This window comes from Lucilia cuprina, chromosome 2, assembly GCF_022045245.1.
Source record: "Lucilia cuprina isolate Lc7/37 chromosome 2, ASM2204524v1, whole genome shotgun sequence".
Taxonomy (NCBI): domain Eukaryota; kingdom Metazoa; phylum Arthropoda; class Insecta; order Diptera; family Calliphoridae; genus Lucilia; species Lucilia cuprina.
The window spans coordinates 36,418,258-36,490,346 of NC_060950.1; the positions used below are offsets into that span (position 1 = coordinate 36,418,258).

At 29.4% G+C, this 72,089-nt stretch overlaps 3 protein-coding genes across 4 annotated transcripts in view; 2 read left to right on the forward strand and 1 right to left on the reverse strand.

Moving 5' to 3' along the window:
• Positions 1-10,029: 10,029 nt before the first annotated feature.
• On the reverse strand, positions 10,030-40,729 carry LOC111674939. Of its 2 annotated transcripts, XM_046956347.1 has the most exons (7): positions 40,560-40,729; positions 35,327-35,583; positions 13,308-14,055; positions 13,036-13,230; positions 12,642-12,773; positions 12,260-12,572; positions 10,030-10,463 (listed from the first exon to the last, which is right to left on the reverse strand). In XM_046956347.1, exons 3-7 carry the CDS (start codon positions 13,626-13,628, stop codon positions 10,261-10,263), a joined length of 1,164 nt encoding a protein of 387 aa, XP_046812303.1. In that variant the 5' UTR covers positions 13,629-14,055; positions 35,327-35,583; positions 40,560-40,729; the 3' UTR covers positions 10,030-10,260. The 2 variants fall into 2 exon arrangements, with proteins under 2 accessions (XP_046812303.1, XP_023291395.1); XM_023435627.2 differs by lacking the exon at positions 35,327-35,583.
• Positions 40,730-45,817: 5,088 nt separating this feature from the next.
• On the forward strand, positions 45,818-53,272 carry LOC111674922. Its single transcript, XM_023435607.2, has 6 exons — positions 45,818-45,968; positions 46,042-46,133; positions 49,744-50,032; positions 50,097-50,301; positions 51,157-52,534; positions 53,061-53,272. The coding sequence occupies exons 1-6, from the start codon at positions 45,961-45,963 to the stop codon at positions 53,189-53,191; spliced, it is 2,103 nt and encodes a 700-aa protein (XP_023291375.2). The 5' UTR covers positions 45,818-45,960; the 3' UTR covers positions 53,192-53,272.
• A 17,639-nt stretch (positions 53,273-70,911) lies between these two features.
• The window catches only part of LOC111674943, a 1,310-nt gene continuing 132 nt past the window's right edge, over positions 70,912-72,089 (forward strand). The window contains exons 1-2 of the mRNA XM_023435632.2: positions 70,912-71,131; positions 71,191-72,089. The exon at positions 71,191-72,089 is cut by the window's right edge and continues 132 nt beyond it. Coding sequence (XP_023291400.2) covers positions 71,060-71,131; positions 71,191-72,081 — 963 coding nt within the window. The 5' untranslated portion in view covers positions 70,912-71,059 and the 3' untranslated portion in view covers positions 72,082-72,089. The remainder of the gene's footprint in view (positions 71,132-71,190) is intronic.

The window sequence follows — 72,089 nt, forward strand, 5'->3', positions numbered from 1 at the left end:
GTACCAAAAAGTGCCCTTTTATAGGTTCTCACTTAATCCAGGCTCTAAACGCTTAATTTCATGTTTCTAGGTTCAATATTATAGAAAATTCAAAATGTACCTTTTAAAGAACGGAAAAGTACCAAAAAGTCCCATTTTATAGGTCCTCACTTAATCCGGGCTCTACATGCATAATTTCACGTTTCTAGGTTCAATATTATACAAAAATCCAAAAAGTACCTTTTGAAGAACGAAAAGGTTTCAAAAAGTCCCCTTTTATATGTTCTCACTTAATCCAGGCTCTACATACTTAATTTCATGTTTCTAGGTTCAATATTATAGGAAATTCAAAAAGTACCTTTTGAAGAACGAAAAAGTACCAAAAAGTCCCCTTTTATATATTCTCATTTACTCCGGGCTTTACATGCTTAATTTCATTTTTCTAGGTTAAATTTTATAGAAAACTCAAAAAGTACCTTTTGTAGAACGAAAAAGTACAAAAAGTCCGCTTTTATAGATTCTCATTTACTACGTGCTCTGCATGCTTAATTTCATGTTTCTAGGATAAATATTATAAAAAACACAAAAAGTACCTTTTGAAGAACGAAAAAGTACCAAAAAGTGCCCTTTTATAGGTTCTCACTTAATCCAGGCTCCAAACGCTTAATTTCATGTTTCTAGGTTCAATATTATAGAAAATTCAAAATGTACCTTTTAAAGAACGGAAAAGTACCAAAAAGTCCCCTTTTATAGGTTCTCACTTAATCCGTGCTCTACATGGTTAATTTCACGTTTCTAGGTTCAATATTATACAAAAATCCAAAAAGTACCTTTTGAAGAAAGAGAAGGTTTCAAAAAGTCCCCTTTTATATGTTCTCACTTAATCTAGGCTCTACACACTTAATTTCATGTTTCTAGGTTCAATATTATAAAAAATTCAAAAAGTACTTTTTGATGAACGAAAAGTCCCCTTTTACAGATTCTCATTTACTCCGGGCTCTACATGCTTAGTTTCATGTTTCTAGGTTAAATTTTATAGAAAACTCAAAAAGTACCTTTTGTAGAACGAAACAGTACCAAAAAGTCTCCTTTTATAGATTCTCATTTACTCCGGGCTCTACATGCTTAATTTCATGTTTCTAGGTTCAATATTATACAAAAATCCAAAAAGTACCTTTTGAAGAACGAAAAAGTACCAAAAGTCCCCTTTTATAGGTTCTCACTTAATCCATCCTCTACATACATAATTTCATGTTTCTAGTTTCAATATTATAGGAAATTCAAAAAGTACCTTTGAAGAACGAAAAAGTACCAAAAAGTCTCCTTTTATAGATTCTCATTTACTCCGGGCTCCACATACTTAATTTCATGTTTCTAGGTTCAATATTATAGGAAATTCAAAAAGTACCTTTTGAAGAACGAAAAAGTACCAAAAAGGTCCCCTCTTATAGATTCTCATTTACTTCGGGCTCTACATGCTTAATTTCATTTTTTTAGGTTAAATTTTATAGAAAACTCAAAAAGTACCTTTTGTAGAACGAAAAAGTACCAAAAAGTCCGCTTTTTTAGATTCTCATTTACTACGTGCTCTACATGCTTAATTTCATGTTTCTAGGTTCAATATTATAGAAAATTCAAAAGTACCAGTCGAAGTACGAAAAAGTACCAAAAAGTCCCCTTTTATAGATTCTCACTTACTTCGGGCTCTACATGCTTAATTTCATGCTTCTAGGTTTAATTTTAAAGAAAACTCAAGAAAATACCTGTGTAGAACGAAAAAGTACCGAAAAGTCCCTTTATTATTAATTTCATGTTTCGATTTCAATATCAAAGAAAACTCAAAAACTACCAGATGGAGAATGAAAAAGTACCAAAAAATATCACTTGGTACCAGGTTTCCAAATAACACCTGATTAGCATATTTAGTGTTTCTAAATCTAAAAATTGTATCTAAATTGGATCATTGTGTTTGAATAAAATCAAATTTCCAGTTTTTTACCCCTTTTGGTACTTTTTTCCACCCATTAAAGAAATATAAATTCTATTCCAAATGTTACAACATCGTAGTGGGAGCCCGTTATTACGTATTTATATGTATAAGTTAATAAACCAAAATCAATGTTTTATGAAAAAAGTACCAAAAATAGGTACAATTTTCACCCCTTAAACATCCGAATAACCAAAAAGTACTAAATTTATATTTTTATTTTTTCGTCAAGTTATGAAGGAGTCAAAAATATTGTTTGAATGTTCACTGGTTTAAAAGATACATGGGGTGCAAAAAAAAGTACCAAAATACAGTTTTTACCCGCTTATTCCCTAAAGGGGCCGAAATTGAAAAAAGTACCAGACACCTGTCCGCTTATTTTTTAAATGAACGATGATAAGCTTTAAATTATTTTTGTATCTTTTCTAGTTTAGGAGATATGAGGTTACCGATTTTACCCGTTTTTACCCTTTTTTACCCCCTAAACATTCGAATTTCCAAAAATCCCGTCTTAGTGGATCTATTTGGTGGGAGACCAACCCCCTGTCCAAATTTCAGCTCTTTAGCTTTAACCGTTTAGGCTGTGCGATGATGAATCAGTCAATCAGTCAGTCAGTCAGTAACGTTAGAATTTTATATATATAGATTATTTTGTTCTACACAAATTGATAGTGCAACTAGTTAAATACTATATATGTATATGACATTGTGGACCGATGCTGGCAATTTTCAGCAGGGATCAGGCTCTTGTGTAGAAACGAATTTGTGGTGATTTTCATGGAATTATCTTGCATAGTTTTCGACAAAATTACATCAGAATGTGTAAAAAATGCTTATTTTTTTTCGAGGTTGTTTTAAATTTTGATTCATAACTTTTCCCGGTGTAGACCGATTTTGCTCATTTTTAATACCAAATTGCTTAGGATTATGGTGAATATATTCAGTGAATTTGGTTGACTTCCTTAGCTTAGTTTAAATGTGAGCGTGTTTTAGGCAAACAGACGGACATAGCTTAATCGACTCAGATGAATATTTCTTAGTGTTACACACGGAATGACGGAAAGATTGAAAATAGTTTTTCATATTAATAAAACGTCTTATGTTTAAACCTTTGTAATAAATAGACGTGTTTCTATAAAAATACAAAACTTTTAAGTCTTTTAGATCAGAAGTGGGATCTGAACGGATATTTAAATTAAAAACGAATTTTTACCTAACGTTTCCAACATGAAAAAACTTTCAACATTGAAAGTGGACGAGCTAAAACAGCTATTACGTGAACGTGAATTAGCAACATCCGGTTCAAAGGCAGAACGTGTTCTACGTCTCTCAAGTTTCCTTGGTACCGATGAAATTGGTGAAAACGACGAGGACATTGATGAATTTGAGGAAACGTCTTTAACCATCGCTCCTCCTAACGACGAGGAATCAAACCTAACTAAAATTCCTTAAAGCAGTATTGTTGCAGCGGCAAGTTGATGATTTAAGGAAAATGTTGGAAAATACGATGAATATATTCCAAACGTATGTGGACACTAATCGTTAACAAAACGCTACATCAAACGTACAACCTGTAACTAATACGCAACGTCAATATTTCAATACAATTTCTAACGAATACCCCAGCTCACGTCAAAATGCAAATTATTCTGTTCAAGAGATTGCCGAAACAGTTCCAGAATTTGACCCAACGAACGAATGTAAAGTTATTAAAAATTCGCAGGCCATTATCGTGTCTCAAGCACTTGAATCCGAAATGTGATAAAAAAATAAACATATTTTTGAAAATATTCTAATAAAACAATTGTATTGCTTAAAATACATCTGTAGTTACTTGAATATGAGTTTTTGTCCTTATAGAATAACGTAAACCTATTCTCAGCTATGGTCGAAAAATTTTGATATTTTTAACGGTCTTTTAAAAAATTCAAATTTTAGTTTTTTTGATACTTTGTTAAACAATTTTCAATAGTTTTGGGAGAACTCATAGGGATTTGTGGACAATAGATAAGGGAATAAAACAGTAAAAAAATTAGGTCAATACCTCTTATAGTTTGCCTGTACCTGCAATTTGAATTCAGCGGATTTCGAGAAAAACCCATTTTTATATAATATTTTGCAAAATTAGCCTTTTTATTATATTGTTGTGTATTTTAAATGGAGCCATTTGTAAATTTATTAGTCCACTTATTTCTAAATAAAAATCAAGAGTTTCATGCAATTTGGACGCCATTAACCCATAAACTTTAAAGGTCAAAGGTCAAATTTTGTAATATTTGCAATTTTTGATGGAAACCAGTCGAAATTGTTTCTATTTTTGAGTAGATTATCATAAAACTTAAGAAATTATTTATTAACAACCGATATTTACAATAATAGTGAAAAAAATTAACCCTTAAACGGCCTTGAGGTCAAAATGACCCCGATGTTTTAAAAACAAGCTAATTTGGACATATTTCAATAAAACCCGTTTGCAATGGGAAGAAAAGCGTTTACTTTTTGCGGTGTTAAGTGAAAGGCGCCGCTCGTTTATGGTTAGCTTCTCTTAAAGTTCTGCATTTCAATTTGAATGATTTTTCCAGCGAGTTAATAAGACAATTTACAGCAGCGTTGCGCGTTCATATTGTTCTAATTACGAAGATTTTCGGCAATTCACACGTACACAACCCGATCATAAATAAAACTCATAGCAAGAGCGTAAAAATTGCAAAAATTTGTAAAAACAACAACAATATTTTCAAACAAGTACACTGGTACACTCCAAAAACTTTTCAGGAATGCATAATATTAACAAGTAAGAGTTCTATATTCGGCTGTGCCGAATCTTATATACCCTTCACCATGATGTGTTTAAAGCCTTTTGTACCTTTTGAAGAACGAAAAAGTACCAAAAAGTCCCCTTTTATGGGTCCTCACTTAATCCGGGCCATACATACTTAATTACATGTTTCTAGGTTCAATATTGTAGAAATTGCAAAAAGTACCTTTTGAACAACGAAAAAATACCAAAAAGTCCCCTTTTATGGGTCCTCACTTAATCCGGGCCATACATACTTAATTACATGTTTCTAGGTTCAATAATGTAGAAATTGCAAAAAGTACCTTTTGAACAACGAAAAAGTCCCCTTTTATGGGTCCTCACTTAATCCGGGCCATACATACTTAATTACATGTTTCTAGGTTCAATATTGTAGAAATTGCAAAAAGTACCTTTTGAAAAACGAAAAAGTACCAAAAACTCCCTTGTTTGGGTCCTCACTTAATCCGGGCCATGCATACTTAATTTCATGTTTCTAGGTTCAATATTATAGAAATTTCAAAAAATACCTTTTGAAGAACGAAAAAGTACCAGAAAGTCCCCTTTTATAGGTTCTCACTTAATCCAGGCTCTACATACTTAATTTCATATTTCTAGCCAATAACAAAACATTAGTGCTGCTCTCGCTCTGCTACTCTTGCTCTGCTGCTCTTGCTCTGCTTTGCTTTTATAAACAAATTACAATAACAATATTTACCGTATTGTTATGTATTTTGTTTTTGTTTTTTGAAGTTTCTGTCTGAGCATGAATAAAAAATCTAAATTTTATATGAAATTTTCAGAGGTTGTCTCGGTTTTTTGCTCATATCTCCGTTATTTATGGACCGATTTTGCTGATTTTAAATAGCGTTCTTGCCGGTCGTATGTCTGATAGAATTATGGAAGATTCGGATCTCGCAGATATCTGGGGACTTCTAAAAACTGATTTCAACAAACAGACAGACAGACAGACGGACAGACAGACAGACGGACATGGCTTAATCATCTCCGCTACCTATAAGGATCCAGAATATATATACTTTATAGGGTCGGAAAATTATATTATAGAAATTACAAACGGAATGACAAACTTATATATACCCTTCTCACGAAGGTGAAGGGTATAAAAATACATAAAAACAATATTTTTAATACTTTTTTTTAAATATTTTACATTAAAAGCTTAAATCTTTGTTTAGAAATAAACTTTTTTCTCTTCTTTGAATATGCTTTATCTGTAAAATTTACAATTTTACTTCTTATAAAATTTTATCATAGCAAGCGTAACTAGGAAATCTTTTTACTAAGTGTTTTTTAGTACTTTCTTACCACTACAATAACAGTTTCTCTTTCTGCGCTTGGCTGATTTACAGCGTCACAAGATGCCGTTCGGAAAAGAGATGAAAAAGTAACGAATTATTGTTTTAGAATTTTCGTGCTCGGTAAACGATACAAGTTGAACCAAAAAGCAATCGTTAAATATATTCGGAAAGGACTACAGAATCGCGAAATACAAGTTGATATTGCTGCACATAAAATCGATTCGGTTAAACAATTACGGGAAATTTTAAGTGAGTACGAAAGAAATGTGTCGGATAAACGAATGTTAAAAACAAATGATACCAAAAATAAAGGTGGAACCGGTGCAATACCTAAAACATTAATAGTGGCAATCCGTAAAGAGAATACACAAGTGTTATAACTGTAATGAAATAGGTCTTATTTCTACAAAACTGACTGTAAGCAGAATGTCGCAATAAGAAATATGTTTTGTTACGGTGATAATATTTTCAAAATAATTGTGAAGATAAATGGTAACACATTAAGTGCTTTCGTTGACACCGGAAGTCAGTGCAGTTTAATAAAAAGATCTGTTTTTGAACAAATAATCTCGGAACGAATAGTATGCAGCATGCGAATTTCTGGTATCTGTGGTGATATTCGCGTAACCAAGGAAAAATATGTCAATTTGATAATAAATAACATTGAAATACTTGTCACCTGATACGTAATCGATGATGAAAAACTCGACAAAAGTTTTGTTTTCGCAATGGTGGTACTCACATTTATGCATGTGTATAGAACTAATTTTAATTAGGTCCAGAAAAATTTATATCGAGTTTCGGTTGTGGACCTCGTACCGATCCATGACTTATTATGTAGATTCCAAAAAATTTAATTGCAGCTTAATCAATATTTATAATTAACTAAAATAGTTTGAGTGATTTTTGAAACGATGTTGATGACTGTATGATTAATATTAGGTCAGTTCGACCTTATATATTTTTTTTAAACAGAATAATCTATCTATACACAGAACATACTCATGTAAGTATTTTTTGGAAATGGCCCTTATATGGGAGTTGTGACCAATTATAGACGAAATGAAAAATGTCGTATAATGATTTATGTGCATTAGACAGACTCACAAAAAATGGTGCTTGGGTTACCCAAATTATTTTCTAGATTCTCCTTCCTTGTTTTTCTGGGCTTCCTTTGAGATATCTTTACCTTTGAGGCTGGTTTCGCCGACGTGTTCGTGTTCGAAATAACTATGATTTCCTGAAGCATCTTTTTAAACTTCTCCTGTGCTACAGATAGTATTTTTTAGTAATAGGTAGTTAGCTATGATATCACTTACCCACTTCGCCATTTGCTTTACTTCATCCTTTTTGGGAATTGTTGTAATTGTGTTGTTATTATCATCTGAAGATTCAGAGTCGGAGCCCTCACCTATATTTGAAGGCTAAGGTATCTTAGATATCTCTCCCAGTAATTACTTCTCTTTTACTCCTATGTTTTGGGATGGAATGCTACGCATTTGTTGACGCATTGTCCGCCACGTAGGTCAAGGTTGACGATGACACGTGACTCGCGAGTAGATCAACACTTGCCGCCGGTACTGAGCTATCAAAAAAATGTACCGTAACTTTTATTTCTACTTTTTATTTTCAATGTTTGTTTTTTTCAGTTTTTGGTCCGCGGGAAATATAATATTAACAGGTGGTTGACAATCAGCCCTCCCTCACCTCGAGTGAAACTTAAGGTGAGATGGTCAATCACTTTACCACCCGGGGACGCGCTCGGTAGGAAAAACGGTAAAACTCCCCAGAGACATTTCTTATGATCATATATGTATGTAGGACAGTTTAGAGTTAACTGGTACTGGTATTTTTGTACAAGTAAAATACTTGTTTGATAGTAGTTCTATATCCTGCAGGGTATATAAACTTGTCTTGAGTCAAAAACCTTCAGCTGCAAATCGATTTTCTAAAAATTTTCACAAATAAATTTGCATAAATGTTTAAAAGTATAATCTAGATATTTGAGTACTAAATTTAGAAGAGGGATAAACCGTGTACCCTAAACTTGATTTTTGATTTAGTCCGATTTAGTATTAATACGTAGCGGTACACACTGGGAAATTTTTGATTTTGTATGAGAGAGAAACAGATAAAAATATCATGTTAAAGATTGATCTGATAGTTTGTGTAAGTAGTAGATAGGGCCCATTTAAAGTTTTAAAAATTGGTCAACAGCTTTAACCCTAATGTACAATTTAAAATAAAAAAAAAATATTTATTAATTTTTTATGAATTTTTAATATTAATCCGATGCAAAATGAAATTATAAGTTTAAAATAAAAACTATTCCAATGGGCATGTGTGACAGACAGAAATAAAAAACACTTTTAAATTATTGATACAATTTTTCATTTATATAATTTTTTTGTTATTCCTTTATTAAAAAATAAGCAAAACTACGTTTATAACAAGATGATTTTCATTTTCTTCTCATGCTTAATTAATTAGTTTTTGTTGTCATTTATTTATTTTTCTTATTTAATCTCTTGTTTACCAAAAAAACCAAAAATAAAAAAATTGTTTTTTGTTTTTATGTTTTTGTTATTATTTTTCGATTACAAGTGTTTACATGATTTTTGTTTTATTTCATATTGTTTTTGTTATTGTTTGTTAATATTTATGTATGTATGTATATGTAGATCATGTTCATTGATGCGTTTTTGTTAGTAATTTTCAACAAAAAAAAGTGGGACACAATTACATACATAACATTTTTCATTTATTTATTTATTTATAACTTTTGTTTTTAATTTTCATTTATTTCATTGTTTTTGACTGCAGTTTATTTGTTAATTGATTTCTTTCGTTTTTAATTATTCTTTGACTAAGTATCAAATGGTTTGTTTGGTTGTTTGTTTGTTTGTTGGTTGTTAGTTAGACTACTCTCTTACTATGGCTGGATAGGATTTGGATACACATGGTACCTATACAATACAATAGTTCCAAAAAAGAAAATCCTTAAAAAGAAATTTGTATATTTCTCTTAATTATTATTATTATTATTATTAATATGCAAACGAGTATGTACGTACGTATGTATGTATATTAGTATGTGTGTTTGTAGTTTTTTTTTAAGGGGGAAGGAGGTGAGATTGATCGATCGTTAATGATTGACGAAATGTTTGTTTTTATTTTCATTTCCGCTAAATGTTTATGTGTGTATAACAGTTAGTCCTTGTTTGTTCTAGACTGAATTTTACAAATTTGTTATTTGGTGTTGACTGTTTGTTACATAATTTATTTTGCTGTAATTGAAGTGATTTTTAACTTTATTTGAATTTTTTTATTTAAGTTAAAGAAAAAAACAAATTTTCAAATTGTTTTATTTTATAATTTTTGTTTTTTTGTTTTTACAAATACCATATTATGCTTTTATTAATTTCTAAAAATGATTAGAAAATTACAAAACTTATATTGTGGGGGGAGAGGGAGAATAAATGTCTGCTTAGTTAATGTAACGGAAAAAGGGTGTTTGCTTGTGTTTGTATATTTATATGTTTTGCTTAATTTTCCTTTCGAAATTTGTTATTCAGTACTGTTTTATTTCATGTTATCTATGTATTGTATTTATTAATTAATTTTTAATTATTTAGTAGTTTTTATTTGTTCTTATTTCTCGTTATTTTATTATTATAATCTATAGTTTTTGCTTGTTTGTTCTAAATATGTTTGGATTTTTGTTTTGTTTTTTTTTTTAATTCAATGGTTGCCATTTTTATTTTATGTATTTTAAATTCTTGAATTTCCAGTTATATTTCATTTTAAAGTTTCTTTATTGATTTAATTTTACACAGATACAAATTTAACGGTATTATTGTTTTATTCATTTCTTACTTAATACAATTTAAATTTTCTTTTCAAATTTCCAATTAATTTTATTGTTTTCAGTTTTGTTTTTCAATTTTAACTAATTTTTCATTACAATTAAATTTCCAATTTCTTAATATCGTTACTAATAATTTGTTTTTTTTTTGTTATTTTCATTATGATTTTAAAAAAATGTTTTCATTAATTTTTTTTGTTTTTGTCCAAAGATTTGTTCAATGCAATTATTTTTTTATTTGGTTTTTTAAAAATTTATGTATTTCTTTTGTTTATTAAATATTAATTAATGTAATGAGGAATAAAAACTATCACGCACTAGAATTATCATTGGATCGGGATGTGGATGGACCGGCCCCAATATCATCGCCTAAGACGAATGTGGGACTCTGGCGGGACGTAGACGCAACAGGTTGATAGTGATAACCCTCACGATAACGTTGATTCGGTTTACGGGTTGTTTGAGTATGACCCAGTGTTGGTCTTTGATTATTTAATTCATTGGGTCTTTTGGCTAAAAAAGAAAAAAATATGTGGTGAGTATTTATAAAATATAAATATTATTAATTAAATACTGCAAACAATAAATATTAAGTTACACAAGTCAACAAAATTAAAACAAAAACTTAAATAAAGTATCTACTAACTTAAACATAATAACCAGAAGTTCTCAATTTCATCAGTTTTTTTAGATATCATGTCCTCAATATAGCGAAGTATTCTCCCAAAAACTTTTATATAACGAAGTCAGAACAAACCAAAATCAAATTTAAAGCAAATTTATCGTTATCTTTCTGTTTATATATTGAAACTAGATCTGCGAATAAATCCACAAAGAGTCGGAAGGAATTTTAATTAACGATGTGAAATGCTTTACAAGGAATAATAATGGGAAAGTGTCCAAAATACAGAACTGTTAGTAAAATGTTTGTAATAGGATAAAAATCCACATTCAATGATATAATACTATAAATTTTGAAAATTTTTTCTACGAAGCTCAGAAGATTCTACCACCTGGACAACACAAAAACTCCAAGCACATCATTGTGGTGTTGTGGCGATATTTGCTACCTCAAAAATAACTTACATTCCAAAATCATACATGCTTCAAGTGTAAGCAGATGGGTCACATAGATTGTTACTGTTCTGCCTCCCTTTATCCAAATATATCTCAGACATTAACGAACAAAACGTTATGGGTTTTGATGGGATTTAAGCATTAAATTTTTGGCATATTTCCATTTTATTTTTGTTCCCACAGATAAGTTTTGAGGACGACATGGCAACATTATGGTTCAACAAATGGTTCACGTCCATCCAATTGTTGTTGCAAGTCAATAAAGTTTCTATATCAAAGCGGTAATTAATCTACAGGTCTGAAATAAAAGTTATCCGCTACTAACGCTAGAGGTAATTCGGTCCGAAATGAATGTTTCTAAAGTTTTCAGTCGACAAGAGCAAATAATTATTTACTGTTAATACTCACAAGAGACTATTTTGATATACGGTGCGGGACCAGCTATGTACAATAAACATAGCTGGGGAAACCCAATAGAAAAGTTTCGAAATTAATACAATCATTTGTCACAACAGATGTGTATAAAATTTAAATTATACCCATTATCATTTTTAACAGTCCCCGTTGTAATTTTGACAACGCATTGTTTTAATTTTAACTACATATTGTTGTCTTTTTTTGCTAATATGACAACTATCTGTACATATGTTATTGAATTATTGTATATTATTTGATACCAAGCGTATAAATTGATCAAGTTAGCCTACAAAATCTAATTCCGTATTTTAAAGTACTTCAAAATATATCAGAGGGAAGATAGCTTTTGCTTCTAATCACAATATAATTTGTCTAAATTTTTTAGACTATTTCGCTATCGAATAATACTAATCAATAGTAAGAAGATCCATACATTAGCCTAACATCGAAGTGCTGAGCCGGTACGACTAACAACACGCGTTTCAATAACAGTTCTAAACAAACTCTGGTTACTAAAATTTGTAATACCAAAATAAATTAAAAATAATTCCCCATTTATCTCCTAGTAATACTCACAGAAGTATTTCTAAAAACTCGAATTGGAATTCAATAACACTAGTGCATTCAATAGCAGAAAAGGACAAATGAGTCATTCAACAGCATTCTTAAATCTTAGAATATTGAATTTGAATCCCATTTAAAGGATTTCATTGATCGATAGATTAAAGCTAAAGCTTGACTGGATCAAACTAATAATGTTTTAAACTTAATAAAATAAATAATTTTTTTGTCTAATTGTCTTCTATTACACATACCAGGTATATAAGGCTTTTGATTATTATAGGACGTTGGTGATGATATTGTACGATTTTGTTGATTGTGGTGATTTGTTTCACTGTGCGTTGTTACGCTATTATTACAATTATTGTGATTTTGTGGTCGCTGTTGTGGTAATTGATGGTGATTATTCGGCACATCTGTACTATCAATTGGACTCATGGGCGTCATCTCACGATCCTCAATATACATATCGCTACCGTCATCTGGAACATGACGATATTGTGTCCATGGCCATGAGGCAATACCTGATAATATAAATGATTCTACAGCACAAATATAACCAATTATCTGTAAGATAAAAACATAAAATTATCATCTGAGTAGATATGTATATATGATGAACATATTATAGCTTACGGCTGATGTAAACAAGGTGTCCTTTGTGTATTTTGGCACCCAGGTGTACTCTTCGGCAAAGAGAACCATGTGCATAATAAGTGTAGAGCTCAAAATCAATATTAAACCAATACTCAGGTACATCCATGTATTCTGAAAATACAATTTATTTAGATTACATTTAATCGATATTATTTTCATTGGGACAATTTCGATTAAAAGATTTTATAGAAATTTCAATACAAAAATGTAGTATGTACATCGATTAAGAATTACAAAATAAATTCCATCATATTGTATTATGATCTGATTTTGTAAGTCATGTGTTTAGATTGTAAAGTTTATTTTGTGGGGACTAACTATATATGTAATATATTATTCTCAATCTAAATTTCTTTAACATCTAAATACTTACAACTTTTGTCCAATTGAAGGGAAACATTAGAGCTATATGAGAAACGTCAAGAAATATCATGAGACATGTGATTAAAAGGGAAAATAATGCACAAAACACCATCAATCTGAGGCGTCCGATGAGTGGCAGTAAAAAGAGACCGACTTGAACAGTACCCGCAGAACATTCGCAGGCAAGACAAGCGGCTGAGGACAACTAAAAGTATAAAATGTAAAAATTGAAAAATTAGATAAATGATTTGGTATTTTTTCTGGAATAAATTCAACATTTACCACCAAAAGTATTCGCACAATCCCTGTAGGCGTTTTTAAATGTTGCGGATCACAGTGTAGGGCAACACCCCATGGCAGTGGCGTTTGGGCGGTACGCTGCTTATAATTGGCGTGGGAGTCCCACGACGTGCACGTACCCAGCGGCGATTCCAAGGATAATGATAGCTCTCCGGCTCTGCTGCCAGCTATTTCAAAATCCTGTTCATCGTCCAGCTGACAGCAGACCGGCTCTAGTTCACGTATTTCGTCCAGTAGAAGTTCTATCTCGTCCGTTCCATATAGATCAGATACAGACGGTATGTAACGTTGGGGTTGTTGCATTTCCCGCTGCGGGGGTTGTCCCACATCACCGGATCTTGTGCGAAGAAATTTTTAATATTTGAAAATGTTTTTGGCCTACGACTACCACCAAAACACAATCACGCAATTGAATAGCTTTTCAATCTCAATTCAATCTCTTATTATTTAATGTTGTTTCTCTTCCTCCTCTCAAACACTCTCTTGTTTTTGCTTTAGTTTTGATTGCGTGTTTCTGTGAGTGGGTTTGTTTTAGCCTTGTGTTGGTTGGTTGTCCTTATTCTCTCTTTTGGATGGATTGTGTTTTATAAAACTTTTTGTCGTTTTACTGTTGTTCTTGTTGTACGTTTAAAGGAAGTTTAAAGATTGTTTAGTTTAGGTGTTTTTGTTGTTATTATTATATTTGTTGTTTCAGTTGTAATTCTTGTTGTTGTCGTTTCAATAATTGAATCTAAAATAGAGGAAGAAAACAAATAAAAAGTGATAATTAATTTACATGCTAAAATCATGTTCATTTAAAAATATACAATAAAAAAGTAACTGGAATTCGAAAACTGTTTGCGAACAGAGGCGTAAGAAAAAAATATTTATAAAACCTTTTAGGTTAATAGTTTTTTTGACTTAGATTTCTGTTTACTTTTATTTGATACATATGTATAGAAAAAAACTAAAATGTCCTGGAACGCATATTAATTTGACCGTTTATGTTGAGACAGAAATTGAAAAAATGTTCCATGGATTGATTTTGAAGTCTGTACAAAATGGAATTTGATATATAGGTTTTATAACCGTTGTGTACATCCAGTGCAGCACTTAAAGTTAAAGACCCCTCTAAGAACCCTCAGCTTAAACACAATTTTATTTACAATAATAGTATGGACTCTTGGGTTATCCTTTAAATCTATCTTTCAGCAATGCATGATTCTACTCAAAGATTGTTATCAAGTCGTAGTTCAGCAATTAACACGGCCCCACTCAGAGATTATCAAGTCGTCATTTCATTGCCCTAAACACTCAAGGGCTTGCACTATAATTGACTAAATAAAAATGGAAGATATTTCTCTCATCGACAAAAGAGTGGATTGGGAAAAGAACGGAAACTGATGACATCCCATCTATAACAACTAGCATAGTGCGATCTTTGAAAAAGCTTGAAAAAGCTCCGAATTCAAGACTGACAATATGTTATGCATCCAAAGAGATTTAAGGAACTGAAAAAAGTCAATGTCCAGCATTTACAATAAATTTGTGTGTGGTCAAAACTTTTTAAGGCTTCTTACGCTTCTGATATTAAATAATCGCAAAAGTTACCACAACTATGTGTATTTTTTAGTTAAGTTCATTAAAAACGTGTAAGTTTACATAATATTTCGTACAATCGCATATATATACTTGCATGTACGTTGAAAAAAAAACACTTCATAAATCGTAAAAGTATGATTGTTTTTTATATCGTATTTTGTTCTAGAATGATATAAAATGCATGAATGCGCTTCCGTTATGTCGCGTGCTCATATTATAATTTAAATTTGTAAAACGGAAATGAAACCTATTCTTACTTTAGTTTGTTATTTTATACAGAACGACTAATAATATTAGCAACAAATATAAAAACAACTAACTTTACTTACTTAATAGTACGACAAACATTCAAAAAGACAGACGGATTTATACGTGTGTGTGTTTTAAGTTTTCAAGTTTTAAGTATACATGTTAGTTTGTGTGTGTGTATACTTCCTCATTTACACATATAGACTGATACCATAATGTGGTAAAAGGATTATTTTTATTATTGTCATGCGGAATTTTAGTTTAGTTACAAATAACAATTGCTGCTCATACTGGTACCATAGTAAAAACAATCACTGCATTTTAACAGAACAGACACACACATACACCGATATAAAACAGTAACAAATTATTCAACACATTGAAATTACAGTGTGTTGCCCGTTTTTAGGTAATTATCATACATACAAACACTCGCAAAAAGTACAGAAATGTACTCGATCCATTTCGACTATATGATTATCTACTTCATAAGAAGGAACTATGCAGAAGTATCCAGGGCATTACCAACTTACCAATTGACTAAAAATTTTCAACTTTTGTTTAAGGTTATGTAAAATTTATTATAAACTCAAATGTCTGATTTGAATTATACATTTCCACAATCGGATAGTTACAAACCTCACGAATTTTACTTTAAAATTATTATCTGGTAGTTTAATTCATGATTTAATTGACAGGCGAAAGGAGCGATTCGTATTAATAAACCAATATTTGTTTGTAGTATGAGTACAAGGACAAGGACCTTTCCATTTTATTAGTGTAGGGTACTAAACAATGTTTAAACTTATGTTAAACGTTAAGTTGTTTATACAAGGGAAATCAATGTTTTTGATTTTTTATGAGGTTAATTTACAGAGTTCAAATGTTGTAAGGGTTGGAAACCAAAACATGGGCTTTAGATACAAAACTATGTTTTTTTTATAAAGAACGAGCTTTAATATATAATTAAAAATACAATAAATGATTTGTTAAGTACATAGCTCAATTAAAGTTTGAAAAAAATCAATTGACAATTAGTAATGTAGAAGTTATATTTGTACACATATTCTTTTAAATATCAAATACCTTCTCTATGGTATTAGTTATATATAGTTTAGTTTTTAAGAATAACTGCACACAGAAAAAAGAATATTTAGTAAAGTAAACATAATAATTAATATTTCAGTTGTAAATACTAATAGTTTCAATTCTCACTATCGAGTTTCATGTATTCGGAAATACTAATCGAATTTTTCAGTTACTGCAATAGAATTATGTGGTAGTTGTTAGAACCGACTAAATTCGATTAGAAACAAATTCGGTTACTGTAACGAATCAGTTTTCTCTGTGTGCTATTAAGCTAATAATAAAGGCAATGACATTTTTAATTTGATCTCTTGATTTCGATTTTTTTTTAATTTTGTTAACCTGTGTAATCGACACCCGATTATTTCCTATATTTTGGCATCAAATTTAATTCTCAATTGCTGAAATTAAATTCATATTTTATTGTTATTATTACATAAAAAATTTTTTAGATTTCAAATGCAAAAAAATACTAACACGTGAATGTATGTATGTATATATGTATGTGTATATATATATATATAATATATATATATATATATATATTATATATATATATATATATATATATATATATATATATATATATATATATATATATATATATATATATATATTATATATATATATATATAATATATATATATATATATATATATATATTATTATATATATAATATATATATATATATATATATATATATATATATATATATATATATAGATATATATATATATATATATATTATATATATGTAGGTCATTTATAGAAGTAACAATTGAAAAAGTTGATTTTGCTGCAAATTGAAACGTTATCCCATAATTCAAACCAATAAAAAATCACATCAAAATTCAATACGAAAGTTCAAATGGTGGATGCTGTAAAACTGTTATTATCTGTTTGAGTTTATGCAAATGCATATATTTACAACAGAGTGTATGTATGTTTAAGTATGTTTGTATATGAACATTAGGGTTTTAACAATTTCTTTCATCGACATACTACTTATAATGTAATACAGTTGGTGAAGACTATTAAATGTCAGGGTTTTTGACACTTATAAAATCCCAAGCAAAACAGTTTTGGTATAAGCAGCTGGTTAAAATTATCAAATGTTTGGGTTTTCAACACACATGTACTCAGTAATGTGCTGTTCAGAAATATAAATCCTAAGTAATCTAACATTAGATCAACAAAGTAATATGTAGACGATTTAAATGTATCCTGTATAACTCAATAATTGATGACGATATGTGTGCTTAAACGTTTTTAAAGTGTTTTACAACAACCCTAATAACGTAAAAGTACATTCACATGTATGACATGTTTTTGGTTATAACTGAAGTCAAATAAAATATTTCAGTCTAATAACCCTCAAATCGATTTATGCAACAATAACAAACAACGCCTCATAGCACAAACATTTGTAGAATGTCTGATGTGCATTTCAGTGTTTGGCTTCATATTTAAAATACAACGTGTGTTGCACTATCATATACATAGTATGTACATGTGAATGTATGTTTGTGTATTTAGTATTCATAATTTGTAATACATATATTTGTTCCACTGCATAAATCAATATTTAAGAAACTTAAAATGTAAATGTGCTTACTTATTATAAACTATACTTAAGTATATCTTACTACACAGTAAATAAATAAAATTGAGATTAACACGTTGAAAATTGAAAATAGGCACGCACTATAGCCCACTGAGGAAGTCAGATTGATGATCAAACAATTTAATTTTGAGAGTACATTTGATTATGGTATTATATATCGAAATTTTAAAATACATTTTTGAAATTTTAGTATCCCTGTGTGTGTTTACATAAAAATAAATTCCTGATCTAATGAAACTATCTTGTTAATCGAATCATTTCAATTTCGTTAGTATTCTCTCTTAAAGGGACCTTCACACGATCACATTTAACTTACGTAAAGTATAATGGAATTCCATCAGTATGACGTCTATATGTATATATATATATATATTTACACGATTGGTTTAAAACTATAATAAATTACGATGAAAACTGTTGTTTAACTTTTTTGTATGTGTTTAGATAATAATACATTTTTGAATAATTTCAAAAAATTAGAACTGTTAAACTTTACATTCGTAATTTCTCTCAATGTGTGAGGTTTTCGTTCTTTTCTACACAAAATATTGACATATCATATAACTTCTGTGCTCGTGTAAAGAGGGCTTAAGTGTGATGACTTTATTGCATATTGTGTTTATACTAACCCATCCATTCTCTTCTACACAAAATTTTGACAGATCATATTACTTGTGGTGCTATGTAAAAGGGGCTTAAACGTTTTGTTCTTATAAACAAGTAAAAGTAACAAAATCCATTTCAAGAAACAAACAGACATATTCTATTCGACTCGGCTCTCTATATTATGTTGTAAAACAAATGAGAATGTTATAGCCGGTTGCAGCCGACCATATGATACCATATGTTAAGGATTTTAGTAGAGATACTATAACATTCAACACAATTATGTGTTCAAAAGCCCTATTTGGAGGGTACGGTTGTATGGGTGCTAAGTGAAATAATGAACCGATTTTCAATAGCCTTCGTCCTTGGGTCAAAAGAAACGAGGTTTATATGCTTAGACATAGACAAAGATGTAGCTAAACCGATTAAGCACACGATTCTAAGCACATTTGTATAACTAAAGGTGGAGTTTAGGTTTTGAATTCGCATTTTGTACGCCCGCCAGGGACACAGTCCTCGCAAAGTTGAAAACCTCGGGTATGTTTAAAGCATCGATTGTTGACATTATCCATAAAACTTTTACTTTTTGTAGCAGGTGTATGCTACACTCGTTCGGTCATAACGACTATATTTACTTATTTGTAGCTGTATATTTAATAAATAAATGGAATTTAAACCAAGAACTAAGAACAGTAAACAAAACTGTTCTTGTGTTTTGTTGCAGCAGTTTTGTGATTACGATTCCAAATACGACTTTATCTGCAAACCAACATTTAAAATTTCTAAGAGAAATTATCAGTGTAGTTGTTTGGAAAGAAATTTCTTTGTGGTGATTTATTTTAAAATGATCTTGCATTCAAGCAATGCAGTAATAGTTCTTTATTATTGCTAAATAAGTTTTATTTTATATTTTCTTAGGAAAAAAAATAACTTTTAAAGAAGCGAATGTAGAATTTACTTCGATATAGTACTGAAAAAGATCTGAAGAAGAAATGATTTTACCACAGACTATTGTATGAATATGTATTCCTATTAGAATTTACTATTATGTTACTTTAAAATACCGTCATATCATTTAAAAGTATTTAATTGATATTGAACATTTTGAAATTTAATTGTATAATACATATTTTTATTTTTTTGCAGACGTAATTTCATACATTGACATTCAACTTAAATTGTTTATACACTGCAGTTTCCATAATGTGTATTTGTTTTTGTTGTGGGATTTTTTATTTATTAATATTACAGACGATTACTGTAAATATAAAAACCACATGAATTTTGTATTCATTTAATTTTTTCCAAATTAATTTTCGTTATGTAATTCGAAAAAAACAAGATTTTTATAAAATAAAACAAGTATGAATGTATAGTCGGACGTAGCCGACCATATGATACCCTACACCAGTCAGTATGTATGTTTAAAATGGAGATTATTTAAAAAATAAAGCATTTGGTTTGTTTTTTAACTTTATTTCGGAATATTTAAAAGTGTTATTAGTGTTTGTAAGTGAATTTTGACCTTTAAGTCATTTTCTGAAGGGGAGTTTGTATGGGGGATAGGGTCAAATGAAGCCCGATCATTACAAAAACCGGTAGTGTCATTTAAAGTTCTATAAAACTAAGATTTGTCGACTTTTGTTAACATAATAGATCATTTAAATTAATTATAAGCCAAAGGCCCTATTTGGGGGGTACGGTTGTATGGTCGAAATAATTTACCGATTTTAACCATTTTCAATAGGCTTCGTCCTTGGGCCAAAAGAAGCGTGTGTGTCAAATTTCGTCCAATTATCTTGAAAATTGCGGCCTGTACCTTGCGCACAAGGTTTACATGGACAGCCAGCCAGACGGACGGACGGACATAGCTTAATCGACTCGGAAAATGATTCCAAGCCGATTGGTATACTTTAAGGTGGGTATAGGACGAATATTTTTGCATGTTACAAACATCAGCACAAACTAAAGTGGTGTAGGGTATAAACAAATTTTAAAATTTTGTACATTTTTGTCTTTTGAAAGAGGCGTATGATTGATCTAAAAAATGTTTGTAACTTATACGTGATATGGGACTACTATTTAATATTTGGTACTTGTTGTTGCTGGCACAATATCAGTTAGTTAATGTTTGTTTTCATAAAAGTTTCGGCATAAAATTGAAAACAAGTTGCTTTTAGATTTTTTTTCAAAAATTCTCCTTGTTTTTATAATAGATTTGACCTTACATTTTTAAGGCGAGTAAATTGTGCAAAATTAAATTTTATTTCTAGCAAAAATATTTTTATGCAGTTATTTTTTCCCTTTATTGTATTTTTATTTTTTAAAAATAATACTTTTAGCGACCATGTTTATCGTTGTAACAGTTGAAAGGATCTTTTAGTTAAAGTGTCATAAACATTACCTGTTTTTTCATGCACACAAATACCGTTGTACTATTACATAGACATACACACAAATATACTCTTAAACATTATTTTATAAAACATTTGGTCATGACACATTGTAAATGTTCTCTTATTCTTACCTTTTCAGAAACATAGACAATAATATAGTAAATTCAAACATACATAAAAACAACTACAAACACATTTAAATAGGATGCAAGAGTAAAAGACACAATAATGTTTCTAGTAGGAAATACAGATATCCGCATAAGAGCATACAGAAATTCCACACATATAGAATGGTACCTATTATACTTAGGATTACAATAAGTATTTTAAAATTTCTTAAAATAATGTTTTAAATTAAATTTAAGATCATTAAAATTGCATTATAATCGGCCCATATTTATTTTGCTCGGAAAGACTAATTAACAAATTCTTTATATGAATATCGGCAGGTTTTGTTAATTTTGATATATTATCTTAAACAAAATCAAAATATTATATCTAATTAACGCTTATTTTAGAACTGCAGTATTAAAAGTTTAGAATTTGGATCAGTCTAATGTGTTAAAATGTTTAGACATTTGTTTTTCTATATGTTTATGTATGTGAGGGTATAATATATCTTTTTTAAAACATGGGCTTATTTAAAATTACAGTTAAGTGTGAACACAGAAAAACAAATAAATTTTCTTTTAAGTAATTAAAATACATGCTGTATACATACATATGTACATATAACTGCATACATAACTTTGAATATAAATTAACAAAATTTACATAAGTGGGTTAAATGTTTTTTTTTATTAATACTATTCATTATTCGGCCAACTAGAAAAAAAATTGATCTATTGCAAGGGAAAATTAAGAAAAAATTGTAAATAAGTGTTTTTCATGATTTGAAATAATAAAATTTTAAAACATATGATTTATGTTGAAGGAGACAATATTGAGTATGCATTCGTGCATAAATTAAGTAAAATCATTCTTAAAATAAATACATTGTGATCAGGCTTTTACTTGTAATGAAATTGAGGAATAGTTATAGTCTAGTCTATGGTCTACTTTAAAGTCTAGTTTATAGTCTAGTCTATAGCCTTGTATATAGTCTAGTCTATAGTCTAGTCTATAGCCTTGTCTATAGTCTATAGACTAGACTATAGACTAGATTCTATACTATAGTCTAGTCTATAGTCTAGTCTATAGTCTAGTCTATAGTCTAGTCTATAGCCTTGTCTATAGCCTTGTCTATAGTCTAGTCTATAGTCTAGTCTATAGTCTAGTCTATAGTCTAGTCTATAGTCTAATCTATAGTCTAATCTATAGTCTAGTCTATAGTCTAGTCTATAGTCTAGTCTATAGTCTAGTCTATAGTCTAGTCTATAGTCTAGTCTATAGTCTAGTCTATAGTCTAGTCTATAGTCTAGTCTATAGTCTAGTCTATAGTCTAGTCTATAGTCTAGTCTATAGTCTAGTCTATAGTCTAGTCTATAGTCTAGTCTATAGTCTAGTCTATAGTCTAGTCTATAGTCTAGTCTATAGTCTAGTCTATAGTCTAGTCTATAGTCTAGTCTATAGTCTAGTCTATAGTCTAGTCTTATAGTCTAGTCTATAGTCTAGTCTATAGTCTAGTCTATAGTCTAGTCTATAGTCTAGTCTATAGTCTAGTTTCTATAGTCTAGTCTATAGTCTAGTCTATAGTCTAGTCTATAGTCTAGTCTATAGTCTAGTCTATAGTTAGTCTATAGTCTAGTCTATAGTCTAGTCTATAGTCTAGTCTATCTTTAGTCTAGTCTATAGTCTGTCTATAGTCTAGTCTATAGTCTAGTCTATAGTCTAGTCTATAGTCTAGTCTATAGTCTAGTCTATAGTCTAGTCTATAGTCCAGTCTATAGTCTAGTCTATAGTCTAGTCTATATTCTAGTCTATAGTCTAGTCTATAGTCTAGTCTATAATCTAGTCTACAGTCTAGTCTATAAATAAAATTTCAGTGAGTTTTATAAAGAATTTAAAATAGTAAATTATAAAATTATTTTAATTGGACGCGTATTGTGCTAAAACCTCAATATGACAATTTTTAGCGGTTTTTGTCACATGGTTTAATGGCAAACAGTGAAAAATATTGGCAACACTGGTCATAAGTGTACTTAAAGTATAAGTTTAAAATATTATAAAATTATGGGGCGTTAAGAATGTATTAATTTTCGTTAGTGTTTATTATTAAATTATTTTGACATTGATAAAATCAAACAATAATGGGATACACCGTAAAACTACATTAAACACATTTCAGTGAAATTTTTATAAAAAACACTATTTAATATATTACTTGTAAACTGTTAAATTATTTTTACTATTTTATAAATGTGTTTATACATATATAAATACATAAATATTAGGGAAAATTTCCTAGTGAATTCTGATTAAGAAGGGTATTGATTGATATCATATTTTAACTGCGGATTCAGACTATGGATTCAGATATGTTGACATTTTTTATCTTTAGAGTTCGTCCCTTAATTGCTGCTAGTTTCTTCTTTTAAGGTTATAATTTTTGATTTAATAAGTCCTTTCATTTAGAGAATTCCAAATATAAATGAAGGGTATAAAAATACCCTCATATATACAAACATAAGAGCGTATACTACCTATGCTCTGGTACAATTGTATGAATGTAGTTAGTTATGTATTACAATTTTGCTTTGAAAGTTGAATGTCCTTGCTCTAGTTTTGTGGTGGAAAACAATTTACACGTGGAACAAAATTTGGGACACTAGCATTTGCAGCTATCATACATAATATGTCGTATGTACCTATACATACAATCTACATATACATACATACATACATACATACATACATACATACATACATACATACATACATACATACATACATATGTATGTATATAAATGTTTGTTATAAATGTACCATATACATGCACATGTTTGTATCTAAACAATCAAAGCAACACTAGAACAAATAAAATATGCAGGTTACAATTGCAGCACAATTGCTTAGTTTCACAATCATTTTCTCAGTGCAGCAATGCACACAATTTAATAACTTTTAACACTTTTTGTTTTTAGGCGATATTGCAAACTGCTAGTTTTTTATGACGGATACATCCATCGTGGATGAATAAATAAAAACTAAAACAATTGTGTGCATAAAATACTGGAATAAAAGATTTCGATGTTTTCTACTGAGGGTTTTTTTTTTTGGCTTAAACGTTATAATATTTTTTTCTTCTCAAGAATATTGAATTTTTCATGTTTAAAATTTGTGTTGAAAAATGATAACTTGTTAAACTCATACCGGAATATGAATGCATTTAATAAAATTTATATGTATAATTGTTAAACGAATAATCGAATATTCGTTTATACTTTATTCATACTGTGGTTCGCATGTCCGACACACCGTGATTATTGAAATGAACTAAATAAGTGAAATAGGCGATACGAAACATTTTTCTAATTCAACTATATATTTATTTAATGGAGTTTCATTCCAATTCCAAAATGTTTCACGAATATTTTCTCGAATCAAATTGTTTAGAGCATCTTTATTATCTGTGTTCTATATAGCAATTTTTGTTAGCTGTTAGCTTGAATATGTTTTAAACCACCTCTTTCACTCATTAGGGATTAGGTGTAATATAATTATTTATTTAGGCCACCCGTTTCACCCGTTAGGTATTAGGTGTAAAAATATTTGACCTATGGACCAAACATGGATTGATCCTAAACATATTTTAGAATGATTTTTTAGGAAAAAAGACAGGGTGTAAATATATGTATTATAAGTATATAATTTTAAATTTAATTTTATTCTTCTCAATTCCGGTTTTTTGAACATGTATCTTTAGGTCTACCAAGTTTCAGCCAAATTTGACTACGGGAATTTGTCGAAAATTTAGTTACAAAATTTGTACCATCTAACAAAGCAAGTAATGGTTTCTTTATAAGTAATTAAAATATATTTATGTCGAATTTTCATTTATTCACTAATAAAATAAGTGTTTCTTCGTGGTTATGGAAGTGGGCCTTATACGGGAGCTATGCGCAATTATGGACTAATCGAGTCAAATATTATTATTCCAATATTTTTATACGGATATCTTCAGTGGGCAGAGTGATATACAAAACATATTAATGTTTAATATTATTTCTATATCTTTATTTTTAACTTAGTTATGAACATTTAAGTAATTTTTGTAATTGAACCTTATATGGGAGCTATAACCAATTATAATCCTATACAAATTTATGTTGTTAATATAATTTTAATCCATATTATAAACATATCATTAAAATTTGGTACTGATGCCAATGTATTTGACGAAGTTATTAACGATAAATCTATTACCGACTATTATTGGGTGCTTTTAGAAATTTTAGATCGACTTTTATGATTTTAATATAAGTGAATCCTGGGCAAAAAAATAACGTATAAAAATTCATCGATTTATCTTTGGTAGTTGCTAAGAAAACTATTCAAGAATTTGGAGTCCTGGTTGTAAGAATTACTTTATATGTAAGTAAAACAATTCTTTACTAGTGAGTGTTTTGTTATAAGACATTGAATGTTTGTAAGACATTGATTTTATTTAGAAAATTAAAATCTTAAGTACCAAATATAAAAGTCTTAAAACTAACTAGAACTATGATAAGACCTCATGCGACTTAATGTGCATTCAATCTTATCAAGTGAAACTTTTTATCACTGCGTGGGTATAGCACGCAAGTGATAAAAATAAATATCATTAAGGCATGTGCGACAAGACAAGGGTTGATTTTTCTTATCTTAATATTGGACACATGCACTATCGCACTAAATATAAAGAATCATAAATTTAAATAATATGAAATATTTTATAAAATTAAAAATATAAAAAACATGTTCAAGTGATTTGAACACAGGCAGTCTAATATTGTTATTCATAACCAGGAAAACCAAAGTATGCAAATGCATATTTTTTGTGGTGAGTCGAATGTACTCATTTACACGTTTCAGAACAATTTAAGAATTTTGGCATCAATTTGTTGCAGCATATTTTCCATATTTTATAGCATAATTTAGCATGATTTGACTTTTGTAGCATATTTAAGGCATATTTTTGAGTTTAGAGCATATTGTACTCTTTTAGTGCATATTTTGATGTTTTTCTCTATTATTTCATATTTGTATATTTAAAATTTTTATTTTTTTCAAAATTTAATCTTATTTTTTAATTTCATAAAATTTTTTTATTTTCGTTTGCAAAACTTGAAGAGCAAAATATGCAGTAGTTTCATAAAACCGAATACTTTGGATTTCATGAGACCAATCCTTTAAAAAAATGTGTCAAACTTTGTCGCTTGAAATTTGTTTTTTGGGGACATAAAACGGAATTCTATTAAAGTAGTTATATAAACTATGAGATATTCATGTCAAAATCTTGTAGCATGATATATGGCATAAAATATTAAATATTAAATTTATACATTTTTAGTCTTGCTGATTTTGAGTTTTATATTGAATGTTTTAAGCGCTAATTTTTTACTTAATACACCTGCAACTACTATTACTTTTGAGAAAACAAAATTTCATTACTATACTACTTGTATGTAATGCATGCGGTATGTAGTTGACATTGGAACGTTTTGGGTTCATCTCCATAGCAATTAGAATTTACAAATTTAGCAAAAATATTAACCTATACATGTCTATTAAAGGAAACATTTTCTGAACATATGAAAATGTTAGACAAAAAACTCCTTAAGTTGTAAATAAATCTCTAAAATTGTACTCTTCTTAATGTATATCATACGTATAATATACATACACTTCGGATAAATGCAATGCATCAATTTTAAAGTGTGTACTTGTGAAGATTCTTGAAAGTGTTTTCCTTAAACATTTGAACAAAAAAAAAAACTTTAAAACAATACACATATTCACGAGGGAGCAAATTATTACAATGAGGAAAATTGATGTAGAGAAATATCCTTTGCCATTGTACGTGCAAATTCTAAAGAAATAAACTTTATAAGTAGGAAACAATTTACACATTCGAGTAGAAAATTATTTTCATCTTAAGAAACAATTCAATAACACTTATTATTATATGATTCGTGTTTAATCTATTAATCTCTTAAAATTGCTACTTATATACGTACATTTATGTTTATGTGTGTGTACTTAAAATGTTTACATTAGGTCAACATACTACATCGGACATAATCAAATTTTTAGTATATTGGAGTAATTTATATTTCATGTTTCGATTCCATAGGAGGAATGAACTTCTAATTTTTCATTATGCAATATTTGGTATAGAAAATGCGCCAATTTGGTCAAACAGACACAGGTTTTAGAACAAACAATCAGTCGATAAGACATTAAATAGATCATCCACAAACTTGTTCAAATAACAATCAATAGACTAACGACCACTTAATAGATTAATTCATATAGTAGTCAATAGAGTGATCAATTGACTAGGGAAATCTAGCTAAGCAACACATATATAGGACTTTTAAGTCATATCGACCGAGAAGTCTTACGTCCTTCCCACTTAAAATCATTAACATCGAAGGCGTCTTTAATAACGTGCACACGCACATGCACACTGATACTCTTATACAAACCCCAGACCAGTTTTATGTTAACCGGGTGCTCCGTAACTACATGCTGAGGAACAAATGGATAAGATGTGAGATGTACAATATAAATATTAGGAAAAAGCTACACATTTTGCCACCTTTACTCCTAAGACCCTAATTGTGAAAGGACTTAGACGTGTATGCTATGCAAACGATGTCATAATACTTTTAGAGGGAGAGATCCAAATTATTTGTGTAGAATAACCGAGGAGACTCTGAATAAAACATTGAGTTAGACTCAACAGAGAAGCTTCAATGTTAACCCGGCGAAGATGAAAATTTGTCTTCTCACAAGAAAGTCAAAAATTTCTATTTAAACTGAACCCTGCATCTTGGGTAATAGATACCGATGACAGAGAAAGTTAAATACGTACGTTAAATACGTAGTCCTTGACCGGGGGCACATAGAGGATAGAAATGATGGGCACATCAGTGAACATTATTTGAATAGGAGCGTACAACAGGCCCGATGTTGGCCATGGTATATTTCTTCGGATTTGATGTATGTACATCCTACTATCAACCTAACCTAACTTATACCTATTCAATTATGGACTAACACTGCAATATTCTTTGAAACATATTTTACATGGAGAGAAAAAAGAACTAAAAAAAACTTCAAAATAAACTATTGATGTGTTATTTTTGACTTTCGGTACTAAAGCCTATATAGTACCAAAATCATCTATGAGAGAATTTATAAGTGTAATTATTTTTGTATTTTTTTTTTTTTTTTTTTGTAAAACTCAATTTTTAACAAACTTCTAAATCAGATCATTACTAGCGTACTTAAATGTAATACATATGGTAAGTAGTAGTCATTTAAAAAATAAGTGGGTATGTAAGTACAACCCACTACTAAGTTTTTGCTGAGTAATTATAAGATTTTTCAAATTCACTTATTATAAAATCAAGATGTAAATGTGCATACCACCAAATATTAATATATCTGTATATGATTTTGTCATGATGGACAGATACTTTGATATGTGAATGCATGAACATGACCTGACAAGTGACCAAATAATTTTTAATATAAAACTGCACGTTTTGTTTAGAAAGAAAAATTAAACATTTGTAGAAATTATTTTATATATTTTGTAGATACATACATATTTTTCTATAGAAATGAATGTGTGCGTGTATTTATATGTTCATCGCGTGCAATAGGGCAACAACCATGGAAAATGTCCGCAGACAACTGTATATTGTATTGACTACTTGTACATACATATATACATCTATGTATGTATGTTAAACTGTTTTAGTATATGAATTTGTAGGTTTGTGTGTATATTTTCCCCAATGACCTTGTTCTCCTTAATAATAATAAACACATGCAAACACACTCTTTGTAATTTTAATATTGAATTTGTGAGTTTATTTATTTATTTTTTTTTTTTAAATTAGGAAAATCCCTTAAAATTACATTATACATACATGTATGGATGTGTATATGTATATATGTATGTGTTGGCACATGTATTAGAATTTGTTAATAATACGGGGTTAAAGTGCAGTGATTCTTTATATAATGTTACATATTGAATTTTGCCTCGTCCGAAATAGAATTTTTACATATACATATGTATATATGTATATGTACGCTGTATATTTTATCATATATTTCATTTCATTATAATTAAAAAAAAAAACATAAGTACTCAGAGAAAGAATGTACCATTATTGATAAAAAATTATATAGAACGATGAAACAATTTCAACAGAAACTCGAAAAATTTGTTTACTAATATTATTAATCTAATTATTAATTAACCGCTTATGCTTTAATGAATCCTCTCAAATAATTAATACATTTCCTTTTTTATAAGGAAACCCCATAAGTATATGTTATTAGAAATCCTTTAAGTTTTAAAACACAATAATCCGTTCAATTTATATGAAGTTCTACAAATAGTAAGTATTCATGTCAACAGATATACATACATACAAATATACTTATAATGTTTATGTACTTAAAAACATTTATTCATTCATACATTTAGTCTCTTATGTCAATAAATAAATAAATGTCGGTGGGGGATTATTAGCTCTCAAAGACATTTCGTCTACAAATAATTATTAACAGTTAATAAGTATTATACAAATATAAACACTCTTATCCATACAAAAGAGTAAAAATAATTAAACATTTGTACAAAAAAAAAAACCAAAAACATTCAAATTATAAAAGAAAAACACTTTTATGTGAGTGAATTTAAGTATGTATTTGTAACCTATAGACAGCCATGTGTCCTTTAGCAAGAATCAAACGAGAAAAACTAAAAATAAACAAAAAGAAAAAACTACGAAATGTCTACAAATTAAATGTGTGAAAGTATTTTCCGTTTCCGGGAGCAAGTAAAATATTATAAAGAGTAGAGAACAAAAATTGGCAATACGGAGACGAGAAAAAACATCAATATCTCATAATTTATAAAAGAGAATAAAACCATGTTTTTTGTTTAAAGCTTTTCACCACAGTTTTTATTTGTAAATAACGGAGAAGAGCATAGCGAGATAGCGAGAGAAAGGGATGGAAAGTGAGAGAGAGACGCACATTAAATATCTTTAAATTAGTTTGCCAATTTTGTAGCTTTTAATTTGTATGTTACCAGATTTTGTGCATATTTTATAATAATTTGTAATAATTAGCCAATTATTTTTAGGAAATAATTAAAATAACACTTTTCTATATCCGTGCTTCTGTACTGTAAACTTTTTTTATATAGATTCAAAGTTCTTTCTATGCTTTCTAGAAATGCTTAAAAAGCCACAAAAATACTAAATACTAAAATTATTTAAATCCTTAACAATCATTTCACTTCAAATAGTGCTTCAGTTTTGACTCCTTTTGTCGAATATGTTACAAAATATACTTTATAGACATTGAAATAATTATAAAACTATAGCATAATTTTAGGATTATTAATTGTGCGTATGAGTAATATGCATAATTAATATGAATTATAAAACTTGTTAGTTTTTTAGGGCCTTATGCAAAAACGATTATTAAAGTTAACAATGGTTTACTGCACACTTTTTCCATATAAAAACAGGTTTTAACAACCATTGTTAACTTAATAATCGTTTTTGCATAAGGCGGTTAATGTTTAAACGTTTGGATAATTTTGATTTTGTCCCATAAAATATAGAACGAAAACATGATATGAATTTGGATCTCGTATACTTACTGGACGTAATGAGAAAGAAGTCTTAAATTTTAGCCAATTCGATCAAATTTAAACAACTATAAATGTATAGTCGAGCATGGCCTATTTTAAAAATTCGGATTCTTTTTAAATAATAAAGAGGGCTCATATGGTGGTTAGGGTAAATATGGCTCTAGCAATATACATTTTAGAAAATAAATTTACGTCTTTATCAAAGCTTTTTATGTAGAATTTAAGTGAATTTTGACCTTTAAGTAATTTTCTGCTTGTATAAGGGATAGGGTTAAATCATGTCTGTTCATTAAAAAATCGGGAGTGTCATTTAAATCTGTATAAAACTAAGTTTTGCCGATTTTTTAGACATACCATGTACGTATGTGCCAAATTTCATTAAAATACTTATATTGAAAATTGTGTACCATAACGTGCCCAAATGCTTTACATTAACACACAGACAGGCGGACGGACGGATATAGTTAAACGACTCGTAATGTGCTTTTGAACCGATTGATATAATTAAAGGTGGTTGTAAGACCAACCTATAGTGGAATGGTTTAAAAAATTGGTAGATTTAGTAATACTAAAAATAATGTAATTTGGAACCGTTGTACCAATTACTAGTTTTGGGTACTTCTTGAGTTTGTTTTAATATTGAACGTGATGAATTTGAGGCATGTAGAAGACTTTATGGTACTTTTCGTTCTCGGAATGGTACTTTTTGAGTTTCTATAATATAAAAACTAGAAACAAAAAATTAAACATTTAGAGTCCTGAGTGAATGAATATCTGTGGACATGAATTTTGGTAATTTTGCAATTTTCAAAAGATGCTTTTTTTGTAATATTTTACATAGAAATATAATAATCAGGTTAAGGGGTATTGATTGCATTGTAAATTACATTTGAAGTAATTGAATTTAAGATTTGCCAATTACAATTATTTGAAATTGTAACAGAAACTTTGCAAATTACAATTACTTGTATTTCTTTCGTATAATTTTAATGTAACTTGTAATTAATGATAACTATTTTACAATTACAAGTAATTGTAATTGGTAACTTTAATTACAATTAGAAGTAATTGAAAACATAAAAGTTAGCGTAAATATGATGGTTGGATTTTTGGGTACTTTTTCGTTATTTTAGTTTTCTATTATTTTCAGTTTTCTATAATATTGAACCTATAGCAAGAAATTAAACATGCAGAAATTTTGAATAATTTTTGAAATTTCTCTAATATTGAATCTACAAATGTCCCTTTTTAAATGGAAGAAGTCATTTCGGTTAACATATTTTCCTTTTTCAACCGTTGCCTTTTGAAATTTCTAAAATTTTATAAAAATATTTATCATTGTATTGAATATTAAAGAAATTTTATTAATCTACAATTTTTAGGTTATGTCACGTTAATATTAGGACGTAACTAGAAATACATCTAGGTTACAAGGTGCCTTTTCTTGGAAAATGTTTGTTGGTAAAAAACTATAACGTTATATAACATTCACGTCCGATGTTCAAAAACTTAGTTTTTAAATGTTTAAAACATTAATTTTTCATATAAAAAACACAAAATTTAACATATACATCAATATGTATGAATTTATGTGTAATAATTAAATAAAAAAAAATTAAATACTTTCTGTACCGGAAAATGTTTTATTGTCACAGAAAATCATTATATAAGACAGTAACCTATTTTATAATTTGTTTTTTTTTTATTCACTTATACATTTTTTTTACAAACGAGATTATTTAAGAGCAAGCATAAAGAATATTTCATAATCTGGCATCGTTTGTTTAAATAAATACATACAAAGCCTTAAAGTTTCTGTTATTTTTAAACAAAAATGGTTTGTTTGTCATTTGCTGTTTCATTTTTTAATTCTTCTTAAAAAATGTACACAAGTTTATAAATACACACTATGTAAAATTGTACAAATATACATATTTATAAGTATGTATATAGAAATGTAAGATTATACACAACTGTTTACACACCTACTCACACACAAACGAATACAAAACGTTGTATTTCAAAAGAAATCACGTTTTTCATCATAAAAAGAAATGGTAGTAAATAAATAAGTATTACAAATATACATACACATGTACATTAGAGTGTCCCAAGAATCAACCTTGTTTAGAATTTCATGTAGGAATACAACTCAATGAATGCGTATTAATGTACTAAACACGAGAAAAATAAAAAAGAATTTTTTGTTGGAATGATCGATCCTCAGCGATTGAAAAACATGACCTCAGTGTAATTTTGAAAAATAATATATTCCAGATTTTTTCGAAATGGGTCTTAAAAACTTTGTAATGGGTGTCAAAATTGTCGTAATTTTTAAATAATACAAAGAATATATTTTTATAGCTTGGCATTTAGTTTAGTCCATTTCAGAATTTTGTATAATAAAATAAAAGTCGTTTTGCGGACCAGAAAAGTACTAGCAAAAATTTTAATAATTTTTCTCGCAATAAGCTCAAAATTGAAACGCATCGCTTAACAGGCATTTCTTCTAAAAAGTGTTCCAGGGGACACCCTAATGAATATACATATATATAGTAGAATCGTATAAACCCTTCACAGTTGTAAATCGAAAAAGTACCAAATTTTACTGATTTTTAGCCAATTAAAGTGCATACCAGTCATCCTTATAGCCTGCCTTCTTCATAAATTTATAAAAGGATTATGGAACCAATTTGTATGAAAATTTGATTTATAAACTTTTGATAAAAGTTTTCAGCTTCAATATTATAAAAATTAAAAAGGATCCTTTGAAGAAGGAAAACAAGTTTTCTTTAATATGTTCTCATTTACTCCGGGCTCCTGTTTCAAGGTTCAATATTATATAAAATAAATTTTCAGAATACCCCTAGTATCTGTGAGATCTGAATCTTGAATAATTCTATCAGACATACGTTCGGAATGCAAAGCAGCAAAATCGGTCTATAAATAACGGATATATGATCAAAACTCCGAGACTATCTCTGAAGATGTCATCTAATATTTGGATTTTTGGTGTATGCTGAGACTGATACGGTAAATTTTGTTCTTGTACTTGAATGTTTATAAAAAACAAAGAAAAGAATGAAACAATTGTTACGAATGAAGCAGTACATTGCTTCTTCAAAAGGTGCTTTTTGATAATTTTATATTATTGAACCAAAAAACATCAAATTAAACATTAAGTGCAAATCTTTAACTGAATGATTATAAATTAAATTCAAATTTATTAATTAAATGTTTTTGAGTACTCAATTAGTTAATTTTGTTTGCTATCATTAGAACTACCATCCCCTTATGTTGAGAGTTCGTACATTAAGGTTAGGTTTCCATTCATAATATCGTTGCCTACTTGGTTAATACGGTTAAAACTATCCGGTATTTCTAATAAAACCGATCATATTTACTATTGACGCATCTTTTAGACGGTCCAGATAATGAAAAAGAGCTCTACTAAAATAGAGTAGACTGTAAGGTGGACAGCATTTACAGTAGCTATAACCCGAGAGAAGCCTAATCGAGTTCTTATTAAAAGATAGTAGAGTCATAGTTCTATACGTTGTCAGAGTGGGCCAGAGCAGCCTCAAAATTCTACAATTTTCACTCAAAGCCCAGCTTATTTGTAGTATTCTACATACATACATACATACATACATACATACATACATACATACATACATACATACATACATACATACATACATACATACATACATACATACATACATACATACATACATACATACATACATACATATGTATGTCGTAATTTTGAGTATTCTGCGAAAAAATGCATACATTTTTCTACATTTAATTTAAATTGGAAAAGTGTAATAATTTGTATTTTTGTTTTTATAGTTTTTCAATGGCACAATGTTGTTGTAATTCAATGAAATTTGATTACAACATAAAATACAAACATACATACATTTGTGTATTATTTAGAGGCACATAACGGAGTAGCTCCATAAATAAACCTTATATCCGAGTACAAAAATATACTTAATTTATAAAATTCTTAAATATTTAATCATACAACGCGCAAGAAGTAAACAATTGCATACATATATCCTCATTCTCCGTAAATTACAAAATGTGGAAATTAATAGCATAGTTTAAAGAGCATTTATGTATATGAATATATTCTTTAAATGCTAAAATGTAATTTCCTAACCACTAGATGACTTCCGCAACGTAGACAGTCCAATACAATGTAAATAATTTTTATGGTTTTATGGTCTTCATTGCAAATGAAAAAAGTGTCGATGAGTTGGTTATTATTTAATATACATAAATACATACATACATATTTATTACATACATATGTATATGTAAGAAGTATTTAATTTTATTTGTTCTTTATAAATATATTGTAAATAATTAAAAAGGAAACAGATTTTTTTATTTGAATAAGGACATTTTGAAAGTTTTGCATGAATATGTACATATGTATTTATTTTTCTAGATGTAGATATAACAAAGTTCGTGTGGTTAGACATTTGTTGGGAAATTTAATATTTTCATGCTACATTTTTTTTGGTACCATGTGTTCTTATGAGTTTTTTTTATTTTATCATCATGTGTATTTGATTGTACTTTTTGTATCTATCAAAAAATTTACACTTGACCCACCTTTTTAGTATTTTGCTTCTACTTCTTTGGCGTGTTTTTTTCTTATATTTCTTTTAGTCGCTCTTTCTTGTGTTATTCCTTTGTGATTCTTTTCCTTAACAAAATTAAAAAGAGTTTATTTTTCCTTGATATTTTATTGTTGTTCTCTAGAAAACTGGAGCACGTTTTTCACCAATATATGTTTTATTTATTATTTTTTATTTTAATTTTCTTTTCTTCTTTTTCTTTAACAGCAAAAATAAATTATTAGGATTTTGCTAAAAAATTGTCGTTGTTTTTATTGTTGTTTATTTGAAGGGGGTTTTGTGTTTTGTTTAATCTGTTTTAAAAAGAATTTGAAAATGCATATAAAACACACGTGTGTAATATTTAATGGCACCTTTGCAAAAAGAACACACTGTCACACACATACATACATTCATACAAGCATACATACATGGAAAATTTCCTTATAAACACATTTGTTCATTGTTATGTATACTCATCAAGTAGACAACATGAAGAGATAAAAAATGCCCTCAAAACAAACAACAATACAAAAGATAAAATACAAAACAGAAGAGAAAGAGAAGAGAAATAAGAAGATATAGGAGATAAAAATGGGTTTGTATGGGTATTTATAGAGCTTCTAATGTATTATATGGCGCTCTATAAAAGTTTTTTATAGTGTTTATTGTTGTAGCACACATCTTCATAGCCGCAAACGTCTACGACGCCGTCAAATGTCTCTGACAACAAATATTACAATCAGAAACAGAACTGTTATTTTTTGACAGATTTTACAACACCTTGTCTTCGCCATTTTCATGTTGTTCTTATTGTCGATGAGGATGTTTTTATTGTAAAAGAAAATTATAAAAAACGAAAAAAAGCTAAACGAATATTGAAAAAGGAATTCAGAAAATATAATGGACAGGCGAGCAAACGTGCAGAGCAAAATGAGCGGGTGATTGAGAGTGCTTTTTTACATTTGTACGTATTGTGTTGTAGTGGGTGTTGAGTATAAGGATAAAAAATAGAAACAGGGGCTGGTTGGTTGGTGTTAGTAGATGAAGAAAGCAACGATTTATACCTTTTCATTCATATTCTCTGCCATCACACACAAACATTTTTTACTCACTCACTCGCTAACTAACTAATACACCATTAAATACTCACTTAAACACATACAACACAATTCCATATCCGCACATTCATACACACATATTTCATCTACTTCCTTGTTTACTATAAATAAATGTATGTATTTGTATTAGGGTGGTTTTTATGTTTTACACTTTTCAAGAATTACAGATGGGAATGAATAGAACAGTTGCATCCTCTTCTTAATTGTGATAACTCTTAAAACAAGACAAGATTAAAAAGTATACGTTTTAGGTGCGAAAGACTTTACTCAAATAATGAATATAAAAATCTTCTCAAAGTAGACAATACTGACACATATGAATTCTTCTTCATTATATGAAAAAGATATTGCAAAATCTTATCAAGCATTGGACAAAGCCGATCGAATACCAAATAGAGGAACGTAGTCAATTGGAACATAATAGCAAATACCTTTGGAAAACTGTTCATACATGTCTAAAACCATAGTATCGACAGTAGAAAAACCATAATCGACTTTATTTTATAGTGATCAATTAAGGTTTATCATCTGCAGTTTAGAAACTCAGTTTTCTGAAGGTAATTCCTAAGAATTTTGCAATCAGTGCTGACGAGAATACTACCACTCGCAAAATATTTGTATCCAATTTTGATAATAATCTGAATTCGCACATCCAATTTTGTATTGTTATACATTACGGATGTGTTCACTCAAAATACGTACCACCATAATATCCTCAATATCCTTTTAATTTTTGCATTGGGATCGCTAAGTTAATTACGAACGAAGAGCAAAAAAATTCGCTCGATCGTTGCCGACAATGAGAGAGTATTTAGTTGGATTTTCTATTATCACCTGATATCGCCCTAGTAGTAATTTCTTGCACTTCTGCCTGGAAGTTAGTATTGTTATAAGTTAGACGGTAGTATATTTCTTCGCCAAGTTAACATTCAGGCCTTTTGGTTGAATCGTATTCCAAACCTTTTCAGCACTTCTACACAAGTTATTTGGAAGCGGATCAACTACTGGTCTAAAGATTGTTAATGAGTTTCAGGCGACTTCGATGTCAATATATTCCGCCACTAATATAGTTGACAACTTCATTCAATGTGATTTGAACTAGCGGTTTCCTTTACATCAGCATGCCGCTTTAGTCTTAAGTGTCGGTCTTCCGAGTTTGGGTATAAACATTACCCTTGCTTCCTACCATTTAATTGGGATACACAGAATTACGGGCACAGCTACACAAAATTTTATGCGCGGATTCAGTAGAAAATAGAGCATGTGAAGAGGACAGTGCACTTTCTTTGTCGCTGCTAAGAATTGGTCGAAGTTAGTTCCAAGTATCTTGGGAGTGATATTATTCCGGAAACAAAATTTTTCACGAACACTGATTGGAATATTCTAGGCCACACGGCCTAAGAATATTTCATCGGATTTGATGTAGTACACATCTTCCTATCAACCTAACCTAACTATGCCAGTTGTAATAACAACTCTATTTCATGCTACATTCACCACAATATAGGTTCAACTATGGTACCGGATATGCTTGGTGTGAAATAAGAGTCCATTTAGTGTTCCATTGTTTCCTAATGCCTCCTGCTCATATTTGACTTTTCAAGACAGACTGTCGAGAATTTTAACGTGAGCACCTGCCGTGTCGGCCTTATCTCACGGTGGTCTTTTTCATCCACAGGGTAGACTTGAGAACGGTCTACCATCGCCCCTTTGTCTTCAATGAAGACTCAGGTGGCAATTTTTGCACATTGGCTATGACCGGTACCATGCGCAAGTACTTTGCTGGAGTACTCGAGCTATCTAATCTCTTGCCAAAATAGTCACTTTGTAAGACAACCACACTACTATGGCTCTGTTGATTCGGCAACAGCACCTAGAGACGTAACCGGTGGACCGAAGCACGATCCATCAATAAGCCGTAGACATCGTTCTTACTCACAGTGACACGCTGTGGTAAGTCTGAAATGAACAGAGTATACTCTGAAAACATCTGCACAAGGAAGGAAAATTAATTGGTATCACTTGTATATGATACCTTTCATCCATCATCATTCAACCCAGCACACATCTCATTTATTCGACACATTCATAGAGAAAAATATACGACACACTCATTTAGGTATACGGGTGGGGTAAGGCCCGCATACCTCTACATTCATTCTGTATCATATACAATTGACACCAACCCATTTCCAACGCTTAGTCCCACAGTCACTCCTCTGTGGGGTATCTGTTGATTTTCGGCAACAGCACCGAACTTATCCCGAAATATTGACTATTATCATGCATCAGTCTTTTAACCGCCACTTATACTCTTCCTGCGAATTTGGGTTCAACCAACAGCCACTACGTGGATCCCGAAGGAACCTCAACCAACTGACCAGCCAGGACATATTCCTGTGGGCAACTGGCCACCCGTAGTACCAGATTATGCGGTAATCTGGTCTGACCTTTGGCAATCTATGCAAGGACTAAGCCAAGCAGTAGACTGAGAACACCAATTTTTTAATCCCGGTCAGATTGGAGGTATTGGGCCCTCTTTATACCCCGGGATTGCAATAACACCAGGGCGGAGGTCTCGCCAAGGTAATATGCCCCCGGGCGGAACTTTTCAAGACAGTATATTACTGTCTTTTTAACCTTATCTAAGTATTACAATAGTACTCTGTCAAACATCTAACAGAAAGAAAAACATACAAAAAACGCCACCCTAATGTTCATATATATACATACATATGCATGAATGTTTTGTTTTAATGTAAGCATGTGTATGACAGTCAATGCGACTTGGTGGCCTGGCTGGCTGGTTAGTAGGCTTGACTGTCTGCCAAAACGTCTATTGGACTAGTTGTCCAATTTGTTTTACTCTCTGCTACGAATACGAGTATGAACAACAATGCCAGCTACATACGTATGTACATAAGTGTAGTACGATATGAAATGTGTATTTCTACTTTCTTCCCCGTTTTTTTTTTCTTCTTTTTTGGCTCTTCGTCGGTAAGAATAAGAGAGTATGTATGCTTAAGTATGCTTCTGAGGGTATGTTTTTGTGTGCGTGCTTTAGATGTTATTATTTTGTATGTGTGTTTGTATATACATATAAATGAATATTTTTTGTAGCAGATTTTTAGGAGCGACAATAAAATATATCACTTTTCTATTTTTAAAATTACTGCCGCACTCACACATTTATAAAATGCTGTACACACAACAACAAATTGCACATTTAGAACATAATTTACTTTTTTCTTATTTAAATAATGAAGGGTTTGTTGTTTGGAAAAATATATATTTGTTTCAAAATTATTTTAATTTTAACTTTCACTTTTATCTTGTATGTCGCAATCACAATTTTTATAAATAATTTATAATTATTTTGTTGTTATTGTTGTTGGTGTTATTTCCTCTTTCACTTATATTTACATTGTTTCAAATTAAATACAGCACGTACATACATACTATGTATGGAATTATTGTGTATATTTAAAGAGGTTAATTAAATATTATTTAATTAAATATAATCCTTTTTATAATTGTGCGGTTGTTGTTTTATTATACAAAAAACTTTTTTTGAAACGCTTTAAGAGATATTTAATTTTTTTCTATTTAACTTTTCTTTTATAACTACGATTCGTTGCCGTGTCACTTGAATATTTTTTCTTTTATTCCTTTGATTTAATTGGTTTTTCTTTTGAATTTTTCATAAAATAAAATTAAAAAAATATATATATTTTATATTTTGCTACTGTGTATATTGTTGGTACATTCGTACGATGTATATTATACAATATTGAACTCCTACAAGCTTTTAGTTGTAGTAAAGAACGAGTACAAGGACTGAATATTTTTTCCTCTTCTTCTTTTTTCACTTTTTTCCAAAGACGTTTAAACGAAAAATAAAATTTTCACTTAATTTCTCACATTTTTTATTTTACAAAAGGCTTATTTTTCATTTTTCACTAGACTTTAAAATATACATGTGTATCTGTGTAAATTTTTTATGGTTTTAACTTTATATGATTTATTTTGAACACATTTTATTGCAAAATTTTTTATTTCATTTTTATTTTATTCATTTTTTTCATTATAATGTAGAAAAATCATTACTTTAATGAGCTAGCAACACTTTTTTCCACAACAGCACCAGCAGCAGCAGTAGTAGTAGTAATAGTTGTAGTATGTGGTAGTAGTAGCAAATATTTTTACCGCAGCACACCAAATTCGTCAAACGACCACAACGCACGAACAGCAGCCACAATACTCATCAGGATGTCTATTGTACACTTGCTTCTATTCCATCGATAATAAAGTATAGCGAAAAGGGAAAGCTTAATACTCTACGAAGCTCAACAATATGTGTGCAGAGAGCAATAGATTTTTGTGGTGAAGAGTATTTTTCCACAGTCGAAATAAAACCTGCGCGTGATAATATAAATTCTCTTTTGTTTTAATTATGAAATAAAAATACCAAGAGACAAATTCAATTTTTTTGTTTATTTATCTAAATATATTAAAGTGTGAGAGTTATTATGAATTCCTATACTCATGTATACGAATGCATTTGTTACATCCCGATCAATTACAGTTTCGGCATCGGTCTAACAAGTTTATAAACATATAAATATCAGTTTATAACAGGACATATGATAACCTACACCAGATTCTACAAGACACATTTTTGAAGTACATCCCTGATCTTATGCTTGTTTTTTAATAATTTCAAAAAATGAAGAGAGCCATACGACGTAAAATTTTTCATCCGTATTTTACCTCAATGTGTAATGGTTTTATTATATTTTGCCTTTTGATCGTCCATCCCAAGGCGAATTAATATAAGGTGGTGTTAATCAATCAGCTGATAATTTTTTTCTTAATTCGCCTGGTTTTCCTAGCTGTCAAAGTTTGTTATTGTTTACATTTTTCTATTTAAAAATGTCCGTTAAACAGAGAAAAACTTCGTTAATATTTTGAATTATTTATGTAAAAAATATGAAAATACCAAGCATTTCGTAAACAAATATCATTTTATTTAAATAATGGCATAATTGGTATGTATGCAAATATGTTATTTAAGAAAAATATATTTTTTTCTATTAAATGTTAACATATTACACAATATTGTTTTATATTTTATATTAAAATTGTGTAGATAACGTGATTAACTAAAAAAAATCTCTTCCAGAAAACTTAATATTAAGAAACGCATATGAAGTATTTATCCGGCTGGCGGCAACTGACTTCTACGTTATGGCTTAATTTTGAAATATATTAAATGTTAACAAATTAAACAATATTCATTCATTCATTCATTCATTCATTCATTCATTCATTCATTCATTCGTAATATAATATTTTCATTAATATGTACTTTTTTTTGTTTATTTTTCACAAAAAAATAAGTTTTACTTAACTTAAGGCACTTACTTAAATTTTGCAAAAAAGCAAAAACAAAATACATGGCATTCTGAATTCGCCTTGGTCCATCCGTTCTCTTCATAACAAAATTTTGATTGGTGTAAAACAAAAACAAAGCATGATGGAAACAGCTGTTTCACTTTTTTGTATGTGTTTACGTGAAAATACAACCTTGATCTAATGCGACTTGTTTGTTTTTTTATTAATTTAAAAAAATAAAGAGAGCCATACGTCTTTTAAATTTCCCACCCGTATTTTTTCTCAATGTGTGATGGTTTCATTACATATTGCCTTTAGGCGATCCCATCCGCCATCTTCTACACTCAATTTTGACAGATCATATATAATATCCTAATTATATTTAAGAACCAGAAATACGCTCTTCTCACAGACGAATTCTGTGTAACTCCATACACATATGCAGTTTTTTTCGATCTATTTTCTCTATTCTCTATTTTCGTGTGACAAACATAAACAAAACAGCTGTTTTGTTTTCAAAAAAAATTTTTCGAAAAAAAAATAAATTAAAATAAATGAATAAAGGACATGAAAAAGTAAGTATTTTTGAATTTTTAATAAACTAATTTATAATTTTATAAATTTTTACACATTAAAACGACAGCTTTAATTACATTTATAGGTTATGTCATATAGAAAAACAAAGGCTGGTATGATAGCAAAAATTATGAATCGTATGTAAAATAACAATTTTGACACACATTCGGATTTATATATGGATAAACAAGTAGGAAAGTATAGTCGGCCATGGCCGACCATATGATACCCTACACCATGAGTATATTTTTACAATTTTTACTTTTATAAAATTTTTATTTTTTGTAAAGAAACTGTTGAATATTACCATAATTCCAAAATATTTAAGCCATTTATTGATAAAAAACTAAAATTTCTAAATGAGGCTTTATATAGGTCAAATATGGGCCGATCCTCGGTAAATTTTGGAAAAGGATATATTTCTAAATAACAGTTAGTTTTGTTGAGTTTTATTGCGATACAAATGGTTACAAGTCAATTTTAGACGTGTAAGTCATTTTTTGAAGGGGGGTTTGTATGGGGGCTAGGGTCAAATATAGGCCGATCCTTACGAAAATCTGCAGTATCATTTATACTTATATAAAACTTATTTGTGCCAATTTTTAGAGAGATAGCAGAATATTTGACGTAATTATAGCATAAAAAGTTCAAATCGGGAGGTACGGTTGTATGGGGGCTAGGTGAAATAATGGACCGATTTCAACCATTTTCAATAGGCTTCGTCCTTGTGCCAAAAAACATGCTTGGTCCAAATTTCATCAAATTATCTTGAAAATTGCGGCCTGTACCTTGCGCACAAGGTTTACATGGACAGCCAGCCAGCCGGACAGACGGACGGACGGACGGACGGACGGATGGACGGACGGACATGTCTTAATCGACTCAAAAAATGATTCTGAATCGATCGGTATACTTTAAGGTGGGTATTGGACCAATATTTTTGTATGTTACAAACATCAGCACAAACGTATAATACCCTCCCCACTATAGTGGTGTAGGGTATAAAAAGTGGCAGTACCTACATATGTAAAACTATTTATTATTTTAATATTGATGATTAAAAAGCAAAGATCATATATAATGTTTATTGATAAATTATTTTGAAAAATATTTAATTTTTTTCAATATTTTTAAATCCGATTTTTTGCAACTATGTTCGCTTGAGAATTCTAATAATACAATCTTAGAGTTAGGTACCGACTGACAGTAGATATTATTTTTTGAAATCGTTTCACTTCTTAGTGTTCAGTGAAGAATTACTTAAAAAAATAAAATATTTTTTTATGGATCAAATTGAAATTTTTAAAAAATTTTAGCTTTAAATTTGTAAATATACCCTTCACCACTATAGTGAGGAGGGTAAAATACGTTTGTGTTGATGTTTTTAACACACAAAAATATTTGTCCTTTACCCACCTTAAAGTATACCGATCGATTTAGAATCATTTTTGAGTTTAAGACATGTCTGTCCGTCCGGCTGGCTGAACATGTAAACCTTGTGCGCAAGGTACAGGCCGCAATTTTCAAGATAATTTGATAAAATTTGGACGAAGCATGTTTTTTGGCACAGGAACGAAGCTTATTGAAAATGGTTGAAATCGGTACAACCGTACCTCCCCCAAATCAGGACGTACGGTTGTATGAGGGCTAGTAAAATTGGCACAAATATGTTTTATATAAGTATAAATGACTCTGCGAAAATCTCAAACATATAATTTTTTTACAATTATGCCCATAGAGTCCACATTTCTCCTAAGTAGAGAACACATCTAGATTTATAAAACTGATTCATGTTTTCTGATTCCTGCTTTAGAATATTATAACACGTGGCGAAAGTTGAAATTTTGATAAAAAATAGGTAAAATTTGGAAAGGAAGGGTCATATTTAAAAAATGAGACATTTTTTTTTAATTAAAATGTTCTCCGTAGAGATAACTTTCTAGACTCTTTTTCGCTCTAAAAATCTTTCTTTTTTAATTTTTAAATTAAATGATGCTCTAATATGTTTTGTTTATTATTGGTAATTAAGTTGTTTAACTAAAAAAAAAAAAACATTGCCGACCATATGATACCCTACACCAGTCAGTATGTTAAAATTGTGGATTATTTTTTAAGAAATAAAGCATTTAATTTGTTTTATTGTGGAATATTTCTACAAGAGGGCTCATAAGGGAGAATAGGTAAATATGGGCCTATCCTTATAAATTTTGGTAGCTAAATTTACTTCTACTTCAAAGTCAATTATTTAGATTATAATCGCTTTATTAGTAATTATATGTTAATTTTGACTTTCAAGTCATTTTCTGAAGGGGAGTTTTTATGCGGCCGATCACTACAAAAATTAGTATTGTTATTTATTGTTCTATATAACAATTTTTGCTGATTTTTGTTGACAATATAAAACATTTAACGTAATTATGAGCCTAAAGGCCCGATTCGGGTGGTACGGTTGTATGGGGGCTAGGAGACCTAGTGGACCGATTTCAACCATTTTCAATAGTGTTCGTCCCAAAAGAAGAGTGCCAAATTTCATCAAATTATCTTCAAAATTCTGGGTTTACATGGACACATAGATAGACGGACATAGCTAAATCGACTCAGAAAGTGATTCTAAGGCGATTGGTTTACTTTAAGGTCTAGAACCAATATTTTTGTGTGTTATAAACTTCAGCACAAACGCATAATACCCTCCCCACTATAGTGGTTTAGGGTATAAATACGGGATGCACCCGTGTGCATCAGCAAAAAGTAATACTAGTACGCCATTGGGACTATAACAGATTTAATATGTTCTTAATAAGTCGTTTAGAAGAACTTTTATGCAATATTTGTTATTAAGTTTATATAGCCAGAAATCGTTAAAAAATTAAGAATTGTTAAGCTGTTTGGCCGTAATTTTTCGTAATTTTTTAGAATTACATACACATATTGTATATATATTTGACTTGCAAATTAATCATAAAAATTCAATAAACGCAAGTTAAATGGTGAATAAATCTAACATTAGTTGTAGATCAAGCGTTTGGTGTTAGATTATATTAGAATTTACATTATAGTTTTTAACAGTTTTCGTAATCAATAAATGGTCTTTATAATTTAGTCACTTCTAATTGGACTTTAGTTTTTCTGAATCGATTAGAATGAGTATATGATCAATATTTCTATACTTAATAAAAATATTATTCTATCAATATTAGTGATGCAGGGTATAAACGAATATATAGATAAATATCTATTACTCTCAATTAAAAATTCCATACCTGACAATGAATTGTGTCCGATTTGATAAGAACTTTATTCACTAAACATGTTTATACACATTTGGACTGCGATTATCGCTTCAAAAAAAAATATTCTCACAATCATAATTTTTCATTCGATTGCATTTAAAAAAACTGGATTCTCAAACAAAATCAGAACAATCGAATTTAGTTCAATAATAAATTGTGTGTACAACGGACGCTATTTAATCGAATAAGAAAGTCAAATAAATAAATAAAACTATTTAAAAATAATTTATAAAAATTCTTATAAAACCATGGGAAAGTAATAAATATTTATTGATTAATTTTAAATGTTGCAAATAATTGAGGAAATTTTAATATTATAATTCTTTTAGAATATTGAATGAAACAAAATATTTTCTGAAGACATTGGTGTGTTTTTTAGCGGCTTGTCTTTTAGTGCCTATAATTTTATTAACTTTCATCTGTAAGTAATAAAATCTATATAAATATAAAAAGTAATGTTTGTTCGTAGTCGTTAAACTCGGGATATACGGCAGATGTCCGACAGATAGCGTCAAAATTTTAATTTTCAGTCAATTACACACAAACTGCTAAACCGACATAGATATTTAAATATAGAGTCCACATGCCTAATCAAGGTCCTTAAAAGCGGACCAGGAGTCAATGGTTAAAAATAATGTAACATATTTTTAAAATAATTTGAATAAAATTCAAATTATTAAAATTTAATGAATTTCTTATTAAAGTGATAATAAATCGGAGTCTATTGCAATATTTGTATATTAAAAATGCAACACAAACAAATATTTGATCCCTGATAATGCACCACAGTCGGTTGGCATTTTTTTAGTTCATTTAAAAAAAATCTTAAATCAAATAGATAATCTCAAATCAATAAAGGGTCTTTGTTATGCGAAAATGCATTCCTCGTATTAAATTTAACTAGTGGAAGAACACTTAGGTGGTAAAACTAGAGATAAGATTTATTATTTTGAAATTAAAAAAAAAAACTTGCATTTAATATCAAAGTTCAAATTGCATACACTCAAGACACACGAAGCAATTTTGATTAATATTTTGTGATTTAAATGAATAATCTGTATATATAAAAATTAAGGTGTGTTTATTTATACGTAAATACATTTACATATGTATGTTTTTTTTAATCTTTATCCGTCTAAGCGTCTAAACCAATTTTCCTGAAATTTTCACAGGGTATTTCTGTATGTCTGGAAGGAATCCTATATGTGGGCGAATTTCGAAATCTGAATTCGAAATTCGCCCACATACAAAATATAAGTATTAAAAGTGGAAGTACACAACACGCGTTGAGGCGGCAACGCGTTTTACGCTTTTCAAACTTTTCGGTCTTTATAAGTTTCCTAGTGTGAACCAGGTCTTAATATATTTTTATTCAACACATAATAAAATACACTCTGATCAGCTGTCGACGCATCAAAAGTTGAAAGTTACAGAATTTTTCGCGGCAAACGCGTTACAAACTACAGTGTCTTAAATGAAAATACACTATTTCAACTTTTTTTGACAGAGGCCTATAGCGACACATCAAATTTTTTGACTCAAACGGTAAGTTTTTTGATTGTGTTAGTAAAAAAACTCATACCGCATATATGCATGTGAGTTTTTTTCACTAACACAATTAAAAAATTACCGTGTGTGTCAATAAATTTGATGTGTGGCTATGTCACTTTTAACGCGTTGCCACGTACAACGCGTGTTGTGTACTTTCACCTTAAAAAGAGTGTTAAACACTCATGTCAACATATGGGAATAAAATGGGCGAGGTTGATATAGTGGGCGTTGCACCTTCATAAATTTGTACATATATTTGAATATATGTATATTGAGTTAGTGCCAATCTTTAGGTGAAGGATTAGAAATTAAATTAAAATTAATCTTTGAAAGTTGTTTTTGAATACTCAATCTGCTAATTTTGTTTGCTAGTTTAAGCGCCCAATGGAGGTGTTTTAAACTTGAGCAAGAAATGCAAAAGTATAAACAGCTGATGCCAAAAGAAAATAATAACATTTTTTTAAATAAACATTAAAATGTTTGGTTTATCGATTAGTATAAATTATGGGGACTTCACAATATATTTTTTTGTTTTAAATTTAAGTTATCATTAATTTTTATATTACATTTACCATTGTCTTCTTCTTTTTTATAAAATATGCATTGTTTTGAAAACAAACAGTGACGTTTCCTGATGAAAAAACTATTAGTTTATTCAAATAATTCATAGCTTGCATTGAAATCCAAATTGAAGTAAATATAAAAAATCGTACCCAGCAAAATGTTCTCTTATTGGACTACGCTATAGACAATTGACTACAAATTCTATTCAAAACAATTAATTTATGTTATTGATAACGACAACTCATTACCATGTAATGTATGAAATAACTACATTACTTCAATACTCATTACCAAAATTTGAAAATATTTTACTGGGTATTACAGCTGCAATATTTAAATCTCGTAAAGTGGGTTGGCTATTTACATACATCGCTTTTAGGGTAGCAAAGCACACTGGGTATAGCTAGTCTTAAATAAATACAAAAGAAATTTACCTTTTTGTATTGTCGACGATGAGCAATTATGAAAAATAGATTTGATCTTTGATCGCTTGTTAGTCATAAGTATATTTTATTTTTGATAAGACTTAAAAAATATACGCCGCCTTTATTTAATTTTATTTTTGTAGACAACATAACTTGTCTACTAAATCGTTTGAAGCAATGTCCTCTTATAAAAAATTCCAGAGGGTCAAAGAAGAGATTACAATGAAATAATATTTCAGAAATTTCTTATTGTACCTTAGAAAATAAATTTCAAAAATCTATAAAGTTCTATACATTTTTATACCCTTCACCTTCGTGAGAAGGGTATATATAAGTTTGTCATTCCGTTTGTAATTTATATAATACAATTTTCCGACCCTATAAAGTATATATATTGTGGATCCTTATAAATAGCGGAGCCGATTAAGCTATGTCCGTCTGTCTGTTGAAATCAGTTTTTAGAGGACCCCAGATATCGGCGAGTTCAGAATTTTCAATAATACTGTTAGACATGCTTTCGAGAAGATCGAAATGTCTGTTGGTTTTGTTTTTTATTTTGCTTAGCGTTGTTGTTGTTTATTTTGTTTTGCTTTTGGTATAATAATAATGTAGTCGGGAAAAATTTATATAACTAATATGTTTAAAATACACTATGGTGAAGAGTATATAATATTCGGCACAGCCGAATATATTATATTATTTGTTAATATATAAAAAGTTAAAATATTGATGTTGCTTTTAAACCGTATAAGTGTATGTACATTAGGATGGCCCCAAATTTAAAGTTGTTGACGTTTTGGTCGAATATATAAGTTTGGTTAATTCTAAGATAAAATTACTAAAAGTGTTAGACCTGACATCATAAGTATTCTTTTGTCTAAAAGCGACAGCATTGTATGGCAAAATCAACATTTTGGACAAACAAGAAACATGTTATATTTAAATCCAACTGTTTTACAGTCCTTTAAAATGGTCTGATTGTTTTTAGTGTATTTAGTGGCACGCTTACTATTTTTCGCTAATTATTATAATATAATAATTTAAAGTTTATATTTAACAAAAATAGTAACTTTTGTCGGGAATTATCACACCCACTATAAATTCCACTATTTTTTATTTAAAATACTGAAGATGTAGCCAATAATGTTGAATACTATTGCAAAAACAACTTAAATACTTTAAAATATTGGATAACTATTTATTTTTACAGAACGCACCATGCCCACTATATCAATTCCGCCCATTATAATATAAATTAATCATGTTTAATTACAAATACTAATAATAAATATGAATCAATTTTATTCAAAATATCCATAGTTTTACCGAACAGTAGTTATTTGGATAAAAAACTTACTAATTTTTAAGATTTATTCAGAAGAAGAAATTATGGACCAAATAAGGATTTGGTGTTAATTAAAATAATATTTAATTAAAAAGTATCCAAAGTGTTCTACTTCAATTATCACATATTAATTTATTCCATTTCAGTTGTACACTACAGTAACGAATTAGTCAATTATGTGCTATCTATTAAATATCCACAAATATCAATCTCAAAAACGAAAAAGATACGTTCTCTCATTGACACAAGACGAAATGCTGGCATTTTCAATTTTCTAATACAAGTGAAAGGTCCATGTGATTTTGATCAAATTAAACGATATTATGAAGAACATTTAACGAGTGCTCGCGAAAAAACGGGACAATTAAAATTTCCCAAATTGCGCCAACAATTAGTTAATTGTTGGGGTCATTATGGCTGGGTAAAGGATACAAGGTAAAATAAGGATGATTAATAAAAAAATACTGATTTAGCATTATTGTTTCATTGTTGTATTTAGTTCTTTTAATCTCAATAATCATATTTTGCTGAATACTTCACCCCATCGTGGATATGCTGTAAATGATTCTAATATTCAAGACTTTATAAGCGATTTAGTTACAAAATATATTCCGTCGGATTTACCACAATGGCAAGTTATTGTGATACCAACATCCACGAAAGCTTCTACAAGTCAAGAGGAAAAGAATGATGAATATGATCAGGTAAAAAGTATATAAAAATTAAACTAAAAACTTGTTTTGTTCAATCTAGTGAAAAAAGAAATATTTAAACTTAAAGAAGATTTTTATGTTCGCCGATATATATGGACTTAGGTCATTATAAATTGATCAATGCGGCATTAATAAACGAGATAAGCGGAGTCTACATCGATGAAATGACATACATAAAACGGTCCTTCAAACTCCGATACGAATGTACAACATTCAAAGCAAAAATTTGAGACCTAACTGATACGCATCATATCGATCCAGGATCGGTTGTAACTATTTATGTCAATAGTAAATTAGCAACATTTCTAACACTGTGTTGGGTGTCGAGGCACTGAAATGTGCATGATAATAAGATTGCAGAGTAACTAGTGTGACTGTGTTCGAACCTTGATAAAGATTACAAGGAAAGGATGGTAAAACCACCCATTTGTCACTATTATAGGTTGATATTCCAAAAAATCCGTGACATCATAAATCAGTCCTGGAATAGTGGAACCTGGAATGCGTGCGTTATAAAGGGAAATAGCAGTCAACTAGGGTTTATTAAGGGAATTTGTCATTTCTTTGACTGGGTCTTATAGGGGCACATATATTTTCTCTCATTTCCTTTTTAATGGTACTACTAAGTTAGTAATCTTAATTTCTTATAAAAAAAATATGTTTGTCGAATTTTCTCTTAATACTGCTTATAAATAATTTATTTACCATGAACCGATATCGTAAATATTAATAGTAATATACATAGTAAAATAGGGTAAATATTAAAAAACATTAGAAAACAAATCAGAGAATATTCATATATCTGAAATAATATCGTGAGTAATTAAAATAAATTTAATTTTACAGGATGAACATTATTATATACTCCTAAAAATACACCATTTAATTATAGCCGATGAGGATGATCTTCACATTAGCGAAATGCTTATGTTAAAAGATGATAGTGATAAGCCAATCGTAGAAATCGGTGGAGTTACCAGACGAAACTCTAAATTAAACAATATTTCATCTTTCATACGCAAACCGCATCACATAGAAAACCTATTCCGACACATATGCATGGTGATACTAAACCAGTGGAATAAATTTATTTATGAATTTGAATCTCTGGAAACTCCCGATGGGGTAATTGATTTAAAAATCACAACTCTGTCACAGCTGCTTTCAGTCCTGCTGATAATAGCTGTGAATGTATTTGTCAATTATTGGAAAATAATGTCATCCAAACGTAAAACTAAGTCTTTGCGCAAACATCATCCAGAGATGGAAGGTAGATATAGGATTATAACGAAACTAGTGGCAAAGGAAGTCAACAAACGGCATTTATCTTGGAAAGTTGCTAGTGATGCTGTGAGCAATTCCCTGCAGTTAACGAATTTAACAAAAACCTGGGCAAAGATAATGTGGCAAATGAATGTCAGTAGTATAATGTCGATACCCTATAACGTGTATCTTGAACTCTTTGCAATGAGAGAATTAATATTTAAAGGTGAAACCAGACTTATCACAACTTATAGCAGTCGTTTATCCGTTTATGTACCATTGTTAATTTACGCTCAAATGGAGTTTATTAAAATCTGCTATGAGATATTTAAAGCCCCAGTTAATATCTATGAGGAACTAGTACAATATCCTTCGAAAGAGGAAAATAAATTACACAAAATGTCATATTCGGGACGAAAGATCGTTTCGTTTACTAAATCTATAGATGGCAAACAGTTGCAAAAACGTTTAACATTCAGCGATGAAATACGCGAATCAGATTACATACTCGCCTGTTTGTCTGCAGCTATTTATGACTACTTTCAATATTATAATAAAGAAGTTCCAGTTCCCAAAATGCTTAATACCACTTGTCGTACGATGGGCAAGGGTTATTTAACAGATAATCTGGGTGATAAGACCGATTTTATTGGCGGAGTTGTCTTTCTACAATTACCTTTGAAAGTACCCGATCGCGATCATGCAAAAAAAATTCACTCGATAATTGAGCAGATACGTCGCAAACAGATTATGATATATTTGGCCTCAATGGGTCAAACTAAATATGACATGTTAACATCTATCTTTCCCAGTGTGTTGACAAAAATATGCATAAATTATTTCTCTTCCAACTTCCCAGTTACCATAACAGAAATACATGGTGAAAATTCTGAATTTCAGACATTATGGGGACAAAAGGTCGACGATGTCTTACTTTTCCGTCCGCCACAATCGAAAACTTGTAAGTAGTAATTGTAATAGTTATAATAAATATTTATGTTATTTTACCTGACCAAACTATTATTAAGATCTACACCATTTTCAATTGTAAATGACGATTTTTTAAATTTCTGTTAAAATTTTAGAAATTCTCATTACTATTTTAGAAATTTCCAACTGAAGAACTCAGAGCATTTCTCATTCAACAACTAAATTTTATTCTAGAGATAAAATTATAATTTACCAGTAGCGCTCAATCCTAATCTCGAGTCGGAATTCTTTTCTTATATATTTTTGAGATATCGTGGTCTTAACATTTAAAAACCTGTAGGATTTTCGATGTTTATTACACGGTATCTGAAAAACTTGCTGTGACGTAGGTATTCTTCTGATTCGGTTTACACTTTGAAAAATAATTGGAAATGGTGTAGAAAAAGGATATTATAATATACAATAACTTTTAGTAATATAAGTATTTTCTATGGATTTCAATACATTTATTTTTTTATAATTAAAAAACAATAGTTTTTGTAAATTTCTATTTTTAGGCCTTTCGTTGAATATTCATCGATTTGGTGATAAATTCCGTTTAGCTGTCATGGCAGATACTCAACTTGGACCAGAACATTCAATTATAACACGTTCTTTTGAAAACTATATGGAGACGATTTCGATATAACTTTTATAATTTTTCATATACTTATGTATATTTAAATTACTGTTTATTAAGTTTAAATATATTTTTACACCAAAATTTTAATTAATTTCTTACGAAATGTAAAAAAAAGATAAACAAGTTAGAGTGCTATATTCTTAAGTACCCTATACCAGCAAGCTTTTTTTTTTATTATAACCCATGAATGAATTTCACCCAATTTAGTTATTTACTAATGAAAAATGTGCGTTTAAGTTATATCCGAAAGTGGAAGCTATGGCCAATAATAGACCGATCCGGAAAAAATTTGGTAGAGTGGTTTACGTGTACAGAAAACATATTTAAAATGAGGTTTATCCAGCCAATCTTTAAATTCAATTAAATATTTGCTTTTTAGTGATTTTCGAAAGACAAAACATTTCTGTCCATTTCTATGACCAAAAATAGACTGCTTCATATACACCTCCTCGTTGAATGGTGATCTCAACGAGGAGGTGTATATGAAGCAGCCAAAGATGTTAGTTGATAAAAACCAAATAAGGTGTTGAAGTTGCGAAAGTCTGAATATGGTCTTAAGCAGTCTGACCGTCAGTGAAAATGAACCATGCTTGTATAAAATGACAGTTAATGATGAGCTTGTGTTACTACCTATGTACGTAGATGACATTCTTATCGGATGTAGAGATCTAACAGTAGTTCAGCAAATTAAATTGTCAATATCAAATGAATTTGACGTAAATAATAAAGGTAAAGTTCACCACTTTCTAGGTATGGAGATCAACAGAAATGGTGGAATAGGAGATTTAACTGTGAGTAGCGTCCAAATATAACATGGAACAATTTAAGTCGCTGTTCTACATGATCCTGGATTTCAGATATCTTGTTCAAATAATTGTGTAAAAGCAGATGTCACGTCATACCAGAAAATAATGGGAGAACTAATGTATTTAGGAATCACAGAGAAATACTTACCCCCATAGTGAACACATGAACGCCACCATGAATATCCTAAGGTATGTATCCGGAGGAGTGTATCTCATTGTCAAACGCTGCAAAGGAGGCGGTTTACTTGAAGAGATTGTTATTTGAACTCGTGAGTGTTGAACATGTTCCAGTCTTATTAAACGTGGATAATCAGGGAGCTCTAAAACGATATATTTCACAACAGAAGTAAACATATTGACATCAAATACCATCATCCCCGGGAACTTATAAAAGGGAAGCAAATTAATCTTAAGTATCTTTTTACAGACAACATGATAGCTGATAAGTATATTTACAAAAAATTTAAATAAGATTAAACACATGAATTTTATCGAACTAATTAACATTAATTAAACTTATTACATAGAATAATAAATATGTTTAGTATTAGGTTTGAGATGGAGTGTTAAAAATATTACTGTACACTATTTTCAACAGAATTAATAAAATTCAGCAAAATATTCTCTATTTTCCTATGCAGTTTGGTATTGAAAATGAGCAAAATCGGTTCACATCGGGAGAAGTTATGAATCAAAAATAAAAATAACTCCAAACATTTACGATTTTCTTTACACATTCCATGAAAATCATCATGAAAGCTTGACACCGACGATCAATTCGATTGATCAAATATTATAAGATTCGGCACAGCGGAATATAGCACTGTAACTTGTTACTTTTCGAGTCGAGAATTTTTACAATTAATTTAATTCTTTTTGCCAAGAACATTTTTATACCCTTCACTTTCGTGAGAAGGGTATATACATATAAGTTTGTCATTCCGTTTTAATTTCTATAATATAATTTTCCGACCCTATAAAGTATACAGAGTCTCTCATAAGTATTCGAATTTAGGTATTCTATGGAAAGAAACCAAATATAATAATATTTTTTGTGTGCAAAATAAATAAATAAATAAATACATTTGTTATATTATCTAGGCAGTCCTTAGGTTTCATATCACAATTTTTATAACTTAAAAAATCTTCATTTACTTTAATTAATTAAGCTTTTTTTAAAGGAAGTCTATATTATAGACTATACTATATATATTTTTTACTTATTGTCGCAAAATATGCATTTTTGGATTGTTATATACATTTTTGACTTACATATATCTATATTTTGTGCAACTTATTGGCTATGTCACCACAATGCACACATATTTCAAACTTATTATCAGAATAAAATTGTAGATAAAGTTTTATTTTCTCTCTATACATATTCGGATCAATCAAATCTGTTAATGAATTACTGTGAAAAATAGCTTCCACATATTGGATCAAAAATATCCCCAATTAAAGCCATCATTTTGTATATCGTGCGGAATTTTAACATTTTCCCAATAATTTTCAGAGATATTTAATTTTTTTGAATATATGAAACATTTAATTTGATTTTATTAAATTATTTTTAAGTGATTTTAAAAAGCCAAACTTTTTGTTTTTTTTTTATATTTTGTATAGTGTTGTTTATATTTATGTTATTATCAAATAAAAACATATATATTTTCAATACAACTCCAAAACATGCCTTAACAAAACGTCATCCTCTACAGTAGATTTAAGTTTTTACTACTTATAACTTTCACGCTTATGTTGCCCATTACAATAACACTGGAAGTCTAAAATTTTTGGGTTTATTTTTATCATAGCGAATAATATTTAACCAGATATCAATATTTTGGAGTTAGACCATAATGATATGGAAATATTTAGCCAGTAATCCAATGGTTATAAAAAGAATGATTCTACTATATTGAATGGCGTTTCTTCGAGGGATGTTTTGGAGTTGTATACTTCTACAATACATTGAAAACTTAAAATGTATAAAAGCTGATATCTAAAAGAATACATACCAGACAACTTTCCCCGAAAATGTTTTACCCTAGCTACAGAAGAATAATCCCATAAATATATCTTGGAACTTTTAAATACAGGTTCTTGTAATAAAAAATATTATTTTTAGATACGCCAAGGGGTCTTTTAAGTCCCAATATCGAATTTTTGTTTTATCTCTGGAAAAAAGTGCAAATACTTATTATCAAAAATCGCCATTTTAATGATATTACATAAAAAATATGGTACTATCCCCCAAAATTGTGGCCCAAATGGGCCAAAAATATATCCCTTCGGTTGATAGTAATCCCTTAAACAATTTTAAGCAAAAAAAAAACATTTGATTCCAATTTTATGTTTCGTATAATATGATGAAATGTAAAATACAGGAAAAATTCAAATACTTTTGTGAGGTAATTTTATGGACTTTTAAAAAAGCTTAATTAATTTAAGTTAATGTAAATTTTTGAAATTTTAAAAAGTGAGATATGAAACCTAAGGACTTTCTAGATAATATAACAAATTTATTTATTCATTTTGCACGCAACATTTTATTAAATTTGGTTTCTTTTCATAGTATACCTAAATTCGAATTCTTATGAAAGACACTGTATATTCTACAATTAATTTAATTCTTTTTGCCAAGAACATTTTTATACCCTTCACTTTCGTGAGAAGGGTATATACATATAAGTTTGTCATTCCGTTTGTAATTTCTATAATATAATTTTCCGACCCTATAAAGTATATATATTCTGGGTCCTCATAGATAGCGGAGTCGATTAAGCCATGTCTGTCTGTCTGCTGAAATCAGTTTTTAGAGGACCCCAGATATAGGCGAGATCCTAATTTTCAATAATTATGTTCGACATGCTTCCGAGAAGATCGCTATTTAAAATCAGCAAAATCGATCGGTAAATAACGGAGATATGAGCAAAAATCCGAAACAACCTCTGAAAATTTTATAAAAAAATGTCATATTTTTTTCATGCTTTGTTAAATAGCAACAACAACACTGTATATTAGAAAACGATGTACACATGTGTGTAGATGTATGTATATGGTTTTATTCAGCTGTGTTTCTTGTTTGTTTGTTCTTTAAGTTACTTAGTTTCGAAAACTAAGATTTATTTGGCCAGTAATTAAAATTATACAACGCCATCACCAATTCTAGCTAGAAAAAACTAGCTCATATGTTCCAAATTAAAAACTTAGGTTAAGTTAACACGATTGCACATGGCCAATTATGCACCTCAAGAAAAACTGTAACTCGGTACAGTTATCTGACGTCACACATTAGCCAATGCGGTTTGAAACGTAAAACTCTCGAAGGCAGAGCAAAAAGGACGGCCTGATTACCCTTAAGCGATAATGGCAACGACGCACGACGGTCTTCCTCCACCCAGAGCTGAATTACGAATGCTGTGTGTTTCTGTTTTGTGAATTCTCTTCGTATATTTGGATGTAGGTTGGTTTTATTACGTTGTTAATTTTGTTTTTGTTTTTCTGTGTTTTTCGTTATGTATGTTTAGATGTGTTGGTTTTGAAGTATTTTGTTTTTTATTTCGTTTAGCGTTGTTGTTCATTTTGTTTTGTTTTTGGTGTAATAATAATGTAGTCGGGAAAAAAATTATAAAACTACTATGTTTAAAATACACTATGGTGAAGGGTATATAAGATTCGGCACAGCCGAATATAGCACTCTTACTTGTTTTTCTATTTATTTCCATTTCAAAAAACTGTTTTTACGAAGGCATTTTAATTATAGAGTGAATTAAAATGCCTTCATTTAAATTAATAACTTTTTTGTCAAATCGTCTGCTGTTTCCGACAGACGCGTTTAGGATAAGGTGGGAGCATTCAAAATGGAATTTTGGACGCATTCAAACACCAAATGGAAAATTTAAATTTTCAGGAGACTTGGAGAAAATGGGAGGAACTTAATGGACATCTATCTCTGGAGACCTGGAGCAGATTGGCGGATGGAACTTTATGGAAATTTTTAACAATCTATCTATCTACGATGTTTAGTGGATAGACTAGACTATAGACTTGACTATAGACAAGACTATAGACTATATTATAGACTAGACTATATATAATTTTTACTTATTGTCGCAAAATATGCATTTTTGGATTGTTATATACATTTTTGACTTACAATCAATCAAATCGGATCAATCAAATCTGTTAATGAATTACTGTGAAAAATAGCTTACACATATTGGATCAAAAATATCCCCAATTAAAGCCATCATTTTGTATATCGTGTGGAATTTTAACATTTTCCCAATAATATTCAGAGATATTTAATTTTTTTGAATATATCAAACATTTAATTTGATTTTATTAAATTATTTTTAAGTAATTTTAAAAAGCCAAACTTTTTGTTTTTTTTATATTTTGTAGTGTTGTTTATATACTATTGGTATGAATAAAGAGTCATATTTTTCTAATGGTATATTTATGTTATTATCAAATAAAAAAAGTTTTCCTTCTTCTGTTGATGTAGAATATGCAAACATTTCTCTTTGGTTAATTAAAATAGTTAAATAAATATTTATTACATTATTATATATATATATATATATATATATATATATATATATATATATATATATTTTTTTTTTGGATTCAAACTTTTATATTCAATTAGATCTATGGTTAATGGATAGAAAACTGTTTTATTTAGTATGAAAGCAATATGTATCTTTTGTCCTTCAAGGATCTTTTCCACGTAGAACTCTGGTTTAGTAGTTTCTCGTATACCATCGATTTATTTATTTTTTCTTTGTCCACTTTAAGCACTTTTCTCCACACATCTTCCTCTAGTGCCGGAATTTTGCTTTCGTATTCAGAATCCAATTCCTTCTGAAATTTCGTTTGTTGGTATTTTCTCCGGAATATAGTTCATATATGTATTTTCAATATTTTGAGTTTTCCCGTGCCAACATTATTTTTCTTATTTTCCAAAGTTATATGCTTTGTTATGTTAAAATAATTTTCAACAGGGCTGTTGGAAATTCTTGTACTTTTTTGTCTACGAACAATTGTTGAAGTTGGCTTTGACTTTTTAATATTAGTAAATATTCTTAAGGCCGTTAAATATTATGGATTTTTTTTATATTGAGCGCAACGGATGTCTGCAGTATCGTTACTCTTGCAATCTTCAAAATCCATAAAATCTTCAATATTTATTGTCTTTAATCCAATATTGAATTTTCCATGTCTGAATCTAGATTTGTTGTTAAACCTTTTCATGAAGTTCAATCCGCCCATCTTCTCCAGGTCTCCTGGACTACAGCGGTAGCCAACCTCTCACACTGTCCAGAATTTAAAGTCACGTATTAAATTTCTTGAAAATTATCCAATTGATTAATCTTAAAAATCTAAAATAGTTTACGGATGCAATTTTTGAAATCCGGGAGACCTGGAGAAGATGGTCGGCTGAAACATCATGGATATTTTTAACAATCATTCTATCTATGATATCTGGTGGATAGGAAAGAAAAATCTGAAATCCAGGAGACCTGGAGAAGATGGGCGGATGGAACTTAATGACATTTTTAACAACCAATCTATCTATGATATTTGGTGGATAAATTCTTTCGAGGATGGAGATTTGATATCAAATTTTAAAATTTTTGAAAGATTTAATTTCTTGGGAAGAAAATTCTGAAATACAGGAGACCTGGCGAAGATGGGCGGATGGAACTTAATGGACATTTTTAACAACCAATCTATCTATGATATTTGGTGGATAAAATCTTTCGATGATGGAGATTTGATATCAAATTTAAAAATTTTTGAATTTTTCGACGATGGAGATTTGATACCAAATTTTAAAATTTTTGAATATTTGAAAATTTCATTTTCTTGGGAAGAAAAATCTGAAATCCAGGAGACCTGGAGAAGATGGGCGGATGGAACTTCATGAAAATTTTTAACAACCTATTTATCTACGATATTAAGTGGATAGACTAGACTATAGACTAGACTATAAACTAGACTATAGACTACACTATAGACTAGACTATAGACTGGACTTTGAACTAGACTAGTCTATATATAATTTTTACTTATTATCGCAAAATGGATGGTCTTTCATTCTTTATATTCAAATATAAATTTATTGGCTATGTCACCACAATCCACACATATTTCAGATATATTATCAGAATAAAATTGTAAAAGAAAGTTTTATTTTCTTTTTATACATATTCGGATCAATCAAATCTTTTAATGAATTACTGTGAAGGATAGCTTTCACATATTGGATCAATAATATTCCACAATTAAAGCTATCATTTTTTAAATCATGTGGAATTTTAACATTTTTCCAAGAATTTTCAGAGATATTTAATTTTGTTAATATATCAAACATTTCATTTTGATTTTATTGAATTATTTTCACGTGAATCTAAAAATCAAAACTATTTGTATTAATGTAAACTAACGTATAGTGTAGTTTATATACTATTGGTATGAATAAAAAGTCATATTTTATATATACTTATGTTATTATCAAAATAAAAAAGATTTCCTTCTTTTGTTAATGTAGAATATGCAGACATTTCACTCTGGATAATTAAAATAGTTAAATAAATATCTATTAGATTATTATAAGTATATACTTTTTTTGGGTTCAAACTTATATATTCAATTAGATCTATGGTTAATGGACAGTAAACTGTTTTTCTTTTGTATGAAAGCAATATGTATCTTTTATACTTCAAGGATCTTTTCAACGTAGAACTCTGGTTTAGTAGTTTCTCGTATACCATCGATTTATTTATTTTTTTCGTGTTCAGAATCATTTTTTTCTGAAATTTCATTTGTTGATATTTTTCCGGAATATTGTTCATATATGTATTTTCAATATTTTAAATTTTCCCGATGATATATACATATATTTTTCTTATGTAAGCCGTGGTAATATTATTTTTCTTATTTTCCAAAGTTACATGCTTTGTTATGTTAAAATAATTCAACAGGGCTGTTGGAAATACTTGTATAATTTTTGTCTACGAACTTTCCCATTATATTGGTCCATAGAGTCCATTTTTTTAATATAATATTTGATGATTCTTCGCTATAAAATTCATTTTCAATTGATGATGTTTGTTTTGACTTTTTAATATTATTAAGTATTTTTAAGGCCGTTGAATAGTATGGATTTTTTTAAATTGAGCGCAACGGATGTCTGCAGTATAGTTGCTCTTGCAATCTTCAAAATCCATAAAATCTTCAATAATCATTGTCTTTAATCCTTTTTTAATGCCAATATTGAATTTTCCACGTCTGAATCTAGATTGGTTGTTAAACATTTTCATGAAGTACCATCCGCCTATCTTCTCCAGGTCTCCTGGACTTCCGATTTTTCTTTCTTCCCAAGAAATTTAAATGTACAAAATTTTAAATTAAATCTCCATCTTTAAAAGATTTTATCCACCAAATATCATAGGTTGTTAATTAAAAATTTCCATGAAGTTCCAGTCGACCATCTTCTCCAGGTCTCCTGGATTTCAAAATTTGTATCTGTAAAATTTCGAAACAAAATATAACAAGTAGTCCAACTCTCACATATAGGAAATTACTCTTTCACATCCACGAGTGCCGTGTGAAATCGTCTCTCTTGTAAGAAATTAAAACTTGTCAAAACACTCAAATGATTAATTTACTTTTTTGCAGTTATCCACAAAAAACTGCAATTTTTTTAAATAGTTTTAATGCATTTTTCATTTAGAATTTTGTTTAATTTTTATGAACTGGAAAACAATTTTATTAATTTATTGACATTTCATTTTTGTTGTTATTGAATCTTGTTTTACAGAGTTTCAATTTTTGGTATTGAAAATTCCAACAAATTAAAAATTGTAATTTTTTATACAACTCTGTGTGTTTAGAATGCACCAATGCAAATACATTTTTGTTACCAACAGATATTTAAAGTTACTCTGTAAACAATTTTTTCAGACATGTCTGATGTCAGAAATTTTCTGAAATAATTCTTATACTTTATCAGAATTTTTAACGAATAATATAAATTTCCTTTAGACATTTTACTGAATTGTCGAAAGGGAATTTTATTGTTACGACAATTATGAGACTAATCCGTATATTGGCAAAGGACAATTTTATTTTTATTCCTATATTATTCTTTAGACATAAAGGAGAATAGTCTGCACGTTTTCTGAAGTAAAATAAAAAATGGCTTTCGAATATCCGATAAATCAGCACATAATCTGAAGAGAATTGTTTTTGTAATTTCATTAGACAATTAAGCGAACAATATAAATTTCCTTTAGATATTTAACAGATTAGTCTGCACATTTTCTGATATTTTTTGCTCAGTCATTTTTATACCCTTCACCTTCGTGAGAAGGATATATATAAGTTTGTCATTCCGTTTGTAATTTCTATAATATAATTTTCCGACCCTATAAAGTATATATATTCTGGATCCTTATAGATAGCGGAGTCGATTAAGCCATGTCCGTCTGTCTGTCTGTCTGTTGAAATCAGTTTTTAGAGGACCCCAGATATCGGCGAGATCCGAATCTTCAATAATTCTATTAGACATGCTTTCGAGAAGATCGCTATTTAAAATCAGCAAAATCGGTCGGTAAATAACGGAGATATGAGCAAAAATCCGAGACAACCTCTGAAAATTTCATCAAAAAATTGTTATAAAAGCATCAACAACACTGTATATAGAAAAAGATGTACACGTGTGTGTGTAGATGTATTTGGTTTTATTCAGCTGTGTATTTGTATGTTTGGAATCCAAGCATACAACGTAAACAGAGCAAAAAAATATGATTTGCATTTTTTTTAAATAAAATAATTTTACCTTTTGTTTTGCAAATATATTTTTTAATGAATAGAAAAAAGTATTTAAAACGTTTTCAATTATATGAGAGTAGATTGTGAGTTATTGTACAATAATTTTTATGCGAATAATGTAAGTTTGAAATTTAAAACTAACACAAATTTTTTCCAAGTGCTTTTTAAAACAATTTTTTTTACGATAAACAAAAACAAAACCTACGTCTCGCCAATGTTTACCAGCAATGAATACGAAAGTGTTGTTATTTTACTCTTGCTTGTATACTGTTAAGAACAACAACAACGTATTGCTAGTGTTAAGCGCATATAAGTGTATAGAAAACACACTGTCTATAGCTGCCAAGAAAGAGAAACTGTTATTGTAGTGGTGAGAAAATACTAAAAAACACTTAGAAAAAATATTTCCTAATTACGCTTGTTATGATCAAGTTTTATAACAAGTAAAATGGTAAATTTTACAGATAAAACATATCCAAAGAAAAGAAAAATGGTTATTTTTTCACAAAGATTAGATTTTTTAATATAAAATGTTTAAAAAAAGTATAAAAAATATCGTTTGTATGTATTTTTATTATTATGCATTCCTAAAAAGTTTTTGGAGTGTATGAGTTTTTTGCAATTTGCTCTCTTGTTTGCAAGTGATGTTGTTTTTACACGTTTTGTTTACAATTTCTGAAACAAAGCGACATCAACCTTTGTTGAATGCTGTCAAGCAACTAAAGATAATTTTTGTAATTTTTACGCTCTTGCAATGATTTTTATTTACGATCGGGTTATGTATGTGTGAATTGCTGAAAATCTTCGTAATCAGAACAATATGAACGCGCAACGCTGGTCTATAGCTAAGCGCATTTGCAAAAACAAAAGAGTACCAAGCGCATAGGGCTTGGGAACCCTTGGTTTCGACGCTGTTGGCGTCATTGCGTTGTTGTTTTTCTGTGTTTTTCGTTATGTATGTTTAGATCAGACGTCGGCGCTAGTATTGTTCTGACAACGAAGATTTTCGGCAAATTACATGTACACAAAACGATCGCATACGAACCTCTAAACAAGAGCATCAAAAATACAAATATTTTATTTAGTTGCTTGACAGCATTCAACAAAGCAGGTTGATGTCGCTTTGTTAAAGAAATTGCAAACACAACTTGAAAAAAGCAAAAACAACTTGCAAAAGCAAGAGCATAATTTACAAAAACAACGTACACTCTAAATAATTTTCTAGAATGCATAAAATGAAAGTAAATAAGTTAATCTTGTTTCATACTTTTTTTGTACATTTTAATTAGAAACGTTGTTTCTATGTAAAGAAATTATCATTCTTAAGTACATTGATTACATATTGTTTATAAATATTCGCATTTTACAGTAATGCAATTTAATCTTCAAAATTAAAAATAACCAAATATTTTTTTCAGTGCAATTTCAATGAAAATATGCCAATAGTGTGTGTGTAGTGGTGATTTTTTTATCTGCCTCTCTATCCGCCGGTATATGGTTTAGATGTCTGTTGGTTTAGATCCACGATCGGCAACTCCTATACACAGTGTTTTTTGACCGTTACTAAATTTACACAGATTACTCACACGCATAGAAAACACAATTCAGTCTCATTTGAGCTGTCATAGAAGAAGGTTGTGTCGTCGCTCGTTTCTTGCTTTTGCAATGAAAATGAACGAAAGTATATTAATGAAGGTATGGATAATACTAAGTAATTATTGTTTCAACATAATTTGCAAATTAAAATAATTAACCAAAATTTAATGTACTTTTGTTTAATTTTTACCTTTAATATATTAATTATTATTAAATATATACATATATGTATATATTTAATAACAAATATAGTTAAAAAGCTCATATTTGTGTTTTTATATACATATATTTTAATATTTAAAATAAATATGTGCAAAACAGGGCAACAAATATTTGCTACTTTTAAACTAAAAAATATTAGTTTTGTGTTACATTAATATTATTTCTAAATATCAGTTTTCCATACATGCATTTTTGTGGAGATGGGAGTATAATGATTTCTCATTTCTTGTTTTTTCGCTCTTTCACTTATACCAGTGTAAAATGTAGTAGTATAAGTCTGCCGATCCTAGGATCTAATTTAGATGCCTTGTCCCTACAAACATTTTCTATTGCGGAAGTTACCCGTGTGAAACTTCCAAACGTGCTAAAAGCTCGCCAGCGATGTTGCGGAAGTATAAGAATTCTTGTCACCAGTCGGGAAGAACTGATGCCGAGCTGGGGAACTCTAAGAGTAACGTGGAAGATACTTCTGGAAGACCCGCAGAAGAAACTTCTAGATGACTCTTGGAAGTAAGGTATTGCCAAAGACTCTTCTAGATGTAAATAGGAAGTCACTTCTTGAAGTGACTACTTAGTATCATCTAGAAGTGTTCCTATCTTATCTTCTAGAAGATGAATTTTCTCTTCTTCTAGAAGAAGAGTATTCTCGTCTTCTAGAAGATGAGTTTTCTCTTCTTCTAGAAGATGAGTATTCTCGTCTTCCAGAAGATGAGTTTTCTCTTTTTCTATTTGTATACTTACCAAAATAAAATCTATAAAAATAAATCTAAATAAAATGAAATTTTATAGTTTTTATTGAAATAATTAAAATTAAAATAGTAGAAAAAATAATTGATTTAACAAAAAAAGTAATATATGTACATTAGACCGACTCACAAAAAAATGGTGCTTGAGTTACCCCCCTCATAATATTTGCTCTTATGTTACCCAAAATATTTTCGGTTAAGTGTTGTCCATTCGTGAGCTGGACAGTTTTAAAGAAAATATCGTATGGGAACACGATTCTTCATGTTAAATTAAATATTTTAACCCAGCTTCAAAAAATCTTTGTTATGTTTTATAATGGTTCCCAAAATATTTCTAGTCTCTCGATGGCCGTTCGTGAGCTGAACCGGTTACAAAAAAGTCTCCTTTTAGTTATTTTGTTTTAAATTATACAGTATTTTTTAAACAATATATATAGTATAGTGGTATCAGTTGAAAGGTTTTTTGAAGCTAAGTCTAGTGGTGCGCAAAATTAGCAAAATTGTGCATACATTTTATTTTTCTTAGTGAAAAACCTAACAATTTTAAATATTTTGGAATATGACAATTATAAGCAGACGGTTATTTATGGTTAATACATCATTGGACGCGGCTTTAAAATACCTTTTAAACGATACCCCGTATTGTATATTTTGTTTTAAAACAAACAAAAATTTAAAAAAAAAATAATTCCGGTCATCCCTAGATTTAAAATATTTTGGGAATCATCATAAAACAAAGCAAGGAACATTTTGAGAGGGGTAAAAAAAAACACGTTTTTGCTTTCCATACAGAGTGAGTCGGTCTAATGTACATATGTATCAAAAATTTAGAATAATTACCTTATAATAAGATAATTTTCAGGAAATCTGTATTAATATTCCAACTGCTGACTGGTATACTTCCAAAAATTGTAAACGTTGTATTTCTTCATAAATTTTATGATCAATCCATCAAATTGTTAGAGTTATATTTTGGAACGCATTAATCCTTCAACATAATAAATAAAAATAATGTTATAATTAATATTGAATATACATACTTTTGTATTTATTGAAATTACCTTTTATACTATAGGATTCTCTTATATCCAATACATTTACCACCAAAATTTAAACTGTCAGATCCATTTTTTACATTTTCTGCAAATAATCGACACTTTTAATGGAACCGCGTGATGAAATAAGACATATATAACCACATCCTTTTTTTATATTTTAATTCGGTTAGAAGTATTTTAATAGGGGTACAATATTAGCTACAACTTTCTAAAAAAAATAAAATAATTAAAATTTAATTAATTAATTTATTGTTTTTAATCAATAAAAACATTACCTTTCATGAACATTTTTTAAATAACTTGGAATTAAACCATCTATAAAGATTGGAAATTACTAGCCATGGATTATTTTTGAAATTATTTACAGTCACTAACACTAATACTGCAATACTATTTTGCTCTCTTTTAATTAAGGAGTTATACACGTTCAAAAACTATCTACTTAGGTTTAATATCTTGGGAACGGCATGCTCAATATTAAGAATATTAGTATCATATGATAGGTCATAGAAAGACCTGGTGTTAATAACTAAAAAAGTACCTATAATTAGAATAATTAAATCCAAAGCTATATGAAAATTAATAAAATTGTATTTATTTAAAAAAAGTGGGTTTAAAAATATCTGATTTCAATATTAAATATCTTATATGGGCAATTTCGTGTCGAGTGACCCAAGTCAAAAAATAATTTATGTATAAAACAGTAGTATTAATTTCAATATAATGATTCCAGATAGCGTTTGAATACTTTAAGTAAAAATTTTAATGTATTTTGTTTTTGTTACGATAATGAAATACAAATAAAATTTTAGCTCAAAGTGATCATACGTAATCTTGAAATAGGACCTAAACGCGCTAATAGTTTAAAAAATATTGAAATATAAGATTTAACTCAAATAATCTAAATAGGTTAAAAATGCAATGTTCATCAAATGAAAGACGAAACGTACAACTTGAAAAAGTCTTTAAATGCTTATAACTCCTAAACCAATTAAGATATTAGACTTCGTTTAAAAATATTGGAAATGGAATCCGTTTAGAGTTGTTAACTTATTCCTAAAATAGTATTTTAATGTAAAATATGACAACTTACTTTTTAATTTAATTTATATAATCCTTGAAGATAATTACTTTTTGGTATATTTAATAAACTTCGCTAATTAACAAAAACTTATTAAATGTTTATTAACAGTTGACTTTTAACACAACACTGTCATATTGTTTTTTATTACTTAAGATTCACATTATATTAATTACACTATTTTTCTATGAACTTTAAATTCAATAACTCATTTAAGTTTAACAATGAATAATTAAAACTAAACATGACTGGACAAAACACAAAACATCACTGAACTTAGCGAAATTTCTGCATTATTTATTTTTATTTTTTTCGCGTTCACGCTAAAAAATGGAGAATTTATATTTTTTTCTTTTTGTACTCTTCTTACTTTCATCCGGAAGTAACCTAAAACTATACTTTCAGACGGCGAAAACTAGAAATCAATGTATTTTGTTTTTGTAAAATGTGTGCTCTCGTCTGACAATCGTCCAGAAGTGACTAAAATCCACACTTCCAGATGAATAAAATACAACATTAATGTGAACACTCTTCAAACTGTCTTCAAGAAGTGACATAAACATACAAATCAAGAAGATACAAATTAGGAAACAATGTATTTTGTTATTGTAAAATGTGTGTTCTCATCCAACTCTCATACAGAAGTCACTAAAACGTATACTTCTAGATGAAAAAAGTTCAACAGTCATGTTTTTTTGTTTAAGCAAAATGGATGCACTCTTCTAACTATAATCCGGAAGTAACTTAAAAGTGTATTTCTAGAAGACGAAAATTCGAAATCAATGTGTTTTGTTTTTGTAACATGTGCGTTCTCGTCTGACAATCGTCCAGAAGTGTTTCTGACGTGGCGTCTGGGGTGATGCGCAATAGTTTTGTCTTCTAAATGTTTGAAGGGGTCTATTTTGTGTTTTATTTCGTTTAGCGTTGTTGTTGTTCTTTTTGTTTAGCTTTTGATGTAATAATAATGTAGTCGGGGAAAAATTTAAAATTTAAAAAAGATGTTTAAAATACACTATGGTGAAGGGTATATAAGATTCGGCACAGCCGAATATAGCACTCTTACTTGTTTAAGAAAACTTTGCGACAATTCTGCACATTATTTGAAGGAAATTTTGTTTTTTTATACCCTTCACCTTCGTGAGAAGGGTATATATAAGTTTGTCATTCCGTTTGTAATTTCTATAATATAATTTTCCGACCCTATAAAGTACAGTGTCTCTCATAAGTATTCGAATTTAGGTATAAAATGAAAAGAAACCAAATTTAATGACATATTTTGTATGCAAAATTAATAAATTAATTTGTTTGAAAACTTTAAAAATTCACATTTACTTAAATTAATTTAGCCTTATTTAAAAAAGTCCACAAAATTACCTCACAAAAGTATACGAATTTTTTCTGTATTTCATATTTGACTATATTGTACGAAATACAAAGATTAGAATCGAATGTTTTTTTGCTAAAAATTGTTTAAAGGGGTAACTATCAACCGAATGGATATATTTTTGGACCATTTGGTCCACAATTTTGGGGAATTTGTACCATCTTTTCATGTAATATCATTAAAATGGCGATTTTTGGCAATATTTGCATTTTTTTCTCTTTTTTCCCAGAGATAAAACCAAAATTTGTTATTTGGATTTAATAGATTCCTTCAGGTATCTAGAAATAATATTTTTTGTAACAAGAATCTGTATTTAAACGTTCCAAGATATATTATTAGAATCATTCTTCAATCGCTAATTCAATTTATTGGAACTCAAGTATATTTTTATAATACTAGGGTCAAAATTTTTCGGGGAAACTTGTCTTCTATATATTGTTTTATATATCAGCTGTTATACGTTTTAAGTTTTTAATATATTGTGCGCCATTCAATAAAGTGGAATCATTATTTTTATAATAAATGGCCTCTAGGCAGAATGCCACCATATAATTATGGTCTAACTCAAAAATATTGATATCTGTTTAAATATTATCTACTATGATCAAAATAAGCCCAAAATTTTTTACATACAATGTTGTTGTAATGGGCAACATAATCATGAATGTTATGAGTAGTAACAACTAAAATTTACTGTATAGGATCACGTTTTGTTAAGGCATGTTTTGGAGTTGTATACCGCTACGATGTCTTGAAAATTTTAATATATTAGTGCTTATATCTACAATAATATATACTAGCCAACTTTGTCGGAAAATATCGGTCCTAGTGGTACGAAAAGGGTGTTAAGATCCAGATAATTTAATTAGAAACAGAAGATCGATACCAAAAATATATCTTGGAATGTTTAAAAACTGATCCTTATAACAAAAATTATTATTTTTAGACACCTCAAGGAATCTATTAAATCCCAATATTAAATTTTGGTTTTATCTCTGGAAAAAGAGAAAAAATGGCAAATATGGTCGAAAATCGTAAATTTAATGAAATTATATGAAAATATGGTACAAATGCCCCAAAATTGTGGACCAAATGGACCAAAAGGACCAAAAATATATCTTTTCGGTTGATAGTATCAGTGTGCACATTATTGAAAGCGCCTTCGACGTCAATGCATACCGCCAGTGTATACAGTTTGCTATCGAAAGATTCACCTATGTAGTGAACAACTTCGTTTAAAGCGATTTCCGCCTTAGAACTTAGGTGTCGAATAGCTAGTTTGCGAAGAGTCTTCCCAAGGTTCCAGATCTCCCCAGTTAACTAGGATTTTTCCTGGGTAGATCTCCGCTTTCGCAGAGGACAGCTGTCCTCGAACGATTCAACCAGGGCACTTGTGAACGTTTTCACTTTAGCATCTATATCCTCTTTATTTCGACATTAAAAAGTGTCCTGACCTAAACGGTTCTTTAGTAAGGTCCCGAACATTCTCCAATTAGTTTTAGACTTATCCCGATACTTTATAGGCTTTGGTGGTGGCCTTAGTATTTTGAATCTTATGTACCGATGATCAGAAAAGGAGTGCTCGTCCGAAACTCTCCAATCCTGAATTTCGTTTATAAGCTCTTCTGAACATATAGTTACATCTAATACTTCTTCTCTGATTCTATTGACGAAGGTAGCTTTATTACCTAAGTTCAATGTTATCAAGTCTTTAGTATTAAGGAAATCCATGAGGGCTTGTCCTCTTCAATCAGTTTCATCAGATCCGAAGTTGGTGGCTTTAATTAAGACCCTAAGAAGCTCTGTACAAACTTTCTTTTATTTAACTAAAATACTTTTCGAGGCCAAAATGATAAAAGTGAAAAAAACTTCATGTACATAATTATTTTTATAAACCAAGATGTTTTAAAAAGGACTAAACATGGGTTAAATAAGTAATTGGATTTCCGGAACAATACAACTCACCTTTGTTATAAAAATCATTTAAATACTTCAATCAGAATTTTTAAAAGGAAAAAATAATTTAAAACATATTTTTTAACTACAACTTTTAAGAAATTCATTCTTATATTTTCTTAAACACAAAAAATAACGTTATTGTCAACTAGAGATCTTTTCGTCCAAAATCAATAGAACAATGGATGATAAAGAGTATCGTAATCAGTTTAGAAATGACTTTATGGGCCATGTAAAAAATCCAAAATTACAAGTAATATTTCAATTTGAATATCTCTACGATTGGATACAGAATTTAGTTTTATTTTTCAGCAAAAAATGTGTGATAGTTATTTAAACGAGTCTCCAGCACAATATATAAAGGAACAGTCATCGAAAGTCCAACAAAAATTTTACGAATTACCATCAAATATTGTAGCCAAGCAGCGAAGTTTAAATCAGTCTTCAAACAGTGGTGGTGACGCAGATCGCTTGTTACACTATCCTACCCATGCAACACATCATATTAGTGATTGCTATAGACAATGCCGTATGAATGACAATTTTTGCTTAAAACAGTCCAATCCCAAACCAACGGCTCCGGCTATAAACTCAAATTCTTCGCGTAAGTATCAATCGAATGCCATTGTAGACGACTGTATTGGCGATCATCGTTTTATTTATGAAAATGATTCAAATTTGGGAGGACTTGGTGGCAATGGCTCAGAAGACAGTGCTAAAAGTCAAAAGTCTTCGAAAACGGTGGTAAGTCGCAAAAGTTCACACGACTTACGGAAAATGGTAACGTCTCAGTGTAAGCTACATGAAGTGATCGATGAGACTCTTAAACAAATGTGCAATACGGATGTAGATGTCACTGGTGAAAATAATGCCTGTGGATTGCAAGAACAACCTTCTACCCAGTATCCTCTGACACCAGGATGTAAACATTGCACAGATCGCTTACTAACTGTACAATCACAAAAGGATGTTATGACTGAAATTGGTAAAGGAGATTTTTTAGATTGTCGGAATACCGACACATTGACTATATCCCTAGATGATGTTGTCAATTCGAAAGTTATTAACCCCATGATACGTAAATTACAACGTATGTATTTGAATAATCTAAAGGAGGAAATGTCTCTTATGGAAGACTTGGAACGAATGCCATATAAAGTAAGCGAAGTTTATAAAGCGGCAATATTCAAGAAAAAAGACTAATGACGCTT

What these genes read in the sequence shown, in the direction of transcription:
- LOC111674939 (XM_023435627.2), bottom strand. Translation starts at nt 13,628, where the DNA reads ATGCAACAACCCCAACGTTACATACCGTCTGTATCTGATCTATATGGA. An exon ending in TTGTGCGAATACTTTTGGTG is followed by an intron (nt 13,231 to 13,307) that starts GTAAATGTTGAA and finishes TTATACTTTTAG; the next exon opens with TTGTCCTCAGCCGCTTGTCT. An exon ending in TCAAAAGCCTTATATACCTG is followed by an intron (nt 10,464 to 12,259) that starts GTATGTGTAATA and finishes TTTCTTTTTTAG; the next exon opens with CCAAAAGACCCAATGAATTA.
- LOC111674922 (XM_023435607.2), top strand. An exon ending in AATTTTATTAACTTTCATCT is followed by an intron (nt 46,134 to 49,743) that starts GTAAGTAATAAA and finishes ATTCCATTTCAG; the next exon opens with TTGTACACTACAGTAACGAA. An exon ending in TCCGCCACAATCGAAAACTT is followed by an intron (nt 52,535 to 53,060) that starts GTAAGTAGTAAT and finishes TTCTATTTTTAG; the next exon opens with GCCTTTCGTTGAATATTCAT.